The sequence below is a fragment of the Ricinus communis genome, chromosome 7 (genome assembly GCF_019578655.1).
Source record: "Ricinus communis isolate WT05 ecotype wild-type chromosome 7, ASM1957865v1, whole genome shotgun sequence".
Classification (NCBI taxonomy): domain Eukaryota; kingdom Viridiplantae; phylum Streptophyta; class Magnoliopsida; order Malpighiales; family Euphorbiaceae; genus Ricinus; species Ricinus communis.
The window spans coordinates 2066882-2127414 of record NC_063262.1 but is presented as its reverse complement, the minus strand read 5'-3'; the positions used below and the strand labels follow the sequence as shown (position 1 = coordinate 2127414).

Below are 60533 nucleotides of genomic sequence, written 5' to 3'. Positions count from 1 at the left end.
TTTAAATTAATATGACCCGTTGTATAATAATTTATTAATTAGCAAAGGTTATTAATTCGTACAAATATTATTAAAAAGAATACTTTATATTTTGAGATAATTTAATTTGCTTGTTTAGATTTATCACGTTTCGTCTTCTTTTAGCATTAATATTTTTTAAAATAATAATTAAATTGTGAGTTAATTCCATAAGATTATCAAAAGTTCTTATGTGGATATATGTTATCTATATTTATACAAACCTTTACACATAATTTAATATAAGCTTATAGCCCCCACAAAGGACTGCTGAGGTGTATATTTTTATGACATGGAATCATGGAAGTGGTCTGCCTTTGAAGCCCAATAAAATAATAAAAAATAAATTGCTTAATAAAACTTGTCACGGTTTCTAATTATATTTTTTTCTGGCTTTTATCTATAAGCAGCAAATTATAAGGTTCATGAACATATGCCATCTTCTTCTTCATATATAAATAACTTCAATTTTCCTATGGTTGCTTTTTTTTTTTTCTTTTTCTTTTTATATTAAAGAAGGATATCCAAAAAAAAAGAACCAATAAGTTATAAACTGTAACTGATAATTTCTCTTGCACTCACTGCAAACGACGAAAATTTATTTAATAAGAAAGAGAGACTCAAATCTAAGATATTTTATTTCTAAAAATAAACACTTTTACCGTTTGAATTAAGTTTCAAATGCTTCTATTGTTGCCATTAGTTGAAGAATGTAAATTATTCAAAATTTTGCTCATAAAATAATATCTAAATTTAATATCCAAAGATAAATTTTGTATTTTTGTCCTTGATATCTCTTTCGATGAGTTGAAGGTACTGTTGGCCCAACTTGGACTTGAATTTGGGAAAGCCCCTTCTGCAATCTGCAGAAAGGAGATCCAGCCAGATCTACCAGTGGTACAACCATCGATTCAAGGGTGCTACATGTTCCAGCCAGAGGATTTCCCTCCTTTAGGGAAAATGGAGAACAAGATATCAGAAATTCTTCCTTCAAGGATTTCTCCCTCTGGATCTATAGAGCCCCTGACACCGCCAGAAGAGGTGCTAAACTTGCAAACCTCCAACTCTATTGTCCAGAATTCCTATCTAAAGAAGATAGATGAAAAAGGACCAGGCTCTACACCTGGCTCATAAACTGGATCACAAGTTGGATACTTTCTCTCAAGAAGTACTCCAGCTCCATTCATCGCTCACTGCAAAATATCAAGCTCTGGATAGAGAGCTTCGGATTCCTCAGCCAATTACTCCAGCCTTCATGCAAAAAGAGAATGAGATCACACGGCTGAAAAAACAAATAGATCAGATTGAGCATGATCTTCGGAGAGACCAGTCTACCATAATTCCCTCCTTCACATCAGCAGCCTCTACATCATCTGCTATTGCTCCCTCATACTATTCTTCATTCCCCTTTTTTCCACAGCCAGAACAACAACAAGAAACCCTTTATCAGCCCTTTGGTACCTTCTCTCACCTTTACCCAAAAAACTCAGAAACCCAGCAAAAGAAAACCTCTCATCCTCTAGCCTCTAAAGACAAACTTCCAGAACAATCCCTTATCAGTCCATATGATTCTGAATCCTCCTCAAACACCTCAGAAATGGCAGACATCACTGAAATCCTAATGAATACTTCTGCTACTAATCCTAGTCCAGAAGTAGTGGAACCTGAGGATGAAGATGCACAGTCATTCTTTGCTCCCACTGGAGCTCCATACCCAAGGTCAAAACCGACGGCTGGCACGGGACCTTGGTTCACTTTTGATGACCTACCCCCATCGAGATGGAAGGACAAGCTTTCTGAATTCTTGGCATGGATTGATCTTCAGATGACCCTTGAAGGGGCCACACTCAAAAAGGTCCTTGCAGAATTTGTCATGAGATTTACCGGAAGCTTAAGAGATTGGTTTCAGTCTCAGCCTGAGTACACCAGGCTTCAATTTGTCGCACTGCCAACTCCATCAACAGCAGTAACAATCCTCCATAACCAGTTCCTTGGGAGTTATGACCTTGTCATAAGACAGCAGAAACAAGAGTTCTTTGATCGAAAATGTTGTTCATTAAAAATGAAGGATCTGGAAAAGCACTATTCGGCTATGTCCAAACTCTACTATGTCATTGGAGGACATGATGGTGACGATACACTAAAGTATACCTTCATCACCTCTCTGCCGGATGAAATACAACCTGAGGTCAACAATATGATTGCGGCAACAAAGAGACCAGTCACCTCTATTACACTTGGCGAAATTTGGCAGTTCACACTCTCTTCCATTAAGAGACTGTGTGATCAACAAGAGTTATTCAAAAGGTTATCTCAAAGGGACTTAATAGTCCAAAAGGCTTGCAACAAGAACCACCTCAAGATTAAGTGCAAAGCCGCCAACTGCGTCTGTTCAAATCATAAGAAGAAGTCTAGACATCATTTTCAGAAATACACGTGCAGCAACAAGGAGTTCAGAAAAAGGAAAGTTTCCTCTAAGCAAGCTTCCCTCTCATCTATACTCTCTCTCTCTCTTATGGCATTCTAAACTTCTCACTTCTCTGATACCATAGGGAGCCGAGAGCTGTTCATGGTATAGTCCTCATGCTGTAAACTCAAGGCATGTGAGTATTCTCAAGCTAAGACCACAAAGAGGCACCTCGCCATGGGGGTCTTTCTGCTCTTTTGGATTTCGATAGTCGAGTTAGCCCTTTTGGATCATACCAGAAACAGATCGTAGCAACTATGAGTTCATTGCCATTGGATCGAGGAGAAGAGAATGGAGGAGTTTAGAAGGCCATGAGAGAGTAAGAAGTTGCTTAATGGAAACTTGCCTTTTTCTTTTTTATTCAAAATGACTTCTCCTTATATAGAGAGAAGCAATGATACAAGATGACAAAAGGAGACCAAGTGGGAATCCCACTTGCACTCCACTTACAACAATAATTCACAAAAGTAATTCACATGCATAATAGGACAAGGTCCTAATAATGCACTCCACTCACGACTCATAATTCACTCCACTCACAAAAGTAAGTCACATGCATAATAGGACAAGATCCTAATAATGCACTCTACTGTCAAAAGACTAATAATACAAAGGGGAAAAAGTAATAATGGTCGACAGCTTCAATTATTCTGTGGAGATAATGCACCGAAAAACTGTCATATCGTTTGTCCAGTACATGTATACGACGTATTTAGAAAATATCATCATATTGATCATCATCCATTGGCTGGGAATCTTGCATGAGAGCTTTTTGTGCACTGGTTAGGCTAGGATCATCCAGTGGGGTCGGAAGAATAGGAAATAAGAAATGTTCAATGGATTGTCCAGTTGACAGATGTCCATTGAAGGTGCAGACTAATGATGCATAGACATTAGCTGTCCCTAATTCATTCCTGTATTGCAGGGCCCGCTTTAGTTCTTCTGTGATTGCTGGAGCAACAAGATGTAAAGGACTATCAAGTGTTTTCCAATAGTGACAGATATTTTGAGTTGCATATGTGTCTTCTGACAGTCGGAGATAAGGCCTGTGCAATATGAAAATGGCATGGTATTCCGAAGCTCTGGAATTGTTGTCTGAGAATAACCAGTGCTCATGAATAAGTTTAAGGAGATCTTCTGTCCATTGATATGGAGTTTTGAACCAGGTAAGGTATCTCCATGGATATGACCCTGAATTTGCTTCATTGTTGAAGAAATGCAAGAGATTCATGATAGGCATTTCAATAGCATGATGGCAGACTGTAGAAAGGCACCATAGGAACCATAACTCACTTTCAAGCTTTGGATGTGCAGGGGATAAGTGATAAATCAGATACCAAGGGTAGTCTGGAAAGAAGAAGTTGGGTTGTATTGGTAGTGAGAGGGTTTGTTGGAAAGTTGCCAGATAGTGAAACATCATGTTTCGGGCAAAGCCAGTGACTTGTTTGGTTGTGAGGTTGTTGGGGAGATCTGGTGGTGAGGGAGGTTGCAGGATGGTTCTTGAGGATGAAGAAGCCATAAAGATTATAGGAAGACTTATGGTTGAGGTGAGAAGGACTATAGGCTGATTTTGTGGTTTAGATAGTCTGGATAAGAAATCCGGTATTAGATTTCTTGTCCCTTTTATATGCTCAACTGTAAAATCATACCTGCTGAACCATGATTTGAGCCGTAAGAGCTGAGGCTCAGGTAAGACCTTCTGGTTGGATTCAAGGATCTTTGGGAAGGAGGAGTTATCCATCCGAACCAGAAAATGCTGTCCAATCAAGAAGAATTCAAACTTCTTTATCCCGTTTTTGACCGCCAAGATTTCATTGTAAATCGTGTGATAGTGCTTTTCTGAGGAGGAAAACTGACCCGATGCATAACCACATAATTGTTCCTTGTCGTGGAGCTTTTCTAGGAGGATGACCCCCCATGCATAATCAGATGCATCAGTTTGAAGAATAAGTTCTCTTGTGGACGGGATTGTAAGAGGTGGCGGATTGTGGGCCAGCTCTTTTAACTTTCTGACAGCTGTTGTTTGTTCTGCTCCTCACGGAGGAGGGTCCTTCTTGAGCATCTTTGAGAGGTGGCACATGTAACTAGACAGGTGTGGAATGGCCTCTCGAACATTGTTCAGGATTCCAAGGAACTGTTGAATTTGTTTCACTGAAAGATTTTCTTCTGGGAAGTGATGAAGTTCCTTCGTCAGATGGGGACCATATGTGTATTGGCCATTCTAGAAATGCATACCGAGAAATTCAATTTCCCGTTGGCCAATAGTGCTCTTTTTTTCTGACAGCATAATGCCATATTTCTGAATGATGGCAAGAAACTGTTGTAACAATTGATGGTGTTCCTCTGCTGTCTCCGAGAATAGGAGAATATCATCGATATAGATCAAAGAAGAGTAAAGGATAGGCCCAAAAATCTCAATCATGGTCTTTTAAAATTGAGATGGGGCCGTCTTGAGCCCAAAGGGCATAACAGTCCACTGGTATTGGGCATTAGGGATACAAAATGCAGTTTTGTATCTTTCTGTGGGCTGGATACCCAGTTGCCAAAAGCCCACTTTCAGGTCAAATTTGGAATAGTATTGGGCCTTTTGGATATGGACTTTGAGATTTGAGATCCGAGGGAGAGAAAATTTGTTGTCTTGTAGGAAATGGTTTAAGGGCTTGTAGTCTATGACAAGTCTCTTTTTTCCTCGAATCTTTTCGGACCGTTTCTCCACATAAAAGGCTTGGCAAGCCCATTGTGAAGTTGTGGGTTCAATTAGGCCTTGCTGTAACAGGGTTAAGCATTCTGATCTGGCAAGGGCTAGGTCTGTGGGTGACATTCCCATATGTGTGGCTTTTGTCTGGTTGATGTCTTCATTAAGTTTGAAAGGAAGGCTGATATAGAACTGGGATTTTTCCATAGAGGAAGAGGGTGTTGAAAATGTGAATGAGATTCTGGACAGAACTGAAGGAATTTTTCTGTGTATGGTAGGAATGGTGGAATTGTATCTGTCACAGAAAACAGATTTGAAGTTTCAGTGTATGGCCAAAACTGTCTCTTGAACTTTATGACAGTTGGAAGAATTTGGAGCTTTTGAGCTTGATAATAGACATCAAACCCTATCAGGATATCTTTATTTGGAAGATATGAACCAATGATGTGCGTCCATACAACGCAATCAGGAAAGAACTGTATTCCGATCTTCTGTCTTGTGATCAGAGTGGTTTTGAAGGTTTGACCATTGGCTGCCCTAAAGAACTGATTATGGGGCTTCCAATACTGTGATGGGAGAACCATTGGGTTCATCATGCTTCTTTGTGCTCCAGTGTCAAAGAAAGCTATAACTGGTACAAAAGACACATATCCCCTGCACATCCAAAGCTTCTTCTTCCCAGACTATAACCCAACTTCTTCTTTGTGCTCCAGTGTCAAAGAAGCTATAACCCAACTTCTTCTTCCTAGACTACCCTTGGTGTTTGATTTATCACTTATCCCCTGCATATCCAAAGCTTGAAAGTGAGTTATGGTTCCTATGGTGCCTTTCTACAGTCTGCCATCATATTGTTTTTCCTTCTTTTGCAAGGAGTTCGATAGCCTCATCAAACATTGGGAGTGGTGTTTTGCTCTTCTGTTGCTTCTGGGAATCATCTGGATCCCGGTCATCCGGTTTCTATCTTATTTCTGAACATGGAGTGTTCGGTGACATATTTCGAGGATTCTTCTTTGGATGCCGAAAGCAAGGTTCAGCATAGTCTAAGTCATCATCACAAGTGCATCCCGGGCGGCACATCTCTGGGGCAACATCCCAGACGAAGTGTCCTTTGACCTGGGCGGCATAGATCTGGTATCTAGAGGACTGGAATGAATGAATATGGATCTTTTCCCTTGTCCTTGATATTGGTTGTATCATGGATGCTTGAAAGATGGATGGAGCTGAAGAAGTTTCTCCAGTCTTTGTGAAGATCGTTTTAACAGCCCCGTCTCTTTGTTGGATAAAAAGAGAGTCTGTAGCTTGAATAGGCTTAGTTTGGGATGCCTGAAGCTTCTCATAGTTAGTGACCCATTCTGTTGGGATCAGCTTTTGTAGATCTTCTTTTTCCAGTTGCCTGGGAGCTTGGACAATAGTAGAGATCTGGCCAGAGTCGGCCATAATGAACAACGCATCAGAGGAGGCTTGAAAGCCTGGGATCTGCAGATTCAATGCATGATCCTGTAGCCTATAGACTATCTGATGGTGTAGGGTTGCAGAAAGAGCGTTATCGACTTGATTCGCTCCTGTTATCTGGACTTGAACTTTTAGTGCAGTGGAAAGATAAGGATCATTGAGGGATAGATTGAAATTACGTGCTTAAACTTATTTACTAAAATTAAATTATACTCTAATAATTATTTTAGTGAATTGATGGATGATTTAATTTTTAATTTATAATTACTAAACTTATAGATGCGATTAAGTCTATTTACTCATGAAACATAAGAAAAATAATGAGTTTGGTACAACCTCAGTTCAATTATAAAAAGGAAATTTTTCAGAAATATTTTAAAATTAACAAAAAATCATTTTTATTTTATATATATATATATATATATATATTCTTTTCAAAAATACTAACTATTATTTTCTAATTATTTTTTTTATATTTTCGGTTATCCTTTAGTTGTTTTAGAAAAAACAATAAAATTATAATTAAAAAAAAGATTAAAAAACTACATTTTTAATATTTTAATACAGTAAAAAATAAAAAAAAATTAATAAATTTAATAAAAAATAAAAAATATGGATATTTTTATTATTTTTTCTTATAAAAATAGGATCACCTCAAGGTCATATGTGGCTCCATATCAGGGCTTATCTTGATAGTCCTCTAATAACATAAATAATAAAAGAACTGTTTAAGGATTATTTTCCTTTTTATGTTAAAATTCAAATTAACTAATTAAAAGTTTTGTAGAGTCAAAGTAGATATTTTCTCAATTGATAATTTGGAGTTTTTAGTATTATTTTTACCAAAATAAAAATAAGTTTAAAGGAGCAAGGAACTTATGCTCTTCTAATTACGATTTCTTTGCATAAAAATAATAAAAAATAAATACTACTAAAGTTTCAAATAAAGTACGCAATTTTACTAAAACAAAAGCAAACAAAATAAAAGGAAAAAAAAAACTAAAAAAAGAAACAAGAGTTTCGTTTACAATAAACAAGTAAAATTTTAGGCTGATAAACAATTGGCTCAATTAGATGAAAAAGACAGATAAACAGCGTAAGACAGCCACCAAATTTGACATTTGAAGTAAACGGTCACCTAGTTGCCTCAGCTTCCAGGAGGTAGAGCCAAGGTCAATGCCCCAAATATTTGTACAGAAAGTCTAACAATTAACAGTATATGGCACCAAGCAGGAGACCTGCCCTAAAACTTCCAGTCTTCCTCTATCCCCTCCTTCACATCATTCATGATGAATCATATATTTCAACTTCTCCAAGGATTGGTTTTCACTTGCATTACAGGCCAACTCATGACATGTAACCATCGAGTTTTAGTCTGGTGGCTAGACACTTAGTATCTTATGTTGAGGTCCGGAGTTTGAGACCTCCCCTCTTCAAATGTGGTGGTTAGTTCCCACTTTATAAAAAAAATGTTCCCCTTCCTTCTAACCTAACATACTAACAATATCTACAGTTTAAAAAAAAAAACTCGGTGACATTTGCATATATTGTACTGGAAATATCGAAAAAATTTGAGTACCTTACACCAGTAAAGAATTCCATCAAGAAAACCCATTTCTCATTGTAAAGCCCAAGTGAGGCTCAAGCTGAAATTCAGTAGGTTAGGGACAACCCTTCCTCTCGGAAAATAACCTTTTTTCTTTTCTTCACCAAATTGCTAAGGATAGATACATTATCGTAAAGTAGAACAAGAAACCTATAGCAAGACTATAGAAAAAGCAATAAATATTACATCCACAGCTCCTCACTCCTCCAATATCTCTAAGCTCTATCACTAGAAGAAAAACTGCTAATACGAGACAAAAGATACCACTCGCAATGCTATCCCGGAGTCCATGAGCCAGCCGATCAGGTGTGAGGACAAATAGTGGGAAGTGAGAAACTGTTGGAATTAGCAACTAGTTTTCATGTTCAGAGCGAAGATTTCAAACACCAAATATATCTTAAAGCTTTGAGCATGAAATGATCAAGGCAAGAAAAGAAGGACAAACCTGGAAAGGTTTCAGGAAAGTATAGATTTGCTGCGATAGCAATAAAGGCAATCCAATAACCAAACTGACCTCTGAATAAAAGAATTGGTATTTTGAGTAAATGTAATCATGACTAGAACCAAATCGCAGTAAGATATGATTTAGAGATTAGGCAAGAACCTTAAAACTTTGAACAGGCCGGCTGGGAAACTTGCAAACAGAAACAATGCCAAAAGTGTAGTCTGCAAGGCTGATCGCCTCCCCACTCGTATCAGGATCAACAAAAATCTGTAGGATAAAGCCAAAACAACAAAATACTCAAATGAGAAAATGCTAGAACAAGAGATTAAGAATCAATTAGATGGCATGAAAGACCATTTGGACGTGAACAATTTTATACTTTGGACAAGAAAGCACAAGGTCAGTAACATGACTGAGATCAATGAAGCACAACATTTTGGATTTCAGGAAAAAGTTAATTAGATAAGTTAGAATACAAAAAGAGCAATGGCAATCCACCTATTATAGTAGACTCTTAAAATAAAAGTAGAAAACTAATCCAAAGTATCTATGCCACAATCATAGGAGTCCATGAATTCTCAGCTACCATTTACTAGATTGCCTACATACACAGCCTTATACCTTGATAACAAGAGCAATGCAAAAGGAAAATGCAAGTGATCACTTACGAGGAACAAACAACAACTAGCAAAATGGAATAGGAAGATCCAAAATTCATATTGCTGGAAGCTACAAGTGCCATAAAATGAATCCCCAGCCCAGGTAACACTGGGCACAAAAGCAGTCATAGACCCTCACCTCATAAATTCCTGCTTCCCACACCAAATTGAGACAATAAACAGACACTATTAACCTAAGAAATTTAACTAAAAACCATGCATTTTTAATCCCAAAACATGTGGCAGGCAACAAAAACAGGTTAAAAGAAAAAAAAAGAGACAGAACCCAGTAAACAGACAAAAGAAAAAGCGTGTCCTTTTCTTTGAAGAGCTATGAATCAACTAACAATGTGGCAATGGAAATTAAGAAGTTATAAATAAGAAGGGAAGATAACTTAACTACCAATAGATTAAAACATAGAAAGTTTGAAAAGAAATTGGAGAAAGCTCACTCACATGGCAGAAATGGTTCCACCCCATTGAAAGTCAGCTCTAGCCCTGCTAGATCTCAACAACTCCATTGATGATGCGTTATAAACAAGTTTTGAAGCCAACCCACTTAATCCCATTTCAATAGAATTCAGGCTCTCCATCTTTAAGTTGTTTAGTTAGCACCTAAAGGTTGAATCTTTATGATATGTTTTGATCCATATCTTGAAATTTTAACACTCCCCTCCTCTCTTCTTCTACTTTACTCTTTTAGGATTATAAAAAATCTAACAAAAAAGTATAATAATTATTATTATAAAGTATTTCCAATGTTAATTTGGATAAAGATTAAAGAACAGTGGCGTCTTCTGTACTGTTACCGTTGGTTCTGAGTTGAAGATGGATTGCCTGTTAGTCCCACCTAACTTGGCTTCAGAGTTCCACCTCGTATGAATCGAACATCGGAAATGGGCCGTTTAGCCTTAATTCATTGTTTTCTCGGCCCATTCTTAACCTGCACTTTTTTGATGCAGTAAATTATTGTTTTGAAATAAATAAGAGAAAAGAAAAGAAAATTGTGCAGAAATTAAGACCTTCTAAATTCATGGAACATATATAGAAAATTTAAATGTTTTAATTTTCCTTGCATTTTTCTCCTTTTGGGTTTTAAATGTTTACGAAGCGGTCTATTTGATATTTTTATATGTAAAAGTTTGGAAAATTTTGACTTTTGAGGTTGAGTCTTTCACCGTTCATAAATTTTAATAAAAATTTATTAATTTTGGTTAAAAAATTACAAAAAAATAATTATCTCTATTGCATAATTTAGGACTCATTAAACATTTAACGAATAAAAAATTTTCATAATAGATAGAGTTTGGTAATATACAAATTTGAGTTATAAAATGGGTAAATCTATCCAGATCAAAAGGATAAAAATTTAAAATTCTTTTGATTTTTTATGAATTCATATATAATAATAGTGCAAATGTACTATGTTAATTTTGAATTTAATTTTAGAATTTTATTGTAGAATTTAAAATTTAAAAGAAAGTAATAGTCTCTCTCTTAGTTAATGCTATTGTGGAAAACTAGAATAACTCATTAATTTAATAAAATTGAATCTATCTCTTTCTTGTCTCTCACTCTTCTCTTTGTCTCTTACTCTCTTCTTATCTTTCAATATTTCTCTCTTCCTTGGTGTCTCTCTCTTTTTTTCTCTTTCTTTCTTTCTTTTTTTCTCTTTTTATTTTAGAAATAATAGCATCAAACTCAATAAATAAGAGCAAATCAAATAAATTTTATGTTGTTTTTAAAGATGTAGCAAATCATTAACTACATCAGCATCTTCATGGTTTATATAGTCATTTGAATCTTCAACGAAATCGTTTTCTATTTCATTTTCTTCAGAATCGGGAGTATATGCATCTTTTTCTGTATCGCTACTATTCTTATACTCTCCTCCTTTATTGTTCATCGCATCTAGGCTGCCATGGTTTCCATCATCATCTTCCATTAAATTGTCGTCTTCACTAAATTCAAATATTTTCTCCAGTAATTGATTCATGTATCAGTTATTATATAAATCATCCATTAAAAAAGCAAGTGCAAAAGAAGGAGATACTGGAAGAGAAACTGAAATTCTTTTACAAATTTTTATTTTGTTTGACTTGCCCAAAAATATTTTACCTTATACTAGTTTTATAGCAATGCATAAATTAAATTTGATTAATTATCTAGCTGTTGAAATTAAATTGTTTTAGTTTTCAACAATTTTTTTATTAATTAAATCTAGATTAATGTAAAAAGAAAAGAAGAAGGACATTTTGGTGCTGGTAGTTGAATATTAGAGTGAAAAAAGAGAAAGAGATTTTGACAAAAATTTTGGGAGCAAGCTGTGCATCTTTTGCTAGTTGATTCGGATCAAACTGATCCGTTTAGTAGCACCCATATAATTCATCAATTTCCTAAGACTTTATAATTTTGTTTTTAAAATCTATAATATATCATTTGACTAAGTTATACGTTGTTCTTCATAAATCCATGATAAATTGGGTTTATTTTGATTAAAATAAAAAAGTTTTAAACACTTGAGCATTATGTTATGGCGAATTGCTTATGTTCAACAATGGCTGCTTCTCATACTAATTAATTAACGCTTATATATTCATCATCTATTTCAGAGAAAGACAGGAAAATAAACCAAAGAGAAAGGTTGCTTCTCAAACACTTTCTGCTAGTTGCCATGAAAGCTAATATCCATCATTGCTCCTTTACTTAATTTGCATTTATATATCCCCCAAAACAGTAATGTTGCTTCAGCTTTAAGGGTTTCTCAGATGGAATCATAAGTGTTTTGTTTCAAAGTGAATATATGCTCTCATTCCATATGTATATCTAACTGCAAAAATACTTTTAATTTTCAGCGACTAACTTCTTCTTTTTTTCTTTTTCTCTTTTGTTATTTTGGAAATGTTTCAAGAGGAAAACAAATTTGAACTATTTATTTATATTACTATAGAGACACTTCACATCATTAGATGAACAATTAAATTAGTCCAGTATAAATATAAGCGTGCTAAAATATTTTTTTATAAAAATTAATGAGTGAAAACAAATATATTATTCAAAAAAAGTAATAACTTAACACAATTATTAAATAATACTAAAGAGGCACTAGCATAGCTAGAATATTATTTATTTATTTCAAAATTTTAAATGCATTTAATGAGAGATTTTCTAGTCTAAAAAGGTAATCTGTTTTTAATTTATATGCGGATTGAAAAGTTAAAATACATTTATTATATTCTCTATAAAAGCTATATTTTTTTTAAAATATAAAATATAAAATATAAAAACTAATTATATGCTATAATATCTATGTTAATTAATAAACCATGTCTTTGACAATTATTTACTAAATTAATAATTAAAAAACAATAAAAAGGATAAAAGGACTATTGTTTGAGATGCAGGGAGTATTAATTTACAGGAAGAAACAGAAAAAATAAAATTAGATGCTCTTAAATTCTTTTTAAGAAAATGGACATTCTTGCAAGCAAACAACAACAATTCTTCGGAAATATTTAGGTTATGAGTGGTTGAACATAACAAAAGCTAGAACGAATGTCTAAGACATCATTTGATGAAACTCATGAAAATCAAGAACACCATCACCGTCAGTATCAAAAACCTGAATCATAGCTACACATTCATCTAATGATTTTTTATTTCCTAAACGATTCAACATCCTTTGTAAACCTCTTGGAGTTATGCACCCATCTCCTTTCTTCAACTCAAACATCTCAAATGCTTTCTTGAGGTCTTCCTCCTCATCATTGGCTGCTCCTCTCTTCATTAGCTTCAAGAAATCACTGAAATCCAGCAAGCCATCACCATCTACATCAAGTTCTTTGATCACACTTTCAGCATCTTCATGCGACATGTACTCTCCAACGGAACCAAAGTATGCCCTAAGTTCAAGTGCTGAAATCTTTCCATCACCATCTGTATCAAAATAACTAAACACTTGTTTTAGCTCATCTTCTTGCCTAGCAGTCGTAACAATTTCTGGGGTCGTTAGCGAGGCAGGAGAGGTTACTCTTGAGTTAGGAACACAGTTCAATCTTCTTGAGGTAGATGACTCTGATCGGAGTCGCTTGAAGCTTAGCTGAAGATTCTTGTTGGAAAACCATTTGGATGATTTTGGTGGTTTCTCAGTGGCCATTGGTATTGGTAGTTAAAGAGAATATTGGATTAAAGTGAGGACTGACTCAGAAAATATTGTTTTTGTCTATGTCAAATATATCGTTCTTGCCCCTGCTGTGATGCAATAAGAACGAAAAGAAATTAAAAGGTTGAAATTATCTAGGTTTTGGTGCAAGGAAGTTGCATGGAAGCTTCATAAAGTCTTGTTGACATAAATAAGTTGATTGACCACTGCTCCCAATAAAACATTAGTCAGCAGCATGCTCTTAAAGTGGTCCGTATAAAACAGCAGAAAGCCAGTATATGCAAATGAACATAAAATCTATGCTACTGGTTTTATTCCACTTTATAAAGATGATGGAGAGTCTATCCATTAATCTTTTCATAACAAATTTTGTAGAGTTCATAACCTCTTTTATTTACTGTTACGGGTGGCCAAGAATTTATCAGCTTTGCAAAAGTTAAGACTGTTCTGTTGTAGCTAATAGGTATTGGTTTCTAATGAACATTCAAAAAAATTAATAAACTTTGAGACCCTTAAAAAGAATTTGCAATTTATATCTTCCATTGAATTTGATTAATGTGATCATAATTTTATAATATCCATGTTGGCATATGAATGGAAAAGACTAGACCTTAAAACAGGCTAATATAGTTTATGTACGAAATGGGTTTCAATCATGATGTAAACTTCTTCTTTTCTCCAACACTTTCAAGTCAATGAATTTTCTATCTTACTAACAAATGCATTATAGTTTCTCAACAAATTCATATCTACAATACTTTCTTTTATAATTCTAAAAACTTTCACCTATTACAATATCTCATGTTTTTATATCTAGGGTTCATTAGTTTCCTCCAATTATATATGCACAAAGCACACTGAGATGAGACTGATCTTTTGTATTGTGGGAAGGAGAATCGCTTTTCTTTAACATGCAATATCAATGGTCGGTCCAAAAGAATTTGCAAATTAACCTCTAGCATGGGTTCCCTCTCTATTTATATTATTTTTGTCGGATATTTTAATGGGATTATTTACTATATATTATTTTAGAGTTTAGATTCCAATAATGCTGTATAATATGAAGAAAAGAAATGTATATGTGAACGTGAGAATTTAAAGTTTATTATTTCTTTTTCTTTTTTTAAATGTAAAAAAGAAAACGATAGTGGAGTAGTTAGCCATACCATTTACATCCGTATTAATTCCACTAAAAATTGTATGTATTGTTCCGATTCATTGCGTGATCAAAAGATCCATCCAACAAAAAGATAATTTTTAATTTAGTTTTTAGATGTCAATTTTTTCTCTAATATTAATAAGCAGTTAAAAAATTAAAATAAATAATTATATTTAAAAATAAAAATAATATGAGAAAGAATAAAATTAAATATTATAACTTCATTAGATGGATCTTTTGATAATATAGTGAATCTAAATTTATATAATAATTTCTCGAGAAATAGGTAGGCCAATGATAATTTTTTAAGCAGGATTAGATAGGCTAGAGGAAAGGAAAGCATATGATTGATTGGCTTGCTAAATAAGCACTAACAGTTTGTTTGTTTCACGAATTCATAATCATTAAAATGAAATCTGATTCTAGACTTAGTTAAGCCATATGATTGCTTATATTAAACATTGTTCGGTATAAATATGCTACTCCATAAGATTAATTAATTCTATTTTTGTAATCCCACATTTAGTAGGATTGTTTAACTAGATAAATAAATTGTCACAGTAATTAAATTACTGAAAGATATTGTCTTAAATATAAAACTTGTATTTCTTAATTTTTTTATCTCTTAAAACGTCTTTTAAATTTATTCATATAGTCTACATTAGCTTTTGACTTGAATTACCATTTTTTGTTAGAGTATGCTAATATAAGCATAGATAATTATGAAATAAATTTAAAAATTAAAATTATTTTAGAAAAATATAATAAAAATTCAAAGTCATTTTAAAGATTAAAAATTTTACTAATTATGGATTAGTAATCTCACTGGATATGGCTTCCTAAAGACACAGAGAAGTTTGGTTTTAGATAAAACTTATCTCATAGATTAGTTAAACTGTTGGAATTGTTAAGTCCAATCTTTATAATATATACTAAAAATAGTATTATTTGCTGATAATTTGGTTGACCGGGACGAGCTATCAAATAAAGATCTTCAAAGGCTGACTTTAATCTGCAGAGTATCTCTAAGGAAAGATTAGAGAACGTCGGACGGAGTTGTCCGGCCACTCACTTCGATGATAAATCAATAATTTATATAAGGGTAATTAAAGTGTATAAGTGTATAAGATTGCATGTACCTATAAGTTTGGTGCCTCCATTTTTTTATAGACATTAAAGGTTTTCTAGTATATTTAGGAAAGAAACTCTACATTTATAAGTCGTCTTAATCATATTAGGATTTGCACTTTTATTTATTAGTAGAGTTCTAGGTCAGATTGGACTCTACAACTAGAGTCCTCCTAAGACACGATTTCTTAGAGTCGCAGTTATAGTAAGAAGCAATTTCTGATCAACCCTGCCATTTCCAAGTACTAATTTTATAGTACTTAGTTATCATTTATTAATACTATAGTTTAGTTAAGCATTCTCATATAATAAACCAAAGGTGATTGTGAATTTCTCTGGATTCTTTTTTACATCAGCACATCTTTTAATTAGTCATATTTGTAAACAAGTTTGATGATAAATTCAGGAATATGACTGTAATTGGAGCTCGAATAGTCTTGAGAGTAACTCCATTACCAATTAAAGCTTATGAGTGCTTTTCTTTCTTTTTCTTTTTTTCAAAATACAGAAAAAGATTGACAGTAGTTGAACTTGAAAGCTATCTCAGGTTGAGTTATATACCTATTGGGTACTGCTAGACTAACCATGTGATTGCAGTTCTCTTTTCCTGTTCAAGTTCAGATACAAGACTCATCATTTTCATATTTTGGCAGTACCTCATCAGCTTATATAATTCCATCCGTAAACTCAAAGCCTAATGTAATTAATTTTATTTAAGAGAAATAATTCATATATTTTATCTTTTTGTAATTTATTGGTGTGATTAAATAACAGACTATGCTTATAAATCATTAAAAAAAAAAACTAGTTATACTAATTATATTATTAAAATCTTTTTATAGTCATACATTTAGAATCGAATAAAATTTATAACTTTTAAAAAGTTATAATTTAATTAAAATTTGAATATTAAATTTTTTTATAACTATTAAAAAATTATAATTTAATAGAAATTTAAGTATTAATTTTTTAATTTTAATACTTAATTGTATTAGTGATATAATAATAATCGGTGATTAAATATATTAATATCTTATTATGTTATACAAATAAAATTAAAGATAAAGAATAATAATACAGTAAAATAAAACATACCATAAAAATATTTGAAAATGTATATATATATATATATATATTAGTATATTTTCATATAAAAAAATAAATTTATAACTTATTATAATTTAGAGTATATTTATATTTACAAATAGTCCAAATTGAATTAAAAAATTTTATAACTAATAAATTATTGAAACTCAGTTATATATTTATTTAATTTAGAGATAGCTAGTAGTTCATCAAAATCAATAATTTGGTCCATAAAAAGGCAAACAGAATGGTTGCTTCTCAACCATCTACTAGTCTATAGATAGGTGAAATGTAAATGGTGTCTTTGCTTTCAAGCGACGTTTAAGTTTTTTTCACAAATTCCTTCCAACTGTGTGCTTCAGCCTCATGGTTTCTTTACAGATGGCACTTTACATGCATCATCAATTCATCAACAACCTAACTTTCTCCTTGCATGAATAATTATGTTCGTATTTAACAAGGAAAATATCAAACATGAATCAAAAATATTTCTTTTTCAATTGATTGATCACATTAAGATCCAAATGGAAAGAAAATTTGAGAACAAAATTTAAGACACTGATCTGCAACAGTTCTCTACTAATCTTAATTAGCATTTACGAACTGGGACATCTTAATTCAATTCAATATAATAGTTGGGCAGAATTTGGTAAACTAAATTTGGTACAATATAGGAAATTAGATGGAGTTTGATGGGCTGACGGATTAATCATCAAATGTAATTTGTTCAATTGAAAAGAATTTCTTCAATTCGTGACAAGAAATTCAGTAGTGTCTTGGTTCCAACAAAAGCCTAATTCATGACTAATTAAGCTAGCAAGAAAAGAGAATTGAAATTGAGAGTTTCACATTACATAGTATAATAAGAATAAATGGTTCAAACCAAAACTCATGCTTTGCTTATTTTCATACTCAAATTTAGAGTGAGAAGCAATTATTTATCAAGAATACATACATAAGACTATAAAGGAATTCACAACTATTAGAAAGAGGAAATCAAAGGAATAAAGAAGATGAGTTCTCTTTTCTCTTTCTTTCCTTTTTTATTTCCCCTCATTTTCCTTCTTTAATTGGTATACATACATAGGTACACACATATACATCTAAATGCAATTTTTGCACAATTAATCTAATTAACTAACTAAGCCATCATTTGGTAAAATTCATGAAAATCAAGAACACCATTACCATCAATATCAAAAACATGAATCATAGCAACGCATTCATCATAAGATTTCGAATCACCTAAGCGATGAAGCATCCTTTGCAATCCTTTAGGTGTAATACACCCTGATCCTTTCTCCATTTCGAACATCTCAAATGCTTTCTTAAGGTCATCTTCATGATCTTGATCATTAGGATTACTGTTACCTTCCCTTTTCATTAGCTTCAAGAAATCATTGAAGTCTAATAACTTATCCCCATCTGAATCAAGATCATTAATCACAGACTCAGCTTCTTCATGTGACATAAACTCACCAACTGAACCGAAAAAAGACCTAAGCTCTAGAGCTGATACCTTCTCATCTCCATCAGTATCGAAATGGCGAAAAACTTCTTTAAGCTCGTCTTCAACCTTTAAGGTGTTATTTTTTGGTGTGCATGGAGACATAGGAGAAGGAGGAGAGCAACTTAGGGTTGATGAGCTACTAGATTTTGATCTTCCACGATTGAGACTTAACCTAAGACCCTTATTAGAGAACCATTTGGAAGGTTTTAGGATTCTCTCTTTTGCCATTGGAGATATTTAAGAAATAAATTGCACTACTAGCTACTTCTAGTTAGTTACTTTCAAGAAATTATCAATACAAGTGCAATGTTTAAATAGAGAGGAAATGTAGTCTTTGTTTTGGGATAAAGTTCTAGGTACCTGCAACGAAGTTGCAGGAAGATTAGAAATGGATGCTATCGTAAATGCAAATTTTTTTTTCCTTTGAGGAAATTTCATGGCAATTTCCTCAAGGGTCCCAAAAATTGATGGCTTCTGTCCTATTTTATTATCTCACACGTTTCTTTACGAATAAGGTTTAAAAACACTTGGCAATTGCATCTATACATTTCCTTTTTGGTGAATTCTATAATATCATAATTAGTAACTTTTCAATATATTTATGTATTTATTTAAAAAAATTATAAAATTTAGGTCATATTTATATAAAATATTTTAATATATAATTTTTATATAAATTTACATATTATAATATTTTTATGTAAATTTTTAAAAAAAATTTATGTAAATTAATCTAAAATTATTTTATAAATACATAAAAATATTAAAAAGTCACTCTAAAATTAAATTTCCTTTTAATCCTAGTTGAGTCTGCGTGGGAGTTAAAAAGTTAAAAGTAAGAATTATAGAGTAAACTATTTGACAAATAATTATTTATTGACTATTACATTGTATTAATTAATTTTTAATTATAATAAATAGTTAAAATGTGTTATATATAATGAAAATACTGAATATCATTACATAATTAATTTTGTATACAAATAGCAAGGTACGGGTAGATTGAATTTATATAAATAAATTTCGTAAATTCTTATAAACTCTCTTTTTTTATCTAATGTTTAAGGAAATATATGCATAATCCAAGAATATACCTATATTTATCAATATTTTATCTCTTAAATATAAATAATTTAAATTACATGTTAGTCATGTGGTTATTGTGGCATATGCAGATGGAGTAGGTAAATCGCTTACCCAATTCGATTTGCAATTGTCCTGGCAAATTAGGCAGTTCAGTTAATTAGTGGGTTAGTTATATTGTGGTCTTTGTACAAGCAAGGAAGGGCTTCGCCTGTTGCCAAACTCAAGCTCCATATATATATATATATATATATACATACAATCCACTTATCTACTGCATGTATTTTCATTTATATGCAGAACGAAAACTGAAAATTAAATTTTTATGAAGGTTCAAATTCATATTCATCATTATACTTAGATTCTTAGCTAGGGCAAACTTAATTTTCTTCATCTTATAATGTGCATATCCATTAGTCTTTCTACAATCAGTTTGATATTATAAAAAAAAAATATTAAATTCAAGTTTATTTGACTCGAGCAACATATCGATATCGATGAAAATTAATATTTTTTCATATAAATATTTATAAAACGAACAGTTAGTTCTTATTATAGCTCAATGAGTTACTGTTTAGAGGTCTCTCGTCTTCTTAAAAAAAGAAAAGAAAAAGAGTAAAGAGATGCATGTTACTTTGCTTTTGGAGATTAGAAAGGCTACAGAGCTTAAAAGAGTCGGACTTTAATGCCAGCCATAGATGGTGGCCAAGGGAAATTAATACCATAGGCTTTCTCTTTATGTTTTGACTGCATCATTTTTTTCTTTTCTTTTTTAAACATCAATGACGAATATTTTCTTTCTCTTTTCTGCTTGTGGGGGACAATGACGAATATTCCTTTAACTGATGGAAGATTTCCCACAAGTGCTAAATAATTACACTGATTTACTCATCTTGGAGCCATATTCAGAATTCAAATTTAAGCTTTAACAGTTGATGCATTAATTTGATTTCCCCTTTTATTTACTGTCTGGAAATTTATACCCTGCAGGGTCATTAAAGAGAGAAAACCTTTACCAGTGGTATAATACAAAAATTCTCATTTGTGCGTATTCTTGTGCAAGTATTTTGGGTTTCAGAGAACAGAAAACATGGGCCTTTCAGTTTCATTCATGTCTCAGTCCAAAACTCCAGAGTTGAGAATGTTTCAGAACTATCATTAGCTACTTGTCCAAAAGAGACTGGGAGCGGGCTTAGGTTGATTGGCCCATGGGTCTTTCCTCGAAGCTGCAGTGTCATAAGACAATGGTCATTGGTCAGTATTAAAGCTGCTGTGTTCTTATTTCGTGCAAGGATGAGAACAAAATGCATTTCAAGTTTCATAATGTTTGGTGCAAACGAGTTAGCCTTATCTTACTTTATCACTAAATGTGGTAGTTGAACTGCTAGCTTGATATTGCCCTACTTACACCACAGTATAATAAAAAAAGATTAATGATTTATTAATTAAACGTAATTCAATTGATACTGAAGTCGTCTTCAGAATTATGAGGTTTAGAATTCAAATTGAATTAAAATTAATTAATCGAGAAAGGAATTAATCATGTCATGCCTTGATTGATATAATATTAATCGCATAAACAATCATAATTCATATTTAACATAGGCTTACAAGTTTTCTTTCATGACATGATTGATAGCATATAGATATGAGTTTTTAACAACTTCAATTTCCGAGACCTGTCATTACACTTAATAGCAGAGATAAGCGCTTTCAAAAATACATCTGCTGGCTTGGATTCTTTTTGCTAGAGTGACAGCTAGATGAAGGGCCAAAGCTTCTGCCAGTAATGGAGAAGCTGAACAAACAATCTTTGTCATGCCTTCGATAAGAGCCCCTTGATAGTTCCTGAAAACCATTGCCAATCCAACTCCACCTAAAACAGCATCAGAATTGAATATAAATATCCTTAGAGGGGGACTCCATCTTTTGGGCCTAACTCTTTGGATTGAGCATCAAGATTGCACTGAGGACTTTAGCTCAATTCAGCAGACTCCTTGAATGTGAAATCTATCCTGAATACAGAATGAATAGATCAGGGATTGCCTTGTTAAACATAGCTTGGTCCTAGCCTTTCATATGTACCAACAAAGAGTTGCAATATACTCCTTGCTGCATTTTAAGTCAACATTAGAAAACATAGAGTCAGTTGAGGTCCACCAAACTTTAAAAGAAGGGAAACCAATAGGGCTAGGAGTGTAGGACAAGGAAGATGCAAATAAAAGAGGCCATTGCATAAGGGAAAAAGAAAAGAGTGTGCTCAATAGTTTCCTAATCTCCATGGCAAACTTGACAAATTGAATTATTACCCAAATGTCTGGAACTAAGCACAACTTGATCTCAGGTAGGAAGTCTGTCTCTTATAGCTCTCTCTATACAAAAAACAGCTTGATCTCAGGTTGAACGTTAAGATCTCAGATACTCTTCCAATGGGCTCTAGAATCCATTCTGGATACAGATGCTGCAGGGCTCCGAATAGCATTATCTCTGGAATTCTTGATATGATGATAGGCTGCTTTAACAGAAACTTATCCTTTCGGATTATGCAAAGTCAAAACAATTTTATCCTCTTTTGATTCAGGGTCAATCTGTACAGAAGAAATAGCCTCGAATTCCTCCCTGGAAGCATCTGAGTTTATCCTATATTAGGGAGTGGTTTCAGAACCATGTAATTGTTATTGCAAGTAATTATGCTCTCTTTTACTCCCCAGGAGATAAATCAAAATCTTACAACACGCAAATGAAAAACATATATTAGAGAATATTTAATACGTACCCGAACGCTAATATTTTTTAGATTTCAGCTTTCAGCATTTATCTATTTTGTTTGCGGTAATTAAAGACATACTACAGGTGCGAGATATTTAGATTATTAAGGGAAAATAATATGTTTTCCTGAGGAATAATTTTATTTTAAATTAAATAAATGGCAAAGCTAAGGAATTAATTGGTGTTTATAAGCTACTGTCTGTAACTAGAAACAAAGCTAGTGATTGTTTTATTGAGAATTAGTAAGAATTATATAATTGTTAAAGAAAACTAACATTTGTTTCTGTTGTGGAAATTCAAGCACAGGAGCATTTCTATTTGGTGGAGAGAAAAAACGAAAAGACAAGTAACCAAAATGAGGATAAAAATGAAAAAAGGTGTATTTGGATGGATCTTGATTATGTAAGGATAGAGTCGACACCGGAAAACACGATAAGATTTAAAGGCAGAGAAAAACACGTGTGCTTGATTATGATTCACCAAGTTGTAGCGCACCGTCGCCGTCTTTGTCATCATATATACATATACATATATGATGTTGCCTTTTGTCCATCTTCATGATTAAGGAATAAGGATTACGCTGCACCCATCCTCCTCTTCTCTTTTTCTTCACCACCTATACTATCATATTTAGTGTAATACATTACATGATTTTATTCTTTACAAGAACAGCGTCATAATACTAAATACCCACAATAAATTAATTTATGAATAGTGATAAAGATTTTGGATACAATTTGCAGACTGGACTGGATACTAATATGTTTTCGAGGTATAATCCACTTTCAGGATTATATTTTATCTTTTTGTAAAAGAATTTAAAAGAAAAAGGCTGAACTCAAATCTTTTAAAGCTTAATTATATAAGATGTGGCATCATAAACGAAATTCTCTTTGATAGAGTCTTCTTCCTTCTCATTTTCTGATTTTAATGTTAAGAGACAAAAATGAAGAGGAAGTATTTCAATCTTTCTGCTAATTTTTATGTAAAAAACAAAGTTGTAAAGAAAGAAATGGATAAGGAACGGATTTTGATGGAACAGGCTCCTTCCTGGCTTCCTCTATCCATCTTTCTATTCCATGTGCAATCATGCAACCCTTCTGCTTCTTCTGTATTGGTCGATTTTCAGCTTTTTTCCTTTTCATCAATATTAAAAATGTGAGTGGATTCCACAATAAATAAATTTAAAAAAATTAACATATAAACCTAAAAGATTAAGTCTTGATACGAGTCAATTAGTTTTATATATGTATATTTGAATATTTAGTTTAGCCTAGTATTTTTAGAATCTATAGAATTTGTACAATTAAAAATATATAAAAGAAAAAGACTAGACTAAAATAATAGTTTAAAAATATGTTTGGTCGGTATGGATTTTGAGAAATAAGATTTAAATTAATAAATCTAACTGAAGAAAATCAATGAATTGAATTAAAAGTTATAATTTAAAGATATATTTGGTTGGCATTTGTTTCAAAAAGTAACTTAAAATCTACTGAGAATTATAGTTTAGAAATATGTTTGGTTGGTAGGGATTTTAAGAAATAAAATTTAATTCCTTAGAAAAAAAAAAGGAAATAAATCTTAATTTAAATGAATGAGATTCCAACTAATTAAGTTCCAGTATAATTGAAACAATATCTAGTATTAATTATGATAATGAAATATGATACAATCTAAGTACGAACTGAATTTAAATTTTTTTAAATATTTGTAATAAGGTAAGTTAGAGTGTCTACGTATAGTACTTAGAAAATCACCCAAATACTTAAGTTAGTATTCAAGTAAAGAGTAGAATAAAGTGTATAAAGAGTTAAAATTGCATTACCTAGCAAATGAGACTTGTTTGAGTATTTATACCATTGGTTTGCAGATGAAGCCAGTAATAGAGAGTGGTTCCCGATTATGGCAGCGAGGAGCATGTTTAGCTGTTTCTTCGGACATCATGGATCTGTCTTCTTATTCTCTGATATAGCAGTGTGGATAGGTTTATACATCAAAGCGATCTGTCCTGCTTGAATTTTCTATCTATAATAAGTTTAAGTTCGAATCAAATAGCGAGCTAGCTATGTCTAGCTTAGGAGATTTATGGTTTGCTCGTTGTGTATCAAAATTCAAATATTTAAAGAATTTATTTCAAATGTGATTAAATTAGTCTAAATTTATTTATTTTGAGAGTTAAACACTAATTTACTTGAAATAGACCTTATTATCGAATGTCAAATTATTATTTTTCTGTAAGCCGGTGTGACCAAGTTGTCTTGGTGAATTTACCCTTACTATAGGAACGGTTTGTGCACTTGCGAGTATTAAAAAAGACACATCATTTAACCACATAAAAAGCAAACCAATTTGTCCGAAAACAATTCGAAATCTTCTGAACTCAATAAAATTCACTTTTCATTAGCTTAGTTTCAGTTTGATAATTCTTCAAACTGAAAGGATTAGTTTAGCTTGGGATATAACTCTCGACCCACCCAAGTAAATTCATGTGCCCCCTACTTTTCATGGTAAAATTATTTCATGATTCATAAGTAGAGTTACGATAGATTAGAACGATCTAAGTATTTATAAGTTTCTGAGTTGACACTCTTAATTAGATTGCAAAAACTGGAATGAATTAATTTATTTTTCCAATTAACAAATTATAATATTTGGCAAAAGAAAGAAAGAAAGAAAATAGGATGTTTGCATTTTGTTTGTCTTATTCTTCTCAATTATGTCTTCCAAAATTTATTCATAACATTGTAAAATTGGATACCAAAGATGCAGACAAGAAATAATGAGTCAACAGAAAGCCAATAAAATAAAATCAAAGACAAAATAGGCCACATTCAATGATCATAGTAACCAGATAGATATAATGACCATAATTGAGAAACGACAAATCCCATTTTATCTGAAAAGAAGCAATAAAAAGAAAAAAGAAAATCAGTTTCTAAAATGTTATGAGAATGAACCTGGATGATCTCCAAAGCCACGTTCAACCCAATAAAAAGGGAATAAGGTAATTTTCATTGATACAAAGGACATGAAGGAATTAAAATCTTGAAAAGGGTCATTATGGGAATGGTTCGCGGTGGCATATGGAGAGACCAAAAATCTTAAGCCTGTGTTGCATTTTATATCCTTTAGCTAAATTAGTAGGACAGATGTGTCAGCACAAAAGGGTTTCTGTAAATGTTTTTATAATATTAGTTTTTATTTTAAATATATTTTAAAAATTATTTTTATAAAAAAAGTAGCTAAATAAATGTTTTTTCTAAGAATAAATTTGAGAAGATTAATTTATAAAAAAATTAAAAATTATCAATAATATTAAATTAAAAAATTTTAAATAATAAACTGCAATAGCAGTTGAAAATTACAACTTTGCAGCACTGGTAGTCATTTCATTCTCATGAGTTATTATTGGTAACCGATCATAAAACATCCAACCTACTCGGTGAATGCTCCCACATGGCTGGCCAAAAACACAACAATAATAATAATGCGACCTAATTAGGGAAAGTAATCATATTAAATTAATGAAAATTCTCTGGTTTTTTTAATACTTTTTCTGCTTAAATCTTAGTTAGATATTAGAGTTACAGTGGAGCAGCAGACAGGAATTAGGTTGTCCTCTGATCTCTTTCTTTTAAGCTTTTTATCTTGAAAATGATTAGTAGCCACATGTCTGATTTTTCGACCCACATTATGCCCCTCAGTCAGCAAGCGAGATCAATTTTATATATATTTTATTAATTTTGTTATGCACTAAAGTGGAAGTTGCAATGATGCACAAAGTAAAACCGATGCTTAAAATAATGAAGGAGAGAGGCGAGGAAGGATCAACGGTGGCAAACAATGAATATACTAATTTTAAAGATTAAGAGTAGATATATTAACAAAACTAGCATCCTAATTGTGGAAAGTCCAGCTTTCATGATAGGAAATCATCGTCTTAGCAATTATACACTCCAATAACTAATGAGTTATGATATATGTAAAATGCAAGAAAACACACTGCAATCAAGATGATTCCAAAATACAAAGATCTACTCAAATGAAGTTAGGGAAAACTAGTTCTAATAATGAAACTAGCACTTGAATTCATCTCCAAACGCCACAAACAAAGTATGATTTGACAAGTTAAGAATCAAACACAAGATTTTGGTTAGAGAATCACACAAACTAAAAATAGTTTGATAAGTTCAAAGTTCATGCAAAAACTTAAGCAAAAACACTCACAAAGAGCAAATAAAAATTATCATTCATCAATTCTATATTTACAAATGGATATATATTAATTCTATATTTACAAATGGATATATGGCTTTGATATTTATAGCTAAAACAAGACAAAGAAACCTAAATGAATGTCTTTTGAGCTTCTCCACGTTTATCTCTTTAATTTCTCTTAAAACTTATTAAAAGTGGTTGTTTTTATATTGATGTCACTCATTTTGTAACTCTTAGATGACAACTAATTATGTGCATCCATTTTATAACTCCAAATTATGACTAATTATGTGCATTCATTTTGTAATTCTAGATGACAACTAATCACACCATAACTTAAGAAAAATCTAATAAAAATGAAAATAAAAAGACTTCAAATGAATTTTATTGGATTTATGAGTTCAGCCCAAACTTATTGCACTAAATTGATGATTTTAGATTCTTTTTACAATCCTAAATCTTGAGCTGAGCCTTATTGTATTTAAACACTCCAAATATCTTTAATTAAGCCCTTTAAAAAAAATTTGCATCCTTTTGGACATAAATTTTGTCATTGGACTTCCTTGAAAGATTAAATAATCATTTATAATTCTTATTTTTATTGCATCATTCCAGATGACATTTAAGCACATCAATCTCTTTCCCCTTTTTTTTCTACAGGCCCTCATTAGTAATTAAATTTAATTAATGTCGAGGACATTATATATACCCCTTATATTTATATTAACTATAATAAAACAAACAACATGTAAGAATTAATTATTTATCAATTATTCTGCATTCTTAATTATATGAAATGACAGATATTCACAAATGAGATCACGATTTCATGGTTATGATGAAGGATGTTCCACACCTCATTCATCACTATGTTTTTCTTTTCTCAGTAATTCATGGGGCTTTTTGTATGTATAAAAATAAGCAAATAAATAATGAAATAATATATTCTTCTAATGATGAATTACTTAAGTTGGCATGCAAAAGTTATTAAAAAAATGAGAAAAATGTGTGTTCTATTCATCATGCTGTTTGTATCAATATTTAAATAAATCATATTGATAACTAATTTCGCAATGCTAGAATGATTAAATTAAAAATCATCGGGTAAAATTGTTGGAATTCATAAATATTTGGATTCTTATGACTGCTTGTCCATTTTAATACTTTATGTGTTTATCGAAATATTGTCTGCTTTTTCAATATTCTTAAATTCTTTCTTTCTCAAAGAAACATTAAAAAAACCATCAAGCAAAGGCAGTATTCTGAAGTAGTGAAATAAATCTTACAAAATATAATATAGGGCAAGTGGGTAAGCAAGTGACAGTTTCTGCCAGTGAATTATGAATTCTGTTGAGCAAAATAATGAAGTTGTGGTCTTATCATAATACTGTGAAGTGTAAAGTTCTGGCAGCATGAAGTAATTCTAAGTCCATGATGATGCCATATTCTTACTATATATTCATTTCATTTTCTTAAAGTTTAGGTTTTTATGGTCTGTCAGTTGGTATGTATTTAGCCAAGCACAGAAAAAAGAACAAGACAGAAAAAAAAAAAAAACCGAAACTAGAGGAATATGCCAAGTGCTTATGCATAATACACAGAAACCATAGGCTTCATCCTGTTAACACTTGGAGCATCACATCTTTACACGGCAGAATATGCGGCGTACGACATTTATTGCATTATTGTTTGAAAAATCTTTGTCTAGTGCAAGGATATATTTCCATTTACACATGAGACTTTTAAATGATTAATGGAACATTTTTATTGACATGCATATATATATATACAGGTGAAGTAATAAACAGGAGAATAATTATATTATAAATATTTTTTTATTTAATATATAGATGAACTGTACACTAAATTTAAATAAAAAAATTTTAATGGTTAACCAGTTTTACATAATTCTAATGTTAAAATATAAAATACTTGTATCAGTAATTCTAATCTGATTCCCATCATTCTGTGAATGTGGATAAGAATTACTCTTATTTGTTTTAGAACATTTCTTTTTTCTGCTTTCAGTGATGACGACCTCGGTTTCCAAAGAGCACTTAAAGACCCTTGGTTTTGGGTCAAGGATTTGCTTCCCTTTGTTGAAAATAGACCTTCCCATTTTTTATTGCATTAAAAATGTTGGGCACTTAATACTCGTATTGTCATTATTTTGGACATCACCATTTCTTTTCCACTGGCTGATTTTAATAATATAATTTCAACTTAAAAGAAGCCAACTCAAGTTGATAACCCTCTTGAGTTCTTTGTCTTTTATAATACATGCGTATATAGCCGATTAATAAACTAGTCCTTACAAACAGAAACATTAGTCTTTTTTTTTTTTTTTCCTTTTCTTGCAGGAGAGAGAGGTGGTCATGTCGCTTGCTTATTGTGTTAAGGAACAGAAACCTTGTGTTCGTTGGGTGGAGAGATACTTCAAGGACTGTCTTTGCAGTCTAAAAGATGAATTATCTTTTGGGTTTGGCTTTGTTAGTTTAGTCAGTTGGGGAGTTGCAGAAGTCCCTCAAATCATTACCAACTTTCGCACCAAGTCTAGCCATGGAGTCTCCCTTCTTTTTCTCTTAACTTGGGTTGCCGGGTCTGTTTTTCTTCCTCTTCTTTTACCTTTCTTATAGCACTTCTACATTCATTTCTATTTTCTATCCTGCTCAACTCAAGAAACAAAAGAAAAAAGAAGAAAAAAAACACACTGTTCTTGTAAAGTATACATTCAAGATTTGGCAATTTTATTTTCCTGTTTCTTGATCTATATCATACCGACACCAAAGGTTTCCTTACTCATTATGTTACAAGGATAACGAATCAAACTGTCGCAAAATTTGACTTCTTTCTTTCTTCAGATTGTCATTTAATTTATAAACTCTTTTTGGATGGTGCAGAGATGTTTTTAATCTTGTGGGTTGTCTTCTTGAGCCAGCAACGGTGAGTCTCAAAGTCATGAGAGCCATAGAAAGAGCGATCTTATTGTGGTCCAAAAAATGGCAGCTGTGACTTAACCATATTTTAAAGGCTGCACGTCGCTGACATGCTGATATATATGCATTTTGTTAATTGTACAACAAATTTCCTGCTAATTTGACTGTTTGTTTCTTGTTCCTTGTTTTCTGGATGCAGCTACCAACCCAGTTCTACACTGCTCTAGTAAGTGCACTTGCCCAGTTAAGCTTGCACTTTCTTAATTCCATTTACAAAATTGACCCTTAATAGTAGTCTTAATTGCAATTTTCTTACTTGGGAAGTGGCTTCTTGCTTCTAAGCAATCTGCAATTGGGTCAATAATCTAGTCATTAGTCACACAGTTAAATTGATGTCTATCACTTTCCTTAAAACAGCAAAGCAAAATGAATTTATTATAAGCATATTAAAATTGATCATTATCGCAAAGGTCCGCGGTCCCAAATCAAAGGCTGTCCCAACCTTATGTTGCTTTCCATGTAGTAATAGTTTTGTCTATTCTCTCATAAATTCTACTTATTTGTATATACCAATACTAATACCAATTTTATGGCTACAAGGGCAGCTATCCACAAATTTCAAAAGCTGATTGTGTTCTATTCTTTTACACATAACATAAAAAGAAAGAAAGAAATTCGTATGTATTTATTTAATTAGATTTACTTTCGGATGTTGGTTTCTTTTACAGCTCTACACGACAAGCACCATAGTATTGGTGTTGCAGGGTTTATACTATGATTATATCTACAGGTGGTGGAAAGGCCAGAAAAATGAAGTTAACCAGCAGGTACATTCTTCTGATCTATTAATGGAGAAATTATATGAGGCATCCACTGTGCATGCTAATTATAATAAGGACAATTTGATATTTAATTAGTCTTACTATTTAATTAATAAATACATTTATACAGTTTCTCCTATTCATCATGGTTAACAGTTGAAAGCTCATTGGTTTTAGGTGGAAGATGAAAAAAAACCTTTGAAACCAAAGTTAGGTGATTCAGGCATTCCAATACCCAATGCCTCAACAAGATCAACACCACGCAGGGAGTATTACTACACGTAAGAATGCACCTTTCTTTATTCTCAAGCTATAATTGAACATTTCTTTCATCTATTATAAATCTAATTTTGCAACTAATAATTCTTGATTTAGTGTTATTGTTTTTCATTTTCTTTCTTTGCAGTTCTGCTAGATCAATGGCAAGTAGTGGTACACCACCATTTCGAGGTTACCTTAGGACAGCTAAAAGTGGTCCTTCAGCTATGGGATTTGACCATGAGTCTTCATCTTCAGATGATGAGGCTGCACCAGTTTCAGCTGCATCTGTTAGCCAGCCTAGGCCAATTCCACGATCCGTGAGCTCCTTAATCTACTAAAAACTATGTGGATTTCAAGTGAACCATCCGTTTTATATCTTTCATATCTTAAAAAATTTCGGTTGATACACTTATCAGGCTGGTTATGGGACATTTCTGGCCACATCACTTAACCTGCCACTACAAAGCAAGGCTTTGACAGATGCCTATATTGGAGTTACTAGTAGAAGACTCTTACATGTATGATATCAGTAATTGCAATTTCAATTTAAAGTATAGCATTATAAATATCAAAATTCATTCTCAAAATCTTGCACTCTTATCATATAAAATGCATTGTCTAAAGCAGGAAGGTAGTGGAATGGAGCACAGCGCTTTTGGGCAGTGGTTAGGATGGCTTATGGCAGCTATATATATGGGTGGCAGAATCCCTCAAATCTGGTTAAATGTAAGTCTCAATTAACACTTCAAGCAACATATTTCTCCTCTAATGTAGTCACTTTAGAATCTTATATAATACATTACTTCTGATTCATATTCATTCATTTCTTTGACCAGATTAAAAGAGGGAGTGTGGAGGTGATGCTCTTATACATATTAATTCTCTTGCTTTCACACCAATTTGTTCCTTTATCTTTGTTTGGAATAGCTTTATAAAATACTTAAAATTAAGTTCAATATTTATGTAGGGTTTAAATCCTCTCATGTTCATATTTGCACTGGTAGCCAATCTCACTTATGTGCTAAGGTACGATGTATTTTCTTTCTTTCTTTACCGCATCTGCGCGCACATACATACATGAATGTGTAGAGATGAACAAATATTAGGACTGACAAGGTTGTCTACATGAAATGCAGTATTGTTGTTAGAACTACAGAATGGGAGAGCATCAAAGCAAACATGCCATGGTTGCTGGATGCTGCAGTCTGTGTGGCACTTGATTTTTTTGTATCCTTTATATAATGATACCTTGTTTTCTTGCATAATTACTGTAGTTAAATTAACAATTGTTGCTGCTTATGTTCATGCCTTAACAAAAGCATGTTTACAGATCATACTGCAGTACGTGTACTACAGATACTTCCGTGAGAAAAAGATGAGACATGGAGAAGACTATGGAGACTATATGGACGCAGTTAAATAGAGCTAATTTAGACTGATTGTATGCTATATTTGTAATATTTTCAGATTCAATCTCCGCATTAATTACAATATTAGATATCATTTCATCTCCTAATGGTCAGGTTATCATGACTGTTAACCTATTGATAACAGAAAAATCTATTTACTGGTGAATACATTTGGAATGATGAATTCTCCTCCGCCAGTATTAGAAATAAAATAGTATAAGAAATTATTTTTTTTATCTCATCTCGATATATTGTCCCTACTTGTACACCAAATAGATAAATAATTGAAACATAACTTTTAATTTTAAAAAATTAAATATTTGTTAATAATCTAATACTAAAATATAAAAACACGAATTCATATATATTGCTCTCTTATTTAAAATAATATATATTTATTAATTTTAAATAATTAAATATGTATTAATAATTAAAATTCTAAGATATAAAAATATACATACATATATATGTTAGTCTCTTATTGAAAACAATATATTTTAAAAAAAAATTTATGCATGGTAAAACAGTAGTTGATGAAAATTGAATGATTTGCTACCCAAGTGTTTTTTTTTTTGAGTGATGGTTTGCTACCCATGTTAATTAGTCATCCAAATTTCCTCAAGTCTTTTTGTCAAAAAGTGAAGGATTGATTGAGACTCTACTTTTTGGATTAGGCTCTTGAGCCTCTTTGTATTGTTAAAGCCCAGAACATAAGGAACGATGGGCCATGAAGAATAACTAAGCAGCTATTTCTCGTAGCATCTTGATGGAAGTATGGAAACTTTTTTTAATTTTTTCCAAGAACTTTGCCAAAATCAGAATTGTTTCTCCAACAAATCTACTAATCTACAAGCTTATGGAATTCAATTACTAACTGTGAGTTGTCATAATATTGTAATAGCATGTGCCAGAGAGATACAATTCTGCACATTTAAAGGTATTTGGGAAGCCACTTATTCAAGTTATTACATAACTCCAAAAATCAATAGACAGGCACTCGTAAAATCTCGAAACTGTTTCTGGGTCTACTGATTGATGAATCTTGTTTTTCTTTTTGTTTTATTTTATTTTATTTCTTACTCTACAACTCTCATATGGAGTATCTTATATCATTTGGTTCCTCCCTTAGTTTTTGAGCAAAGTGACGAGAAGATGCACCACAAATTTAACAGAAACGTATTTGTAAATAGAAGCAACACCATGTCAAATCACATAAACGACAATTGCCAACACCCCAAATATTAATCATCAGAATACTTTCTATGATATTAAATAAATAAAAGATTTAACCATATTTTTAATATATACATAATGCTTGGACTTGATTATAATCAATATTTCAACTTCATTTAATATTTATTTTTAATTGAACGATGTAATAATTTAAGATAATAAACTGAAAAGAATATTAAAATTAGTTATAAAAATAGAGAAATTTGCTAGTATATTTGTTAACATATTTAATCTACTAGAGGTATTATTAGATATTTCATTCACATTTAAAGTCTATTTTTAATTTAAGTACATAATAGTTTAATAAAGTCAAAAAATAAAAATATTAAAATAATTAATAAAAATACAAAAATGTACTAATATAAATTAACGAAACTAAAGATGTTAAAATAATTAATCCTTATTTATTTTACTAAACTAAGACGGGAAAAAAATAATGTCTCATTTGGCACAAAACCATTGTTGGCCGTAGCTCCCACGTTGTATATGTATATATATATATACGTGTGATAAGTTGACTAATCTAATGTAACAACAGATTGTTTGTTATGTAAGAGTAATTAATTAGGCTGTCTATTATGATTAATAATAATAATAATCCCAAAGTGTTGACTATAAGTAAGTCCTCATGGTTCAAAGCTGTAGAAAGGGATCTAATAAATCTAACAGATTACACATTACAGGCACACTAAATTCAATTGGCTTGGCCGGCGCCTTAGATTTCTCATAGAAATAAGTGCACACTTATATCTGTCAAATAACACATCATTTATAAAATGAGGAAAAATTTTAATTTAGGTGGACTTAATTTTCCACATAATATTATTGACTTCCTATTATAATTTTGCATATTTTGTAATTTATTGTATTTATATTAGTTATTTTTTTATTTCATAACTGATCCTATTAATAACCAACCAACATAAACGTAACAAATCATCATAAAATATATGTAGTCGAAAACCCATAATTCTGTGTGGCAAATGAAATTCCTCCAAGAGAGAATGAAGCATATAGTTTTTTCCTTCTTTTTTTTTTTTTCTGTTAATTGCTGTCATGTTATTTGTTAATTAATTCCATAGAAGACTATTACTATTAAAAAGTATTAGATTAGTATTTGTTTTCTCTAAACTATTGTAGGATAAATTTAGAAAAACAATAAGATGATAATATGTTGGCGATCGCATAAAGATTCAAGTGAGTGAGAACCCAATAAAACAAATGGCCTGCGGTGAGTAATTGCATATTATGAATCAAAATAGACAATCTAATCTATTATAGTAACCAATTTTCTTCACTAATTAAATAAAATCAATAAAATTATGAAAACTTAAAACAGTTAATATATATATATATATATATATATAAGAATAAAGGTTCACCGACAGGGTTTTATATATTTTATGTTTTGAAATGATATTGTCCAATGAAAAGCATGTTTTAAATTGTATTCATATTGTCAAAGTAAAATATTAAAATGATGAAAAACGCGTTCATGGATTTTGTCCGTTATTTATATTTCATTTTCTTGACTTTTTTGACATGTTAGCCGATCCCATGATGCCAAATACATCGGAAAGGCATATGAGAGACATTAACCTTAAACTAGAATCCTAATTATTTATATGATGACACTAATTGGTATTTCACTATGAAAATATATGCATAATATTATTATAATAAATCAGGTATACCAATAATCATGCGAGAAGGTATTCAATAGCTTAAACCTTTGAAGAGTAGAAAAGATTCATTATATTAATAATTTTATTAGCTTTTAAAACTATTTCATAAATTGATTATTGAAAATTACACAAAAATATTATTTTTTAATAAAAATATTATGATGCATTTAACGTGGTATAACTTTTCGAAAAAAAAAATATATTTTTTAAAAAGTTATGTAATGCGAAACACTTATTCTTAATTCATTATAATCGAAAATTATCAATTTCAATGTGTGGACGGAAATGTTGATTCGATAAAATTTATTTAGGAAATGATTAAGAGCGTATGTAAAAAAAAAAAAAATTGTTTTTTCTTCTCTTACAAAAACTCTTGAAAAACTTCCATTACCAACATAAGGTATATATGTACATTTCATATGCTAGTGATTCAAATTTTTTACTATGAGGTCTTAATATAGCATTGAATAATCATTATTAAGATTTGCAAGAGTTTAAGAAATTAAATAAATATACGTTAATCTAGAGAAAGAAAGTATATATATATATATAAGGTTTCGAAATACATATATATAGTGTTCATTTTCTTCTCTTGCAGGGTATGACCTTTCTAAGGTAGGGGCTTCCTTGTTACCGCATCCTGATACAGCTCTTCCTGAATAAAGAGTCAAATTCATAGGAAAAGAATTTGCCCAAATATATGTTTATTGGGAAAAGTGGTTTGCAACCAGTCCTAATGATTCTCTTAAACGGCATAGCATCTTATACTAAACTTGTAATTATATATGTGATCAGTGAGTAATCAAATTGGTGAGGTTAAATTCAGGAGGTTCCATTATTTGCTCAAACAATAAATGTTGGGCTTTGGCCAGACAATATATTAGATATCAAAGGAGATAAATCAAAAAGGGAGGAAAAGAAAATATGCAAAAGAAATAATGTAGTCAATAACATTGCATCTTTATAAGAATATCCAATCACAAAAGAAAAGTAGGAACTCTTGAACAATGTAATAATTACTTAGGCCAATTGAACTGAACCCAAAGTTGCTATTTCAGATTTTGTATAGTTAGGTATGTAAATTATAATGTTCTAAACAAGTGCTTATTAATTTTATTTTTTTTTTTAAATGGATCCATTTAAAATTCAATTAATGAAAAAGATTTATAAACTGGTACATTATATAGTGAGTAGTGTTAAATCGTGGTTCATAAAGAATCACTATTTGAATTGAAATGATACCCTTAATTTTTTATCTTATTAAAATTCAAACTCTAATTTATCAGATAAATTCAATTATACGAATTATGACATGAAGTTGCACTAAATAATAAAAAGAATCCATTAGGAATAAGGGACCTCCACCATAATTAGATAAGGAAAGAATAAAAAGAAAGTTTCTTAGGTTTCTAAGTTTATTGGGCCATTTTAGCAAGGAAATTCAAATTAAGGTCTCAATTAATTAAAATTAAAAATATAGGAACTTAGTAGATAAATTATAAATATAAGTACTAAGTTATGTATGTTTTTATATGATATAACGGGTTTATACCTCTGACACATAAGGCCAAATGTGTATTTGGACACATCAATTTATACCATTTGATGATAAATACCTCAATTTCTATTGTTTATTTAAATATTTTTTAATATGTAGCTCCATTCAATACATCCACGCATATTTTATATAAATATTTTAAATTTATCATAAAATAAAATATAGATACCTTTTAAGTTAAAATAAAAATTAAAAGTGTTGAATAAGCTATAAAAATAAAATTAGATATTTATTAAATTAAATTAATAATTAAAATATATTAAAATGGCTAAACAATCAAAATTGAAGTGTTTAAATATAAATAGTTTCAAAAAACAACTTATTATCAACAAACTTAAATATCCGTGTTTTTCCAACTAAATAAATAAATAAAACATATATATATTCAAATAAATTAAAAAAAAGTCTTGCAGAACAGTGTCAAAAATTATTTATTATTTATAAAATTGTATAGCCTTACTGCTAATTTATGTTTGAGTTTCATTAGAAAAATTATTTAACATATATGTTAAAATTAAATGAAATTTTCCTGAGAAAAGAGAAAAGGAAAATGCAAAACCATATATGAACAAGTAACCATTAGACCAATCCTTTAACACCCAGGAATTCCTATCCAAGGGATAGTGACATATTTAAAGCAAAAAATCTGATAGCACATGCTACTTTTAGTTTTAGGTAATTACCTAACTGCTAGAGACAAAACATTAAATCAATGCATGCCAACCCACATAATCTTTCTTCTCTTGTTACCATTACCAAAACTTTCAACGTTCTTACAAAAGTTCGTCAGAATTATCAATTAAAGATCAAAAATAATTCCTACATTAATGCATTGTTAAATAATAAATAAATCTTTGCCAAATTAATTATAAGCGATAATTAGCCGGAATCTATACCTAATTATAAGCAATAATTAACCAAATTATAATTAGATACAATTAATCAGAAATGCAATGATCAAATCAAAGAAAGAAAGAAGATAGAAAATTAAATTGATTAAAACCCTCTATACAATTCCCTCCATTTCTTTAGTATATGTAACTATAGTTTACTGTTCTCAGGTACAGAGCCAGAAAAACAGAAGAAAAAAAAAAAGAAGCAAAACTCTAAGGTTTGTTAATGGCTGTATATAGACTATAAACACACCTTTTTTCTTTCTCTACCTTCATTGAACATGTGCAAAACTTTAATCTTCAGAAAGGAAAAAATCTCTTTATTATTTGGTAGATTTACCACAGTTCTTCGGAAACCTCTAAGACTCAATAGCAAATGGCGTCTGCAAGAGATCATAAGGAGCCCAGAGAGCGTCCAAGGGACACGGCCGGTTATCGTCAAGTCGAGCCCAAGGCTTCCCTTTACCACTCCAATGCAAGAGACTAACAGGACCCGGATGCAAGTCCCTACATAGACCTCTAAAATTATCCCCTCCAAGTCCGTGTTGGTTCCATCTATGGTCAACAGGCGCAATGTTACCTGCAAAGACTAACAAGAATGGAGGAAGTGAACCCAGTTCATAGATCCTCATTCTCTTTTGTAACTCCATCCATTCAATTATTTTTCTAGTGTAATCACCTTGTCTCCATCTTTCTAAATCTATCACCATAACTCCTGTGTTAAAATAACAGGCATTGCGTCCTGCAAATATTAGAGATAAAGATGGATTGGACCAGAAAGTAGGTGTGAAGTAAGAAGTGAAGTTAGCATTGCAGTACTCTGGCGCAGCCAAGACTGCGTCTTCGCCAAGTGGGGTTGCGGCTAAGACTGAAATGTCATCGACAAGAATGATGTCAGAGTCTAAGTAAATCACTTTTTGGATGCATCCAGGGAGGAGATTGGCGAGATAGTTGCGTGCGTAGTTGAGAGGAGAGTCGAGAGCAGCACGAATGGAAGTGGAAATGAGGCCGGAGACAGGAGAAGTATGGAAGGTGTAAATCTGAGATCGAAGATAAGGGAAAGAGGAAGTGATTGTGGAGTGAAGTGAAATGGAGGATGGTGAGGAGATGAAATGGAAACGGAGATTTTCAGGGCAAGAAGAGTGTTGAATGATGGAAAGAATGGCTGCCATGGTTCCTCTAAGGTAAGGGAAGTCAAGAGTCATAGCCACATGGACGGCTTCTTGCGAACATATGTCGTTTGACGAGAGGGATGGACATGTAGGGGAGTTGTAGAATTGTGGGGCTTCTTTGAATTTTTGATTAATTTTAGTGGTGATTGTGATGCTGGTGGTGGGGATGATGATAGCATTGGCTGTGGTGATAGAGAGGAGAAGGAGGATGGAGAGAAGGTGGTGGTGGTGGTGGTGTGGCGGCGGCAGCTTTGTTGTTGGTGGCGGTGGCGGTGGTGGTTGTGGAGGTAGGAGTTTGAGTTTGAGTGTGGGCATGATGAGGTTAAGGTGAGAGAGAGATAATTTCAGAAATGTGAAAGAAGGGTGGCGATGGGTTTTATTGAGCTGTGGGGAGACATCATGGCTTTGATACCCACGTTCCTTAAAGGAACTTCTACGAAGGAAGCAAAGCGTTTAATTTTGGATTTTGAATTCAACCAAATTCCCTGGTTTCACATTTCTTTTTAATATTTTCATATTCACCCTCACTTCAAATCCTTCTCTCTCCTGTTCTTCCAAAAAAAAAATTATTTCTCCATCTCTTAAAATATGTAGTCTATATATAAAATATTTCAATGCATTTTTTGTATAATTTATTATTCTTTTTATTTTTAAATTTTTAGAAGTATAAATAGTTTTTTATATATAAGAAACTTAATAGAGCGTACGTAATAAAAATATAATGGATCAATAAAGTATTAAAATTAAAATTTTAATTTTTTATATTTTTATATTACAAAAAAAAAACAATGAATTATTTCAACTATTATTTTTTATATAATTTTCAAGTTGATATAAAATTTATGTATTAGGGCAATGGAAAACTCTTGGAACATTTGAGAAAGGTAAAGCCTATTACTTTTAGGGGTTATGAACAATATGCATAGGGTTCCCATTTTTGCTAAATAATTTAGTCAGTCCCAATCCACAAGTAAACATTTAAATTACTTTTTTCGTTGAACTTATACTTCTTAAAATAAAATAAAAAATGGTTTCTGTTTCTTTGAGACTAGCACTCTATCACTTGATGATTAGAAAAACAAGGGTTTCAAGTTTGAATGATGAAAGGGAGGATTTACGAGGAATGAAATAGATTAACTATTAATGTTGCTATTTTACAACTCAATTCAATATCTTAGTGCAAGCAAAAAACTTCTCTTCATATTAAATATTGATCATGATGATGAGATGAAATCATGGAAATGTAATTCTTGATAAATCTATTAGTACACTTTCCACATCTTTAATTGAAATACCAAAAAACAACAAATTAATTTAGTTATGTATAATCTGACTATAATTAACTAAAAAGAACATAGATAATCAATTGATGTTGCATATTTAAGCATCTTCAATTTGATTATGAACCGTGTCAGCTTTGCTCTCTTGTAATAGAGCCAAAGTTTTCAAATCAAATGGCAAACTCTTTTCATAGATATTTCAAGCTTAATCATCAATGACTTTATATAATATAGTTCATCCATCCACATTTGAGGAAACTCCAAAATAGCCTCTAATTATATATAACCCTCCAACGATATTCAATTTATAGATATTATTTGAGACGTACATATAATGTTTATTTTTCAATTTATGTATGTAACGTAATATTGAATCAGATATGATCTCTTTCTAAGTATTTTTTTTTGTTTTAATGAGTCATTGGTATGCTGCTACGTAACAGATCCAGGATGTTCTTCTACTTTCAGTTAATCAGTTATGTAATAAATCCACGGCAAATACTCGAAAGCTAAGTTCTTATAATAAAATGGCAGATAATATCTAATGGGTAAAATCCCACTTGCACAAAAATTGACAATATTTGCATTCATTAATTTGTAAATATAATCATAAGTTTGTAAGCATGTATATCTTAATATAATACCTGCCTCCATGAAATTGGTGATTTAATTTACGTTTATTTTCCTTCCAAAATACATTCCACAAAAAGAAGAAAGCCTTGACAATTACAATACTTTTCATGGATCATTTAAAACAAAAGATTACCATGAACCCTTGATATATGAAGAGTCATTATCAATATGTATTTAATATTTGGATTACACGAACTTATGATAAGAAATATTGACACATCATGGTTTATACCTGCCAGAAAGGCTTAATTATCGGCCATGAAAAATCATACTAATATCTAAGATGAAAACAGAAAGATGACATGGTTAGTTCCTGCTTTTGGGACCCAGAAATGCCACCCGTCGTCAATGTATTGGGTACCCATTGGACCAGAATTTAGGGTGATTGGATATGCAGACCAAGAAGCCAAGAAATAAGTCTGAAGAAACTGTAACTGAAAGTGTAGTTTTTGTTAATGACATGTCGTTTGCAACCATGTGACCTCTCACTTACTTTCACATGCACTAAGTGATTAATTAATTATGCTCCTCTCTTTTTCTTTTTTTATCAATAATTGATTGTGCTACTAATTTATGGTTTTTCACCCTTTTTTCTTTTATTTTTCTGATCATTGACGGTTCACTATATGACCATGGCGTAGGAATTTGTAATATACAAATTAAAAAAACAAATAATTCGTCCTATATTACAAAGAATTTATTTAAAAAGAGATAATTAATTTAAAATGGATATATATATATAAAAGAAAGTGATAAATTATTTTATATTCTATGTACCGCCATAATTTTATATATTTATAATTGAAAAGGAGAAGAACATTTTTACGTTTCATATACTCTCACTCTTTTATTTTGATGCAATTAAATTTTTCATTATCACTAACTAAAATTCAACGCTATAAGCATTGTCGAATTTCTAATAAATTTTCACCAAAAACTAAATTTGCTTTAATTTCACTTTCTTAATATAAGATATTTCAACTTAAAATTAAAATCTTGATAATACAAATAAAAAAAATTACCAGAACAAGATTTTGTAGTATTTTAATTATAAGATGAACACTTGAGTATCATATCATGGTGTGCTTAAATTTCTAATAATGGAAGTAAATGTTATTGATCTACTTTGTCACTAAAACAAATCAGATAGAAACTTTAATACATAATTACATATATAATAGAGGCAACAAATAAATAAAGCACATAATTAAGAAAATATATAAGCATGTTAGTACAGCAGCATATATAGCTCAAACAACATGTACATCATAATTTCCAACCATACATCATTAAATGGCATGTGCACCTCACATGCTATGCAATTACTAGTAGTAATATAAGCAAGTTAGTATTAAAATTATTCTAAAAAAAAAAGAAAAAGTTAATAATATTAAGATATTTCTAATTTAACATTTCTTTCATACACTAAACTTCTCCAAGCATTTATCTGTAATCTATGGTGTATTATTATAAGCATAACAGTTCGTTAACTAATAGGGACCTAATTGAAGCAAAATGTTTAAAATCAAATTAAAAAGATAACCGTGACCATGTGCCACACATGACAATCTCATAAATAGTATCCAATAATTACGGGGACTCAAATTAGGCTGTTCCTGCTCAACTTCTTTCTTGCTTTTCTTAGTATATAAACCATATAAAAAAAGATAAAGCTAATTAAATTAACCACATCTAATTTGTCGGCTCTTTTTTTTCCTTTTTCTTTTATTTCTAATCTTCATATGAACCCTTTTAATGGCCAAATCACTACTAAATTTTCAACTTCTTTTTTCCTTTTAGGTGTTACTAGTTAGTAGTTTCTAGGGTTTACCATGGTTTTTGAATTATTAAGAAATTAAGTTTACTTTTTCATGTGAAAACAAAAGAATAATAATTTGGTAAGTACCGACACAAAGCTTTTAAAGAGTGGGTCAAAGGGCCCGAAAAGTCAGCTCAAAAGCAGTGAGCGAGGACAATTAATTTAATAGGACATGTAAAGAGTAGTTGTGCAGTTTCTAGTAAGTCCTTAGATTAGATGTCTGGTCTGGTCTGGTCAAATATTGCATACCCAACAGTACTCAGGGTCTCACCTCTCTTTTCTTTTTCTTTTTTTCTTTTTTTTTTTTAATTTCCAGTGGATGCAATCTCAGATTGGATTCTTGTTTTAACCTTTGATAAGGACCGGACAGGACAGGAGCTCAAAGGAAGCAGCTCCGCTTTTATTGTACAGTAGAAAGATAAATGTACTAAGCAAGAAAACCTAATCATACCATTAGAAGGGAAAAAAACCGACAATCGAATTCCTGAGTTTGAGACGAGTATGAATATCAAAATTAAACTAAATTGGATCTATAAATTTAATAAAGTTAAAGAGTAAAATCGGATCTCATCCCTAGTCATTAAGAGTTTTCAGTAAAAGATTGCCAAAAACTTCACTTGAAATCTTTTTGAGTCCACTCATGGAAAGAAGAAAGAAAGCCCTAATATCAGGCGGCAACTGTTATACGATAATGAGCCATTGCCAAACACGAATGCTCCCATCCAAGAAGTAGAATCTTCCAAAGCTGGAAATTAAATTCTCAAGAAACTTGGATCTATATGAGTTCTCTCCTCAGGACGTTACTGGCTTGTGTGTGGAGGTAACAGGGAAACCTATGTTTTTTTCCCTATTTTTTTTAGGGGTCCAACATGACCAGCTTTCTTGAGTAATACAACCCTGAGATCAATCATTTTGCTATATTATAACAGGGGCAGCAGTTTCTTATGTATTTAGTCCTGCAAAGAGATCAAAAAGGGGACTGCAGAATTGTAAAGGCCCATACGAAGAAACGTGACACATCTGCCACCACTTCCATCTTTAAGAGGCCACTAACAACAGGACCTTAGCAAGCCTAATCCTTGACATGACCAATATTCCCATTTTCAACACTCTGCAAGGTGGGACTTACCCGGCCAAAATCATCGGCCTTCAAGATAAAAGGGTAAAGGATAGAACTGAGGTTGAAGGCAAATATCAGGTTAGACATCACATCAGAAGTTAATTTATGTCTGAAGATGAAGCTTCTTAACAGATGTAATCAATTGGATCCATCAATGTATTTACATCCAACCATGAAACATTTCTAACAAGCACTCTTATCAGTGTTGGAGAAGATCTCATGAACAAGCCAGAATAAACAAACCGCAAAAAGCTCATTGATTAATAGACGGAGAGCACATAAATGACTAGGCACAAGCAAATACCTCGTGCCAATGCTGTCTAATTACCAATCAAAACTATAAAGAATCCATACTGATGTACTTTACATGGTAAATCTACAGCCTTGCAAGTTCCAAACTCCTTGATTTCCCATATATCTCAATCATCACATGCCATTCAACAACTCCTATATGATATATCTTCTCCCCAGTAGTCTTCCATTAACTTCCCCCAGATCCAATATGTACAAGAAGGAACTACTCAGAACTATCTAAAACTTATGACCAACCACTAAGACTAACAACACCAAAACACTTGTTAGCAACTCTTTAAGAAGTAAAGCTTTTGTCAAAATATTCAATGCTGTTCACTAGTAGAAAGTATAAAAAATGTAGAACTCGGCAAGTGAACTATTATAATGCACGTTCTCTGAAGAACAAAGGATGTACCAGGCAAACGGCCAATGTTAATTTGGCCATGAGATGAACAGAGAAACTTACAAGATCATAAAACTAATTACAATAGTAATTCTCAATGTATCAGACAAAAGGAAACATCTATCAATTTAAGAAAATTCCAAGAGCAAATGCACATGCAAGCGGTAGAAAAAATAGGACTGCACGCAATCTCAAAAAATATTAAATCCACCAGAATGTGTTTTAATGACTACAGAATCAAGAAAGTATGGTATTAACATCTTTTTCAAGAACAAAAGGAATCAGGAAAGCAAAATACTGTATGTACAGACAAAACAACGGCTAAAAATCGACTAATACCAGTTCAAATTCAAGTGGCAAATGATTGATTTACCACCAAAGCAAAGCAAGAACCACCAAGACACCAATCAACAAGAGAAGATTCTTCAAAACATTATCAGCATGCTGTCCACGACTCATTGGCTGGGGAAATCCATGGGCGTGTCCACCATGGAAGGCATGAAACCCATGCGGTAAACCAGATGTTGTCCCATATACTGTAGCATCCGGGAAGCCATGAAATTGAATGTTGAACAAGGAAGGAAATAACGATAGACCACCAAAAGCAGTTGACAAAGTGAAGTTACCAATCCTAGCAGTCGCCATTGGTACAAAACCACCCATCAATCCAAACCCATAATTGGCAAAATTATTAGCTTCAGGGGGCGGACGGGGAGGAGCAGTTTCAGGTCTTTGTCCAGACGGGCGTCTAGGAATATCAACACCAGGATAAGATTTCGATCGAGGATCAGTCTGTGTTTTACCTCTACCATAAAGAGGAACCAACTTTTCTTCTTGTATAAGAGCCTTACAAACTGGACACTCATGGCTATGTGAATGATGGTGTAACCATCTATACAAGCAAGGCCAACAAAAAAGATGACCACAAAGGGTTACAATAGGATCTTGAGCTAATTCAAAACAAATATTGCATTCAAAATCACCCGCATCATTAGCATTATTATTATTATTTCCTGAAAAGGATGAACTTTCAGGGGGCAGACTAGTTGATTCACCAATCCCACTTGCCATCTCTTATCTAATATCCAAATTGCTACCCAATCAACCTGTAATCAAACAAAACCTAACATTAACATCCTTGAAGACAACGAGCTGGTCTACTATGCCCTAATTAAATTTCTAATCTCCACAAAGAAAGTAAACTAGTTCAAGTTTAAACTCGAGAATCAAATCATAAATACCCTAAATTCATTAAACTGAAAACGACATATCAATTCAAGAAAATTATACAAAATCTTTCTCTTTTAAATCAATAAAATCTAAAATCAGCTAAAAATAAAACATGCCCAATTCACCAAATCATCGGAGTTAAAGAAACAACAAAGCAAATTAAAAACAATTGAAAAAAGAAAAGAAGAAGATTACTGACCTGACCTGACCTATTATTTTTGCCTTAGTCTTTTGATGAAGCTAAAGCCTTTGACAGACAGAGAGAGAATAAGGAGACAAACCCAAAGTCTATAAAAGGTACCTAAAATCCAATCGTATCATTATTAGGCAACGAGAAATCGGAAACTTCCTTCGAAGTTTCTCGACTCCGCTTCTCAGCGATTTTTACTTTTCCTTTCCTTTTTTTATCTTGTCTCGTGTGTATTTCATCCTGCGGTTGGCTGTGATTTTCGGGAGTGATTTAACGGTCAGGATCTATGATATGAGGTTAGGATTCCCAAAACCGTCCGATTTACAGACTTAGAAGTCAAAGATCACCCCGTGGGCTCTTTATGATATTATGATAAGCCCATTGGTGTCTGAACTAAAAAAGCCCAGCAAGTCAAGACTCACCATCTCGAAACCGACTTCAATTTCACAAATATCCATCTTAAAAAGATTATTTTGAACTGATATATTAGCAAATATTTTATTTAATAATATTAAATAATTAAAATGGTTGCTGACATATTGAAAAGATATTTAAATTACGAATGATTCACTTAACTTGTTGTGTACAGTAATAGTTTTCCAAGGGAGGGATGATGATGCACTTATTGCATGTTGCTTGATTGGTTAAGCGTACTGTATTATGCTCTTTGTTCTTTTGTCATGCATATGAAGTGTCTTTGGAGATTTGCCGTTAATTAAAATACAGAAATTATCATTTCTTTTATCACTAACCATAAAACTAATAGGCTTTTTATAATTATAATTAGATAGTTGATAGAAAGACTCAAGCTTCATACTCTCTTTAATTGTCATGAGTAAAAGTATGAATCACTCCACTTCCTAATTTATGAAATTAATCAAATTATACAATTTTCCTTCTTTTTTTTTTTTCTTTCTCTTTTTTGCAATTTTAAGCATCTAGTTGCATTCCCAAAGTCTGGTCATGGGATGTAGCTAGCAAAAATTAGAGGGACCACTAGGATGTGAATTTAGAGATATTTAAATACGAATTTAATTAAAACACACGTATTCGAATTCGTTCTAGATTTATTTAAGAAATTGTATCTATTATTCGAATTTGTTTCAAATTTTTTGAATAAAAACACATGCATACGATCCAAATCCCATTAAAACTCATTTAAATTAAATAAATTATTAAATATATTTTATAAATATTTAAATGGATAGCGGATATCCGATCTATTTATATAAATTATCTAGATAATTAAATAAATATATATTTACTGAATTTGTATATAATAATTAAATTTTAAAATATTATTAATAATTTTTAATATAAAATATAAAATCTAAACTACTCAAATCTAAATATTAAATATATTTATCTAATTCAAACAAAAATTTAGTAAAATTTAAAAAAATATTTTATTATTATAATTTAATTTAATTTAATTAGATTAGAATAACGAATATTCACATTTATATTTAAATTCGACTTAAATTCAGTGTTTCATTTATTATTATCCGAATTTGCGGTATTAAAGTTTGGTCGGAGCCGATATTGAAAAGTATCTGCCTGCATAGAAAGAGTCCACAAACTAATGCCATGGCTCCCAATCAGGTTTTTGTCTTTAAGATGTGCTTTTTGGAAAGGAAGAAGGTACAAATATGACCTTCATGTTTGGACCAATAGTCAGATAAGAACTTGATGTTTTTTTTGTCCCAATATAACCCTTTAACTCTTGAAAGTGACACAGTTATAACCTTGGGCAGACCATTTTATTTTTTCTTGCTAACACCGTTCCATTTATGCATTTATAAAATACAACTAATCTGACACGTCACTCACCTAACATCAATCAAAATACACGTCACCCATCCCTACCAAATTGATCTCTGTGTAAGAAGACTACTCATGGGATAAAAATGGACTTGTCGGAAAAAAAAAAATGGAAGTTTAGTATTGTAATATTAGTGTTATGAATAAAGTGGGATTTTTGGCCTTCATTAATTTGAAAGCAACAATAACAGTAAAGTTTTCAAGGTAATCTGGATGATTTTGGTGTGTCTTTTATGTAGAAATTCTTGATTTCTATTTATTAATTCCCTTTGATTTTCTTTCTTTTGGGTCTTAGGAAGCTATGCTGTAATTTCCATTTATTTTGAGTTTGGAATTGTTCTTTTGCATTTAAAGTCAGTAACCTTGTCAATTTCACAACTTGAAAACAAAGAAGGAACGAGTCAAGAGGTTGAAGACGAAGAAGAAAATTACTTTTAACTAATTTTTAATATTTAATGGTGGATCCTACTATGACAACTCTAACACATACTAACGGAAGTTAAATTTTTCAACTTATCGTCAGTGGTTATGTTTAAATGCACCATTTCTAAAACTATAAGGTTATATTGGGATAAAAGAGAGGACATTGAGTTCTAATATGACTATTGAGCCAAACATTAGGGTTATATTTGACCTTTTTTCCTTTTTGAAAGGAAAGTAATTTTGGAAGCTGATGATTGCTTCCATTAGCATCATAATTATTAATGGAAAATTGGGTGTTTCCATCTCATATTCATCATCCCTTTCGTACGGGTGGCTTTGTCCTTTTTTACCACAAATTTAATACCCTGCTCTAATTCACCTTCTATCCAATCCACTTTCAGAATAACTAAATAATTTAAACGTGTATAAATTAAGGTTATAAAAATTCAAAGTTTTCCTTTAATCCAATTCCCAAACATCATTTTTTGTTCCGTTCCTTTCCTTTTATTGACTTTCCTTGCCAATGAAAATAAAAATACAATGAAGAGGGTTGAATAAAATAAATAAAAATCTCAAACAAAAATAAAATTATAATAATAAAACAAGATAAAAATTCAAAGCTTTAATAGAACAAAACTTTTCAGAAAAAGTTCAATAGCTTAATAATAGGTTTTGCACACTTAATATTCTTTCATTCAAATCCAAAAAGTAAATAAAAGATAGTCAATAATATTTTTTTTTAATTAGTATGTGGATGTAATCCCATACAGTCCTATTTGTCTGATAAAAAAAAACAATACCATATTTTTATCTCCTAATTATTAAGAAATAAAATAGACACATGTGACAAACATGTTGGATTAGATGTAATAACACAAGTCTGCGTAAATTATTAATTTAAAATTATATGTGAAATTGGGTTGGTCGATATAATCCAATAGTCAATTTTTAAATATTAATAATAACTCATTTTGTCTGTTAAAAACACAAATTCATAATCAATTTTTAATATAGGACTAAGTGTTACAACCTCTCCTATTTAAAGCTCTCAGATTCTCGTTAGAGTAAGACCATAATCCAATAATGCAAAATCATAGTCCATCAGACGACTCATGGATTATGTCAGTAGCTCATACGAATTATAGAATGGCTCTCACCAATTTTTCACTATATATCAATTAGCTCCGCATAATATTCAATTTCATATTCGAACTGACAAATTATTCTAATATCATTTATAATAGCCCGAATTTGCATGAATGACATATTCATATAGGTCAAGAATCAATTTCTAAATATTAATATTTTATAAAGAAATCAAATTCAAAATCACTTTTCAATATAATGGCATAATGGTGAGGGTAAAGCAAGCAAAGATTTGGTAAGGTATTTATTTGATGCTGTAATTATATATCTGACAACAGTCATGCCATAGTTTACAATTTAAGGAAAGCAATTTCTCTTGGATCTAATTCGTTTATTTGTCCATGAAAGATTGAATTATCTACTCTATCCATGGATGCACACTCTTATAAACCTTATAAATGCAGAAATTTTATAAACATTTGTCAACATCAACCCATTTAATCAACTAATAATCCATCTAATCACCAATATACTATAACTAGTCTCCATCTGTAATATTTTTATATGCAATGAAACTCACAATTTTTCATTTATATATTCAATCATGATACTATTTTGTCCCAACAATCTAATTAATTACAATCAAATGGATAAGTTAATTTAATCTTTCGCATTATCAAAAGGGTAATCTTCTGTTTCTGGATACCTAATAAATTAGATACACCAGAAATAGAATGATAATAATGCTATTCCCATTCTTGTCTTTTCTCATTCCATCCATTCGTTGTGGCAATTCTGCAACCACTCCTTTAACTATGTTTTTTTTTTTTTTTTTTATCTATTTTCTCGTACTCAATGAATGTTGTGATTCATCTATTGTCAGTCGATTTTGAAAATGGGTTATGAAGAATTATGTTTTATCATAATTATAATTTGGCAATAGCAATCTCTTTTATTGTTAATTGTTCAAATTTAGTCTCCAGGTCATATATATTTTGAGCTGGTTTGATTCATTTCAAACATAAAAATTAAACGAAAGTAGTACCCTTGTTAGAATTTATTATTATTATTTCAACTGTAGACAGGTTTTAAGTTAATTTTTAAAATAATAGATATTAATTTCACTGTTTTAACTAATAGTTATAATTCTTATAAAAATAAGATAATAAGACAATACTAATTAAAACAAATAGACAACTCATATATATTTTTAGTCAAGTAATTTTTTAAAATTTAATTTAGTGTACATATCTCTAATTGTAAGTCATAATTTCCATATGAGCAAACGAACAATATTGTATTTCCGATTGTAGGCAAACTTACAATGAATAAAAAAGTCAGAAACTAAAAAATTAACAACTCATATATTTATTTATATGTTGTTTTCAATTTAGCACCCGTTTCTCCACTTGCAATTCCCTCCAGGTAAATGTTTGAACAAAGTTTTGAATTTGTTTAAGGTTACCTAAATATCGTTTCCCTTTTAATATATATAAATATTTATTAATGAAATCTAAAATAAAATAAATTAAAATTTAAAATGTTTGATAAAATAAAAAATTTAATAATTAATTTTGAAAAAGAAAACACACACGGACAGAACAAAAGCAAAAACAAAAAACAAAAAGCTCTAAGCAGAGCATAATAATTAAATAAAATAATGATAAACGTGACAGGTGTTTTTGTCTGTTTTGACATGCTAGTCCACACGTATAAAAAAAAAAAAAAAAAAAAAGCGAGAGACTTTCCAACTCTCATTTCCTATTTCCCACCAGTCATTTCATTTCCCCTCTATTTTAGTCCCCTAATGTTGACAACGAAAAGAAACTAACGAACAAACACGGCCTTATATGACTCCACAACCACCATAATCTCACGGCGGTGCTCCTCCTCGTTCTCCTCCGCCCATGGACATCACCGCCGCCACTATGACCCAATCTTTAACTTACCACCTCTCCAACCATCCTTCTATTATCACTTTCAGATGGAGTCACTCGCAATCCTGGGGCTCGACATGGTCATTTCTTTTCTCTTCAATTACTTTCTACCTTTCTTTTTCTCTTATTATGCATGTCTTTTTATCTATAATTCTCCGTCGGGAAAGGTCTGTCCCGTTAGGACCTATACCGGCGCTTCATAGTCTGTTCATGTCATTGCTCTCAGCTATTATTTTCTCGGGAATTCTCCTTTCTGCCGCCGCTGAAATTCAAGAAACTAAATGGTTTTGGCGACGCTCAAAAACCCCATTTCAGTGGCTACTCTGTTTTCCTTTAGGTACTAGACCCTCCGGTCGTGTATTCTTTTGGTCGTATATTTATTATGTTTCAAGATTCCTCCATATGTTGCGTACTCTGTTTACTATTTTACAGCAAAGAAAACTGTCTTTTTTCCAGTTATTTAACAACTCCATCTTAGCATTCATGTCGTTTTTATGGCTTGAATTCTCTCAATCTTTTCAAGTGCTGGCCATACTTTTGGCGACGCTGGTTTACTCTGTCGTTTATGGGTATAGATTTTGGACGGCAATTGGATTACCCAGTGCTTGTTTCCCTTTTGTGGAGAATTGTCAGATTGTATTGTTGGGTTGTAATCTTGCTTGCCATGTTGGCGTGCTGTTGCTTCATTTGATGAAAGGTGGGTGTAATGGAATTGGGGCCTGGATCTTTAATTCTGTGCTTAATGGAGCCATCTTGTTGCTCTTCTTGAATTTTTATGTGAAGATGCATTTAGCAAAGAAGAAGAAGAAGAAGCAGCTTCAGCTCGAAACTGCTGCAGTTATTAAAGAAGATGAATGAATGAAATTCTGGTTTGGTGGTTTCATGTAAATTGGGAAGAAAACAGAGGTAATTAGTTTTTTTTTTTCTTTTCTCCTATATGAATATCAGATTAATTTAGAACAGGTTGTAGAGTGTAGAGTAGATACAGAGTAGACTAGTTCTTTTAGTACACATTCACGCTAATAAGGAAAAAGAAAATCACTACAAATCTTTTTGTGTAAGGGTGATTAATTTCTCTTAATCACTTTCTTAATTAATATTTGCTTCTTTTTTTCTTCTGAGAGAATTCCTTGATCCATGTATACTTATTCTTCTTGTTTGCTTTTGACTCAAAATTACAAATGTTTAATTAAAAAATTTGTGATGAATATGACCATTAGAGTTTATTTGGTTCGTGTCTTGTATTATATATTAGTTCCATAGGTTTAGTCTTTTAGATTATAAAGATAATTCAATCCACCGACTAAAAGAATTGATTAATATTTACGTCTTAATCTAACGCTATTGGTATGTTTAGTTAAAATTTATAGAAGAATTTATTTTATTTAAAAAAAATATAAAAGGAAAAATAAATTTAAAATAATAAAATTAAAAAATATATTTTGATATTATAGAACATATTGACTTAATAATATAAAATTTATTTGAGAATTCTACCTATTTTATTAGAATTTAGTTTACATAAATTTAATTATGTAGAATAATAAATTAATTTTCAATCTACTTAAAGCATATAAATTTTAGATTCATAAATAAATTTTATAAATTTATGAATTTTAAACACTATGTATTAAATTAAAATGAAATCATCTAAATGCCCTTTACGATATAATAGTAAGTACAAAAGGGATATGCCTTTCTTCTTTTCTATAGTACCCAAAATAAAGAGAAAATTGGTAGAAAGGTAGATTTGCTCGGGAAGAAAAGAGAGAATATAGTTTGGTGGAGTATGAAAAAATTTAAATGGTATGGAGTCAATTAATTAAGATAAGCGACAGGACAGCTGATGGTGATGCCTTATTGCATTCATGAATGGCCCCTACACAGCCATGAAATTAATTTTAAAATAGCCAAAAGATTCATAACTTTTCTGCCATTATTGCAAGTTCCAATTCTTGCAGTGCAAAGTGTGAAGATATTTCTGAAATTGAGCATGTCAAGAATTCTCTGTTTACCAATTTGTACTTTTATGATCAATTCTATGCTGGAATGAAGCTTGTATCCCTGCCAATTTGCCATCCACATCAAATAAGGAGATTTTGATAAAACAAGTTTTCATTAATTATTAATTATGGTAAGTGCGTATTAAATCCTGTTCACTTCATGTATATAATCTGACTACTTGTATTTTATACCAATTATTTTCTTTATAATATTTTAACTCTTTCTTGATTTATAAAAATTTAAATCTGAAATCTTGCTTGAGTTAAAGATATATATACCTACCCATGGACTAAGCTGGTCAGGTAGGGCTAACCTTTTTAAGGAAATTTACAATGCTATAACTTATGTAAGAAAGGTAAAAGATATGGGATTAAAAGTAAAACTATAATACCTTACATGATTAAGGTAAAAGCTAGTTATAATAAATTGATAAAATATAAAATGCAACAACAATACATAATTATTCTAGCTTTGATCGGATTTTAAATTAAATCGTCAATTTTAACATAAAAAGGGAGTAAGCCGTGTCTATTTATTTATGCACCTTATATAACTAAACTATTGATAGCCAGTTTAATTTCAATTTAAAAATTAGACACTTTTGATTTTAATGGATTTTTTTATACTTGCTTCTGAAAATTGCAATTGCTTTTAGGTTACCTTTATTCATTATTGAAAGGAGGCATGGTTATAAGAAGCATGGTTATTCAAAATGTGAAATCAGAAGTGGACCCATTCTGGACGATTTTGAACAGAAATGTAAAACTTGGATTGCATTAAGCTGATATGGTTCGAAACTGCCTGCAGGCGGAGTTAGTTACGGCCATTTGCATTTTTGGAGCCGAGTAGGCAAACAGAAACAGCAGTTATCGCTAATAACTTGTAGTAAAAGGAAAAAGGTTGGTCGTGGCACTCACTCCGCCAAACACAGCCTAAGCTTTTTCTTTTTCTTTTTTCATCACTTTTATAGACTCCATTTATTACTTTCTTTTTCAGCAAAAATTTATAATTTTATTATTTAATCATTAAATCACTATAAAATTATTAAACTCATAAGATTGGAATAATAACTGTACAATGAAATTAAAAATTGTTAGATTTGAGATTTATATTATTAAATAAAGCATATAATGATAATAGTTTATTAAAATAAAAAATGATTAAATTATTATAAATTATAAACTTTTTAGTTGTGAAATATTGTTAAAGTTTATTTAAGAAAAAGTATATCTTAAATTTTTACTTATCTCTAAAACAAAATAGATTAGTTTTATATTAAAATGAGATTTCAGTAAAAGTATTATTTTCTAAATGTATCTCAAATTAATTGAAACATACTTTGATGGATTGGTTTCGTTTCTTTTATACTTTCTTTTGGTATTCACTTTTGCAATTGAAAACAAATTTAGTATAGCTTTGCTTAGATAATATTAAATTATATTAGTATTTTAAAATTGTATTATTCGTAATTTAATCAAAATTTGTTTTAAAGTTTTTTTCCATTTAATCTTAAATAAAAATGTTGACATGTTCTTACTTTTTCTATATTTTATATTTACCCTATACTGAAACTAAATTAAAATTTTAAAATTTAGATTTTCTATAAATAAAAACTAAAAATATGTAACAGTTTGAGAAATAATGATATCTTTTTTTTTTTAAATATTATAATTTATATTTAGTTTTTTAAAGATAAAGAAAATTCATAAAAATGAAAACCAACTATACTTATGTTTAGTTTTATCAAGAGATGGATGCTTGGGAGCCCTCCTCCAAGCACACTAATGCCTTATGATCTTCTATTGGATTTACATGTACAAGAAGTTTATAGAGAATGATTGAAAATTTATAAGCCCATTAACAGGACAATCTGGCCAGGACCCATAATCGGTTCTTTATTTACAAGCCCAAAGTTCATAATTCTAACCACAAAGATCTATAGATTCTTGAAGTGGGTTCTTATAAAAACTCACCATTCAATTCTTTACATGATTTGATTGCAAGCCCACAGTCCACCAACCATTTCTAGCCACAAACATTTTACTTGTGATCTTTGAATCTTGAAGACAACTTGGTGTCTGTGTGTTTGTTAACCCATTGATTTATGGAACTGATTTGAACAATTGCAACTTTCATATCAATGAACATAATCTTAATTTCTGTCTCAACAGCACAATGAAACCCATATACTCCTTTCCTAATCTTAAGCACTGGCCATGGATTGAGCTGCTGCCTTTTATTATAAATACTGATTATCATAGTCTTACTTTTAGATGGTATGATATATGAACCCTCCTCATTGCTGCCATAACACTAAGACATAATTTACAAATTATTTTTCTTATATTTAAAAAACAAAAAACTCTAGAAAGGAATTTGTCTTTCATGCATGCAATAAAATGGATTTCATACTTAATATATGATTCCCAGTACACTTAAATCCCCAATCCAGAATATATCCTCATTAAAAATTATCTTGAAGCTGTCCTAAGTTCCTTCTCCCACTATTTTGGACGTGGTCCCCTCTTCATCTCCAAAATGTCTTAAATTCATTGCATTGGAAAAGAGTACGGATGCCATCCAAGATGCGCATAGAAATTTCTAATGTAATGTATTATTCAAAGATGTCTTAATACGTGTATATTTTCATCGAAGGCCAATTTAGAGGAAATTATTGGTTTTTCTAAAAAAAAATTTAAGCTAGATGTAAAATGTAAGATTTGATATATTTTTTTTAATATAGTAATATAGACAAAATCTAAAGGATGCCGGATAAAGTCTTTCCAGCTGGTAAAATATTATTTTAAAATTTTTAATATAGTTATAATTTTAAAATTTTAATTAAATTAATTTTTTTATTATTTTATCTATCCTCGTTATTAAATAATTATATATATATATATATATATATATATATATATATATATATATTTGCAGTAACGTAGGAATTGAGAATTTTCTTTCTGGTCAATAAGTGGAGAGTCCATTAAGCTGGGAGCCCACATATGATAATGTGTATGTCAAATATGAAATGTGGACCAAGTTTTAGGTCCGTTGATGCAAATTTCAAACCTAAAGAGGTTCCCAAATAAAGACAAAAGAAATATGGTAGATGAAGACAAGGCCTGTCGCCTGTCCAGCAAATCCTTCACTAGGTTCGACCTACCTAAGCCACCCTTCAAACTTCTGAGCTAACTTACATCAATTTCCAAAACAGTTGCCAGGCATAATCTTTGTTTTACTTCTTCAAAGCTTCAACTATTTGAAATTTTATGCCCATTTCAGTTACAATCCAAATGCATAATTGTTAGTGCCCGCAGAGAGAGGTTTCACCAACAAAATATGGGCATTAACTAAGAGAAATGTCCTAAAATAGAAATTCTATTTTATATATGAGAACGTAACCAAAATTGGTATGTTCCAGATTATAATCTGCTCTTTTCCTTTATATTATTTAATTTAATAATTAATTATTAAGAACACTTTTCATTAATTAATATATATATTATCATATATAATTAATTTTAATATTTTATATTTTAATATCAGAGTCTTTGTAAAAACTCTAATAAAAATATTTTTGAAATAATGATATTAACTTAAGAAAATCTGAGCTAATTATGATACAAAATTAATGTGAGAAAAGAAATTTACCCTAATAAGTGGCATTGTGAAAGTGGTTATTGCTAATTATGATACAAAATTAATTTTGGTCCTAATTGGTTATTGCCTATAAGTTTAAAGTCAAATTGACATCTAAGCCGTAATTGAGAGGAAGGCATTGAACTGGAACCCACGTATGGGAAATGTGGACCCACTGATATCTTCACCGCAATTTTCAGACCGGAAGTGGGAGTTCCCATTCAAAATACTCAAGGCAAAGAAAACGAGGAGATGAAGAATAAGCCTTTTGGGAAGTGCTTCACTGGCTCTATCACACGCCACCCCCTATAATTTCTAATATTGATCTTAGTGATTTTAATTTAATTATAGAAGATGATAAACTTGAGAGATGCAGTCTCAAATTTATACAGTTGCAGATTGTTGACAAAATAGAAATTGAAAAGTATTGAACTCTAAATGCATCAAAGAGTAGATTGCATTTGTAGTTTCAAAAGAATGAAAGAATCCAATATATTGAATTAAAGAGTAACGAATCAAAGAAAGAATCATGGAAGCATTTACTAGGAAGGGCTGCGTAATGTAAAGATCGCAGCTTTTTAAGTCTCAAGCTGTTTGCTTCAAACTAAAATTCCACCCTAAAGCCTTTCTTTTTAATCTATTCAATTTGTTAACAGTTATTGACTGTCATACTTTCAAGCAGACTTCAAGAATATAGATACATAAATATATTTGTAAGTTTCAACGTTCAACCTAATTCGGCGGACTGACACTTATTTTTAAGTAATTGAATAGGAGTTGTTCTTGAGATTTGGCATGTCTTAATAATTTCAAGCAATTAAACTTTGAATGATCATTTGAACCATCTTCTCCGATTCGTATTACAGGTCACTGATTAAAATCGTGAATGGTGCTTTATGCAAATACTATGGCCTAATGTTGAATGAATCTTGGACAGATTAAACATAATTTTTACGTGATAAAATTATAAGTTCCATTGTATATCAAGGTATGAACGATCCGGGAAATACACTCTCCTAATCAGGTTACACCAAGCCGCACCTAAATCTAAAATTCCATGCAAAAGGGTTAAACAAAACTGTATACACACATATGTATTCTTTTTTTTCTAATTTTTCTTTCTGTGTTGTCAATCTGTTTAGCATGTAGAAATTGCAGGGACCTGCCCTGAAAAAGAAGCAGGTTGCGGGTAACAAATTTTTAGAAGCTGCTGATACCTCTTGGCATCAAAATTGTGAAGCTTCATGAGTCTTTGCTGCTTGGCATTAAACCTGCTTTGATAGAAACCTTCAAAAGAGGGTTCTTTGGATGTCCTGAGGAAGAAGGCGTATCCTGCCATACAATACATGGAAGTGACATAGAAGCAAATTGGCTCCATCACATCCCATGTAAGTTCCCAAAATGTTAGCCTCATGAAGGCAGCTGTTTGGACAACCAGATAGCCAAGGCCACACCACAGTTCTCGACGAACAAGGGTGTCGGCTTTTCTGTCGATTACGACTTTCTTTTTCTCCATTTCTTCGAGTTCCTTTCTTCTCGGATCATTTGGGTTGGTTGCTGGTAATGGGATTAGTCCTCCAATTGCTTTCACTACCTGTAATTACAATAACAAAAGGAAAATTTGTTTGGGTAAAGGATGCTTCCGTACAATTTTTACCAGCTTTTATCATTTGTTAGCCCACCGGCAAAAAAATGTGAACGAATGCAAGGTTTTCAAATGAATGATTTGAAAAGAACTTGTAGGTAAAATCTGTAAATGTTAGGAGCCCATCTACTGGGCTAAACTCCACCATTTGCAGAAGGGAAAATATGAAAATGACCCATAAAATTGAGGAAAAAACTTCAAAAAAAGAAAATAAAAAGGGAAAACCATTGACCACAAACAATCCTTTTCAATATTGTTCTGTTCTAAAGTATCTCAAGATTGTTAATTACTCAACCTTCTTAGTCAGATCATTATCTTTTCTAATAGTAAAGCCCAATGAGAACCACAATCCAAGAAGGATCATTAGTACTGCACCAAGTTTTTTTTTTTTTTTCTTTTTCCAATCCTTTTTCAACCCCCAAAAAGATCAATTCTTTTTCCTCCAATATCTATCACTTTCTCCATTTGATTTCAATTTTTTTTTCTTTTTCAGATGTTAGCTTTTATGGTGAAAAGGCTTTTATGGGTGATTAATAAAAACAAAAACCCATAATATGCCTTGCACCATTGGTGAAAATAATCTGGTCACCGTAGAAACTGAAGGGTCTTTGGCGAAAGAACAAAGTTTCAATATTCCTGTCGAAAAACAAACACAGAAACAAAAATAATCATAGAAACTTATCAGTTCTCAGTCATTCCCAAAACAAGATTTTTAAAACAAAAAACAAAAATTGTAATTCTTTTATCTGGTTAATTGAAATCAGTTTCCAAGGACCATATGCAATGTTATATCTGTAAAACAAATTATTACCCACAAAATAATAACATATAACTCGAATTCATAATTATACAAACTTCAATGAGGAGAAACAAAAGGTATAATCTTTTTACCTGTTCCGGTTTAAGAAACACCACATCTCCCAAGACTATGACTGTCCCAGACTCATCCAGCATTTTCGCCACCCGACTTCCTTGTTCCGGATCCGAACAACCTTCTCCACAGATCCGAACAAAATCGGGATACGCTATCCAACCACTCTCCACCTCTCTTAACCTCGACTTCACCATCTCTAATTGCACCGCCCTCAGCAGCTTCCTCGCACCGGCTACCGACAACTCCTCTCGCCTCTCCTCCGGCTTTGGTCCGTCGGATTCTTTGATTTCCGGCGGTATCAATCCGTCCAATCTGATTCTGCCTTTTGCAATGTCAAAAGACCTGAGTTTCTCCATCAGGTTTTCTCCTATTGGCATTGCCCGGAGCTCCGGGGAAATTGGAGGCTGGAAAAACGCTCTTTTGTGGAATAATCGCCGGAATATTCCATTATCTCCAGGCTCTGGAGCAATGTTTGCTTTGCTAGGGCTTTTAGGGAAACGAGACAGGATTGCAGGATTGGAAATACGACAATTTGTTAAGGACTGATTGGTAATTTTAGATATTCTAAAGATTCGTTGAGCTAGGGTTTTCTTGAACGCCATTCTTGATCAAGAATAAAAACTATTAAAGAAAATGACAAAAGAAAAAAAGTATAGAAAGTTTTCTAGTTTTCCAATATAATGTGAAGCTTTTACGCATCAAATTGAAATGAATTGATTTGAATGCAAAAAAACACGCAGTTTCGAGTCCTTTATATAGGTGCCCCAATGAAGAGGACGACAAGGATAAATTGGACAAATACTAACATATCACGACAAATACGATAATATCATATGGCTATAAATGACAAATAACTCTTTTGCTGTCTAAGAGAATAACATCTTAATCCCTAGAGTTTTCATTTTAACAGTAACATGAAATTTAGAATAGTAAGCACACTTCAAAAATGTAACTATCTAAAGACTACAATTACTCAATCAACAATCCTACTGCATAGAAAGAAAAAAAAACTGAATTCATGACCTTTCATTTTAGAAATGAAATACTTTTATCATTTAGATTCAAGTAGTCGCTCTATTTGATTTATACATTAAAAAATAAAATAAGTAAAACCACCATATATTGTATAATTGTTTTAATCTTTAGCTCCTATTTGAAAATAGAATGATATTATAGAAATTAGACAATTTGTTTAACAAATACAATAGGACAAACGTTTTAACTAGTGAATAATTTGAATTTTATTTATATTTTCATTTCTAAATTAATATATTATAAACAGTCTTTTTTTTTTTTTAAATGGTACACTTCTCGTGAACAATTCTATGGGGACTAGATTGTTAGATACAAAATGAACATGAATCAAATATTTTAAAGGTAAAAATTGAAGAGTGTTTTAATAATTAATCCAGAAAGTATTTCTGCCTCGCATTCGGGTATATTCGCTTAAATGCCATCCACTAAATATTTCCTAATTGGAATATGTCGTTTTAGGTGCGAGAAATTGAGAAGGGAGGGAGAGAGAGAGAGAGAGAGAGAGAGAGAGTCACGAGAGAAAATATCATACGAAAGGGATATGAGTTAATCACTGTACACGTGGTTGGCTAATTTTGATGGATTAGCACCGGCACAGCCGTCTGATGAAATGAAAGTTAATAGGGTCAGAACAGAAGACGGGTAGGTGCTGACGTGGATGATTATAGA

The 60533-nt window shown here is 31.4% G+C and overlaps 8 protein-coding genes across 14 annotated transcripts; 2 read left to right on the top strand and 6 right to left on the bottom strand.

Moving 5' to 3' along the window:
- Positions 1 to 8145: 8145 nt before the first annotated feature.
- LOC8272989 (cold-regulated 413 plasma membrane protein 4) lies at positions 8146 to 10191 on the bottom strand. 3 transcript variants are annotated; one of them, XM_015727845.3, is made up of 4 exons: positions 9799 to 10191; positions 8843 to 8950; positions 8684 to 8754; positions 8146 to 8574 (listed from the first exon to the last, which is right to left on the bottom strand). In XM_015727845.3, exons 1-4 carry the CDS (start codon positions 9933 to 9935, stop codon positions 8339 to 8341), a joined length of 552 nt encoding a protein of 183 aa, XP_015583331.1. In that variant the 5' UTR covers positions 9936 to 10191; the 3' UTR covers positions 8146 to 8338. The 3 variants fall into 3 exon arrangements, with proteins under 3 accessions (XP_015583331.1, XP_048232235.1, XP_048232236.1); XM_048376278.1 differs by lacking the exon at positions 9799 to 10191 and adding an exon at positions 9352 to 9764 and having other exon boundaries at positions 8146 to 8590; positions 8684 to 8713; XM_048376279.1 differs by lacking the exon at positions 9799 to 10191 and adding an exon at positions 9352 to 9716.
- Positions 10192 to 12772: 2581 nt separating this feature from the next.
- LOC8272987 (probable calcium-binding protein CML41) lies at positions 12773 to 13701 on the bottom strand. The gene has a single exon (XM_002533229.4). The coding sequence runs from the start codon at positions 13496 to 13498 to the stop codon at positions 12902 to 12904; it is 597 nt and encodes a 198-aa protein (XP_002533275.1). The 5' UTR covers positions 13499 to 13701; the 3' UTR covers positions 12773 to 12901.
- A 4052-nt stretch (positions 13702 to 17753) lies between these two features.
- Positions 17754 to 18740, bottom strand: LOC8272995 (probable calcium-binding protein CML41). The gene has a single exon (XM_002533228.4). The coding sequence runs from the start codon at positions 18613 to 18615 to the stop codon at positions 18019 to 18021; it is 597 nt and encodes a 198-aa protein (XP_002533274.1). The 5' UTR covers positions 18616 to 18740; the 3' UTR covers positions 17754 to 18018.
- A 9941-nt stretch (positions 18741 to 28681) lies between these two features.
- Positions 28682 to 32123, top strand: LOC8272985 (probable vacuolar amino acid transporter YPQ1). 2 transcript variants are annotated; one of them, XM_048377198.1, is made up of 12 exons: positions 28682 to 29059; positions 29361 to 29403; positions 29596 to 29622; positions 30125 to 30223; positions 30395 to 30498; positions 30624 to 30795; positions 30895 to 30996; positions 31103 to 31204; positions 31315 to 31335; positions 31446 to 31504; positions 31615 to 31705; positions 31809 to 32123. In XM_048377198.1, exons 1-12 carry the CDS (start codon positions 28836 to 28838, stop codon positions 31899 to 31901), a joined length of 1137 nt encoding a protein of 378 aa, XP_048233155.1. In that variant the 5' UTR covers positions 28682 to 28835; the 3' UTR covers positions 31902 to 32123. The 2 variants fall into 2 exon arrangements, with proteins under 2 accessions (XP_048233155.1, XP_002533273.1); XM_002533227.4 differs by having other exon boundaries at positions 28692 to 29059; positions 31106 to 31204.
- A 5207-nt stretch (positions 32124 to 37330) lies between these two features.
- Positions 37331 to 38883, bottom strand: LOC8272984 (probable galacturonosyltransferase-like 1). Its single transcript, XM_002533226.4, has one exon. The coding sequence runs from the start codon at positions 38741 to 38743 to the stop codon at positions 37616 to 37618; it is 1128 nt and encodes a 375-aa protein (XP_002533272.1). The 5' UTR covers positions 38744 to 38883; the 3' UTR covers positions 37331 to 37615.
- A 5274-nt stretch (positions 38884 to 44157) lies between these two features.
- Positions 44158 to 45618, bottom strand: LOC8272983 (E3 ubiquitin-protein ligase RNF185). Of its 2 annotated transcripts, none has more exons than XM_015727844.3 (2): positions 45412 to 45618; positions 44158 to 45083 (listed from the first exon to the last, which is right to left on the bottom strand). In XM_015727844.3, exon 2 carries the CDS (start codon positions 45046 to 45048, stop codon positions 44347 to 44349), a length of 702 nt encoding a protein of 233 aa, XP_015583330.1. In that variant the 5' UTR covers positions 45049 to 45083; positions 45412 to 45618; the 3' UTR covers positions 44158 to 44346. The 2 variants fall into 2 exon arrangements, with proteins under 2 accessions (XP_015583330.1, XP_002533271.1); XM_002533225.4 differs by having other exon boundaries at positions 45407 to 45614.
- A 4447-nt stretch (positions 45619 to 50065) lies between these two features.
- On the top strand, positions 50066 to 53698 carry LOC8272986 (elongation of fatty acids protein 3-like). Of its 3 annotated transcripts, none has more exons than XM_048377411.1 (2): positions 50066 to 51570; positions 53476 to 53698. In XM_048377411.1, exon 1 carries the CDS (start codon positions 50635 to 50637, stop codon positions 51520 to 51522), a length of 888 nt encoding a protein of 295 aa, XP_048233368.1. In that variant the 5' UTR covers positions 50066 to 50634; the 3' UTR covers positions 51523 to 51570; positions 53476 to 53698. The 3 variants fall into 3 exon arrangements, with proteins under 3 accessions (XP_048233368.1, XP_048233369.1, XP_002533270.1); XM_048377412.1 differs by lacking the exon at positions 53476 to 53698 and adding an exon at positions 52626 to 52879; XM_002533224.3 differs by having other exon boundaries at positions 50067 to 51570; positions 53324 to 53698.
- A 3550-nt stretch (positions 53699 to 57248) lies between these two features.
- Positions 57249 to 59563, bottom strand: LOC8272996 (calcium uniporter protein 2, mitochondrial). Its single transcript, XM_002533223.3, has 2 exons — positions 58847 to 59563; positions 57249 to 57904 (listed from the first exon to the last, which is right to left on the bottom strand). Exons 1-2 carry the CDS (start codon positions 59429 to 59431, stop codon positions 57449 to 57451), a joined length of 1041 nt encoding a protein of 346 aa, XP_002533269.1. The 5' UTR covers positions 59432 to 59563; the 3' UTR covers positions 57249 to 57448.
- Positions 59564 to 60533: the final 970 nt, after the last annotated feature.

Coding starts and splice junctions, on each gene's coding strand:
- LOC8272985 (XM_048377198.1), top strand. CDS start 28,836: ATGTCGCTTGCTTATTGTGTTAAGGAACAGAAACCTTGTGTTCGTTGG. Junction 29,060..29,360: donor CTCTTAACTTGGGTTGCCGG/GTCTGTTTTTCT, acceptor TGGATGGTGCAG/AGATGTTTTTAATCTTGTGG. Junction 30,224..30,394: donor AAAATGAAGTTAACCAGCAG/GTACATTCTTCT, acceptor CATTGGTTTTAG/GTGGAAGATGAAAAAAAACC.
- LOC8272983 (XM_015727844.3), bottom strand. CDS start 45,048: ATGGCAAGTGGGATTGGTGAATCAACTAGTCTGCCCCCTGAAAGTTCA.
- LOC8272989 (XM_015727845.3), bottom strand. CDS start 9,935: ATGGAGAGCCTGAATTCTATTGAAATGGGATTAAGTGGGTTGGCTTCA. Junction 8,951..9,798: donor GGTGGAACCATTTCTGCCAT/GTGAGTGAGCTT, acceptor TTTATCCTACAG/ATTTTTGTTGATCCTGATAC. Junction 8,575..8,683: donor CTTTCCTGAAACCTTTCCAG/GTTTGTCCTTCT, acceptor TAATTCCAACAG/TTTCTCACTTCCCACTATTT.
- LOC8272984 (XM_002533226.4), bottom strand. CDS start 38,743: ATGCCCACACTCAAACTCAAACTCCTACCTCCACAACCACCACCGCCA.
- LOC8272996 (XM_002533223.3), bottom strand. CDS start 59,431: ATGGCGTTCAAGAAAACCCTAGCTCAACGAATCTTTAGAATATCTAAA. Junction 57,905..58,846: donor TGTTTCTTAAACCGGAACAG/GTAAAAAGATTA, acceptor TTGTAATTACAG/GTAGTGAAAGCAATTGGAGG.
- LOC8272995 (XM_002533228.4), bottom strand. CDS start 18,615: ATGGCAAAAGAGAGAATCCTAAAACCTTCCAAATGGTTCTCTAATAAG.
- LOC8272986 (XM_048377411.1), top strand. CDS start 50,635: ATGGACATCACCGCCGCCACTATGACCCAATCTTTAACTTACCACCTC.
- LOC8272987 (XM_002533229.4), bottom strand. CDS start 13,498: ATGGCCACTGAGAAACCACCAAAATCATCCAAATGGTTTTCCAACAAG.